Source organism: Somniosus microcephalus, chromosome 17, assembly GCF_052327205.1.
Source record: "Somniosus microcephalus isolate GS21.2 chromosome 17, FLI_Smic_1.0, whole genome shotgun sequence".
In the NCBI taxonomy this organism is placed as follows: Eukaryota; Metazoa; Chordata; class Chondrichthyes; order Squaliformes; family Somniosidae; genus Somniosus; species Somniosus microcephalus.
This window is the reverse complement of record NC_141003.1, coordinates 37,290,988-37,356,316: the sequence shown is the minus strand read 5'-3', so window position 1 is coordinate 37,356,316 and position 65,329 is coordinate 37,290,988. Positions and strand designations below refer to the sequence as shown.

At 47.9% G+C, this 65,329-nt stretch overlaps 1 pseudogene; it reads right to left on the bottom strand.

Moving 5' to 3' along the window:
- Positions 1 to 7,163: 7,163 nt before the first annotated feature.
- LOC147105646 (protein NYNRIN-like) lies at positions 7,164 to 53,517 on the bottom strand (annotated as a pseudogene).
- Positions 53,518 to 65,329: the final 11,812 nt, after the last annotated feature.

Sequence of the window (65,329 nt, the reverse complement as noted above, 5' to 3'; positions counted from 1 at the left end):
TCCCACTTAAGATCAACCTTATTAATATTCTATCCCCTTAACAACAACTTCTATTTATATAGCACATTTAACATAGTAAAACATCCCAAGGCACTTCACAGGAGCGACTGTCAAACAAAATGTGACACCGAGTCACATAAGGAGATATTAGGACAGGTGACCAAAAGCTTGGGCAAAGAGGTAGGTTTTAAGGAATGTCATAAAGGAGGAGAGGGAGGCGGAGAGATTTAAGGAGGGAATTCCAGAGCTTAGGGCCTTGGCAGCTGATGGCACATACAGGCAGCAAAGTTTTGGATCAGCTCAAGTTTAAGGAGGATGCAAGGTGGGAGGCCAGCCAGGGCAGCATGCGCTAAAACCCGGAACTTGCGATCTGTCAAGAATTTTCTTCACAGATCATCCGCATCCCCCTGGAAAAAGGCATCCGCGCGCGGGCGGAGGGTTCGGCTATTTGCCCAACTTCTGCCCAGCGAATGCCCGTGAAATTCTTACACCTGGTAAAAGCAGGCGTAAGGCCTTCTTTTACCAGTGTAAGAGTTTTAAAAAAACAGAAAAATAAAGTTTTATCAATAATTTTTACATTTAAAAACCTGTGAAATAAGGAAAGTTTATTTTTAGCCCCTTTAAAACATGTAAATGTATTTTTCAAAAAATTAAATCTTTGGTTTGAATATCTAATTAAATGCCATTTTAATTCATTTTAAATATGTGATTTTTTTTTCTGTTATTCGTTGGGCTGGCCCACGTGACCCCAGGGGTGCTTGCAAACCGCCTGCGCCCGTGGGTACCCGGAGAGGCCCAGGACCACGGAGTCTCCGTACCTCCAGGACCACCAGGTAGGCACGGATTTTATTTGCGGATCGGAGGCATTTCCCCACGGGAAGCCTCCGACTGCAAATTCAGGGCCATTGTTAAACGGTAGTTTTCAATTTACATGCTATTTCTATCCTTTGCCTCTAGGTGGTGCTATAGCATTATTTATGTTCAAATCACTTCAGCCAGCAGGACAAGACAGAATAGAACTAACAGTGGTGCTGTAAGGATTGATTATTGTCAAACTACTCCATTTTCACAAAAAAAAGAACTTCCCCCCAATTCGTTAACTGGCCCCTGGCTCCAAAGTTCATGGAATAGAATCACAGAATGATACAGCACAAAGAAGGCCATTCAGCCCATCGTGCCTGTGCCGGCTCTTTGGCAGAGCTATCCAATTAGTCCAACTTCCCTGCTCTTTCCTCATAGCCCTGAAAATTTATCCCCTTCAAGTATTTATCCAATTCCCTTTTGAAAGTTGGAAGGAAATGCACCTCAGCAACCATCCCATGCCCTAGATCTTGTGGAGGGTGAGGTGGGAACAACCGGAACCTCACACTGTTTGTGGTCTTCCCCCTTCCCTGCTGAGCTAGTTTCTTTGCCTTTGATCCCTGTTCCCAATAATCTCACTCATCTCCCTTTCCCCTCCCTGTCCCCTTCCTCACCTACTCTCCTCCTAACTCCCCTCTTAACACCCCCCCACTGCCTTTCACTTGAGTGAGACAATGCCAGATACAAATCATTATATTATAAGCAAGTGAACATAAAGGCCATGATTTTACTAACCTCGGTGGGTCCGTGGCGGGTCCCGACCCTGCTGCTGGCCCCATCCCACTCTGTGAAAAGACTTTCCGTTGATGGGGCTTGTTAAGCCCACCCAGCGCGTTTCCCAGTCCAATTAGAGGAAGCTGGTCTGGTGACGTCATTTCATGACACGTCATCAGCTGGTTTCCTTAAAGGGACCATTTCCTAATTTATCTTGACATCTGTGCTGTCAGTGTTCTACAGCACAGATGCAAACACTGACAATCACTGCACAGGAGCAGAGAGCTGCACACAGGTTCTCCCATGACTCCCTCTATATGCTTATGGAGGGAGTTACAGCACGCAGGGAGGTCCTCTTCCCTTCCCATGGGCAGAAGAGACCTCCCCAAGAGACCTAAACAGCCTGGTTCCACATTGCAGAGGAGGGCACAAGCAGGGATGTGGTCAGGACGACCTGGGTGCAGTGGAGCAAACCTTTCAATGGTCTCAGTAGATCACTAAATGTTAGTACAAAGCCACAATCACCTCATCCTGCTGTGCCACTCAACACATCCCCATCACTCTGCCTTCCCTACCCTACTCCTGCACATCCTTACTCACGCCAACTTACCTTGCACCTCCACCCATCCCTCTCTCTCGATCTACATTATCACTTCCCCATCTCATTAGCCACCCCTCACACTCACCCTCATCCTCATCCTCATCCTAGTGCATTCATACCAACTGACAACACACAAGGGTAGGCACTTGGGTGTTTTATCCAATGTTTATGTAAAGTTTCTGTTAATGTGTTGTCAAACATTGAAACCTTTATTTTCAACACTTTGTGTTCTTGGACAGATTTGTGTGCACCATTGGAAGTGGCTTAGTGAGTTGCAGTGAATGGTGATAGATAACGGTACCCCCTGCAAGGGTGGTGAGTGTGAAAGAAATGGCTTGGACATTGTAGGGATGCTTTATGGTGATCGTGTGGGGTGGTGCCAACCTGACGTATCATGTGGCAGCCAGGGTGTGCAGTGTCAAGTGAAGTAAATCTGGTCATGGTGAGGCCATCCCTGGCAATGTGGTTGGTTGCTGATGCCCTCTGCTCTGTGCAGCATCAGGTGATTGTGGAGAAGGTTGGTGTTGTTGGTGCTGCTGGTGTGCCTGGTTCTGCTGGTGTTGGGGCTGATCATGGTCATATTCTGAGGACCAAGGTGAGACAGTATAAACGGTACCCATGCTGATGTAATAGATGGCAGGTGAAGTTGAGATGACAGAAGCAATCTGTCAATGGTGAGAGGGGTTGTTCCAATGAGGTGACACTGGATAGAAAGTTTGCTCCAAACACTTGCAACCTGCATAAAGCTCAATCTGTGTTCCAAATGGAGTAAGCAACAGCTTCTGCACTTGGAAAGTGAACAGCTGTGAGGTGGGAGCTTTTATAGCACATTTCAAGCTGTCAAGTAATCAGCTCATTCAATGACCATTCAACTCCCACCTCAGCTTAACAGACGTGGTCACCGAGTACCATGGACCCCGTGGGCGAGCAGTTAAAGAGAAAATGTAAGGTTAAATATATTATTAATGATCTGTCAACAAGGCAATAATCAGCTTAATTGCGTCCCCCGCTGCTGCGTGTCAGGTCTGCTCAGCACTGACAGACCTGACATTGGGAAAGTCACGTGGCGGCGGGTTGACAGGAGGGTCTTGACCCGCTGTCAAAAAAAAACACTTTCCCACCCGACCCGCCACCGATCCTGCCCGCTGACCCCTCAGAAAATTCCGGCCATAGCCTCACAGTTATAAACAAATCTCATTTACTTCATTTAACTTCAAACACCTTGTGAATAAGAAAAATAATTCACGCTGCCCTGCCCTGAACTAGTGAGCTGACTAATAGTTGCTTTTATCAGTCTAGTATCGAAACAGACCAAGTTCTACATGAGGTTGGTCATCATTAGTCTTATAATAAACTGCCTAGGCCTCTCTAGCCTTTCTCGCTGAAGACCCTCCTGACTGACTTTTTTTTAACCTGTGCTTACAGCAAGTGGGGCAGTGACAGTGGCGGTGGTGATGGAGGGGGAGTTCCCACTATCTTCTCTCCCGACCAGAGATTAGGGGGGAGAAATTCAGTTGATAGCGCCACCGATTAACGCCTAAAGAGGCTGAGAAGTGGGACGCTAGCCAATTTCCGGGCGGGCGCAAGGCGCCTAGCACCTCACCCCATACTGAGCATGCATTTAGCGCCGGCGCTAAATCTTAGCGCCCGCTCATGGGAGCAGGCTGATTATGACATCATTTGAGTGTGCAATGCCTTTTGGGTGCCCCGGACCGGAAATTCCGTGGCGCCCCCCTCCGTAGCGCCTGGTGCTAATAGTGACAGCTTACCTGGGCCTTACCAAGTTGCTCTCGGGCTGGAGGAGCGTTATTTAAAGGGGACTGGTGTGGTTTAAAAGCGGCAGCCATTTTTGGATCACAACTTCCTCGAGAGCTACAAAGACTTGCTGAGCTGCACACTGAGAGCCATTTGACCACTGAGCCAGCGCAGGCAGATGATCTTCAGCCTTCTAACCATCACCTTGCTGTTGGTGAGCCTTGACAACGGGGGACCTTCCTGTGGGCACTTATTATGGGGGCTGCATTGGAGGGGAACGTCCTGCTGCTGAATCATCTGGAAAGGGCACTGAGACGCAGGGAGAGGGGGGCGGGCATGGCCAGATGGAGGAGGGCCAACAGACGTCGCCACAGCAGACCTTACACTGGCAGGGTTATCCGACATCAGTTTTCCTACATGAACATGCCGGAGGAGCAGTGTGTCAGAAGGCTGCGATTTAGGAAGGAGGTGGTGACTGAGCTGTGCCAGCTGCTTCAGCCAGATCTGCAGCCTCAGATAAGGTGCAGGACATCTCTGTCGGCGGCTGAGAAGATGGCTGCTGGCCTGAACTTCTACGCGAGCGGCTCTTCTCAGGCTGTGCGTCAGAGGCTGATCAGAAGTAGCTTCTAGGCCCCTCTCACGGAATGCTTGCTGCCATTCCAAGAACAGGAATGGAACCGGTCTGATACCCCCAAGCCTGTGAAGGGCATAGCTGCATGTAAATAGCAGGCATGGCCATTGTAAATGAAGAAAGTGTTTCATTACACAAAATGTGGTTCCTTCAAACATGAGAAAGCTATGGCAACAGAAAGCAAAACTAATACACTGACACATAACTGCCTCTCACACCCGGGAGACTGTCCAAAACATAAATCACATTCTGACCATCTCCCTTGGCCTTGATTCCACTGCACCAATCAAAGCATCCAATGCACCATCAGTGAGGCGTTCCGCCCTCTGCCTCACCCTTTCCATGTCTTGCTAGGCTGGGGCGCCACAGGTAGGCTCCCACCGCTTTGAAGGCCTACAAGGCAGTGAGTGTGTCTGGTGATGCCAATTGACCTGCCCCTTTAAGAGCTGGCCGGCGCCACTGTGTCTCAGGGAAAGTGATTATTGACAGCACCCTCGCTGCGCCCCGCCGCGGCGAAATTGGGTTGCGCCGCCGGGTTAGCGCCTTAAGAGTAGCGTGCAGTGCCTGATTTAGCGCTGCAATCACCTTTAGGGGCGCTGCAACCGAATATGGGTGGCGCTAAATTGCGCCTGGCGCTAAACTTTGCGCATCGCCAGGACTAGCGCCCCAAACGTGGCTATACCGAATTTCTAGGCCTAGGTGTCATACCTGACAACTAAAGGCCCCCACAACACCCCCCCCCTCACCCCCCCATCTCTCATGTTGGGTCCTTCACCGTCTGACACAGGTCCTCTAGGGCAGCTGTCTCCCTCAGAACTTGCTCAGTTGTAGTACAACGGAACCACTTTTGGTGGCTCCTACGCCCAGCATGCACTCTGTGCCTTTGCTGCCCTAAATGCTTCTTCCAAGCAGAAAATTTAAAGGGATAATTAAGGGAATGCAAAAGGTAAATCCAAAAAAATCCTTTAAATTGTGAAATTAGGACAAGGGGGAGACAAGTTTAAACCAGAAAAAGGTAAATTTAAGTCTGCTATCAACCTACGTACAAAGAGTGATCCAGACATGGTATTGGGGGCAAAAATCGTGGAATTATTTAAGAAACAATTTGATGCTGCAGGGAATGGCGCGGGGCGAGGTTGAGCAAGTAGCTTGAGAGGTATGCTAAAATATTTCAGGCATTCAAATGATTTTATCTTGTCAGGTCTGTAATACGCCTCTAGAGGGTGTCCTTGCCTTACTACTGTGCTCGGGCAACCCAGCACTGGGCTTTGTCTGAATCCAGGAGCTGAGCTTTTCTAAGCAATCATTGAATGCCAGTAACGTCTGGATTTTGGTTTTAAATTTTGAAGTAAGTCCATCTTAAAAATAGTCAGTTCCGTGTGTTTGAATGGATTTCTAACTCATGTTAATTTTAAATGTCCTTCCTCACTTTTTCTTCACATTAACTCTTACTGCGCTGCAGTTAATGTTACTTCATCTGGGGTATCCTTTCCTGTTCTGATACAGTTTGTGTATTATTAACCAATGTCATTCTTTCCATTTACTGAAAAAAGAACCTTTGTAGATCTTTTTTTTTGAAGCTGCTCCCACTTCCAGAATGGAAGGTTGAAATAAAGGGGCAAGGGAAGTCTTTGAGTTATTTTTAGAGAATAAAAGGACTAAAAATAGAGAAGATTAGATAGAAAAAAGTTAAAAATAAGTTAAAAATGAGAAAATTAGGCAAGAGAAAGAAGAGAGAATGTGAGAAAAAGGGACGGTACGAAAATAAAATGTATAAAGGGTTATATTTTTGTTTAAAATTGTGATTAAAGTGTTCTTTTTGAAGAAGTTTGCCAAGGCAAGTGTTTGCTGATGTTATCTCTGTACAGTGCTCTGGCATAACAATACACACACAAACACACGTTCTCCTCAAACAACTGCATTCTTATATGCTAATACAAAGGCAAAAATGCTGCGGATAATACATGGGCTGGCTCCTAGCTTTTGTATAGCTCTGCTGGTTATGGCATTATTCTGTGTCACCTGTATTCGTATCATGGTCCTGTGGGAAACAAGGTCAGTGCAGTATTTAAAAAAAAAAGAAAATACTGCAGATGCTGGAAATCTGAAATAAAAACAGAAAATGCTGGAGAAACTCAGCAGGTCAGGCAGCATCTGTGAAGAGAAAAACAGAGTTAACGTTTCAGGTCGATGACCTTTTGTCAGAACTGGAAAAAGCTGCAAATAAACGGGGGGCGGGGGGGGGGTTCACTCAGTCTATAATCGTATGCGGTCCCCACTACCTGGGCTTAAAGGCATGCTTCTTTTTCCCATAATTTGGAATCATTACGGTGTCCCCCACCTGATGCTCAAAGGGACGTACTTTCTTGTCAAAGTACCTTTTAATTTGTCTTTTTGACTTCCCCAATTTCGTGGCCACAAATTGATTCATCTGATCGGTGTGATCTACCACTTGTTCCAGCCACTTGGAACTACATGGTCCCATTATCAAGGGGCTCATTCCCATTAGTGTTAGCTGGCCTGGCGTTCTCATGAGTCTCCCGATCATGGCCTGATATGGGGAGACTCCTGTTGTTTTATGAGGTGTGGACCTCAGTGCCATTAAGCACATTGGCAGCATGTTAGCCCATTGAGTGGGGTGGTCCGCACACAATTTTTTTTAACATTAACTTGAGGGTCCTGTTTCCCCTTTCGACCCCTCCGGAGGACTGGGGGTGGTGAGCAATATGTAGTTTGTGTTTTATCCTCAACATTTCCTGCAGGTGGGTAAAAATCTTACCGGTAAAGTGCGAACCTTGATCACTGTCCACTTGTACCGGTACTGCCCACCTACAAAACACATGATTTAATAATGTTTTGACTGCCGTGATTGCGGTGTTGGAGCGGCAGGGGAATGCTTCGATCCATTTAGTGAATTGATCCACCACCACTAGGGCATGCTGAAAATTGCCTTGCACCTATGGAAGTGGCCCAATGAAGTCTATCTGGAGGTGAGTCTATGGCCCTTGAGGTGGGGGCGCGCTTTGAAGGATTGGGAGGATTGTGCTGCAGGCACGGTAGGCATCGTGCCACATATAGGTTGATTGTTGCCCTCGTGGAAGGCCACCAAGCTGTGGATGCTACCTTATAGAAGGGTACCAGTGCCGAATAGTGCCCGGCCGTGGGGTGGGAGTGAAAGAGGGAGAGCAGTTCCTGACCCACCTCTGGTGGAACACACACCACCGGTGTAAGAAATAGCTGTTAGATTCAAAGGTGGGTTTTAATTCTTAGAACAGAGATTGACAACATGCAGCCGGGAACAGTAGCAGAAATGCCAGCAAGGTCGAATATCAAGCATCAAAAGACAAATAGAAGTGATAAGGGAATCGTAAAATGCAAAGCAACACAGGGTGGGGGGATTATAGACAAAAATGGAGCCGAAAAGTCATAAAAAGTCCTTAAAGAAACATAACAAAACATTCCTCAGAAAGATAAGAGGGAGGCCTTGTCAGTCATGCAGAAAGGGACGGCGAGGGATGCCTTCCCGCTTCACAATTGGACAATAGGATGGGGGATCAAATGATTGGCACCAGGTGATTACCAGCCCACCGAAATAACTATAAATATAGATGAACGAGAGGAAATCGGGCAGTTAGGGGCGAAGGCCTAACACCTTGGTCAAGTTTAGCCTCTGAGGTGGCTGACGTCCTAACACCTCCAACAGCTTGAGAGATGACCCAATGGAAGTGACCGCTGCCGCAGACTGCAGGAATCCACCCAATCTGAGACCACCATACTGCCTCCCCGTCCGTCCGGTCGTGGCATTCTGATTCGGGTGTCGTAGATCGCTCCTACTGTCACGGGTTGTATGTCTATTATACTCGGCTTAAACCATATGTAATATCTGATTATGCTTTAAAACTGTAGCTCTTTAACAAAAGCCTTGCAACTTCTAAAAACCCTTTTGGGTAATCTGTGTGGCCTGTGATCTGGATCTTACAGTGGTGTCAGAAGTGGGATCACAGAGTTAGGAGTTGCAAGGTTCCGGTCGGGGTGACCGGAGGGACCGGTCGAATGCACGTGATCGTTGCTTAGACTGAGTATAGTGTTTTATTCTCGCTGGAAGAAGGGAGCGGTAAAGAGCTTGCTGAAAGGTAAAACCAGAAGTACAATGGCGTTGGCTATCACCGGGAACAGCTGATTGATAGCCTGAAGGAGGTAAAGCATAATGTGCAGGAGAGAGAGGGAGAGATAAAGAACGAAAAAGATCTAATTTGCAGGCTAACCAATCTGAGAACTCAGCAAAGGAAGGGAAAAAAACAGGGATTTGGAAAGCCAGGAAAAGCTGCTGAGACACTGATTTAAAAAGAGAAACAAACGAGAAATTTAAAGCTTTACCGACATGGAAGTTATTAACGTCTGTGTCGAGACAAATAAAACACAAGATTTGCTGAGTGAAAGGAACCTTAAAAAAATGCTGGAATTTCAGTTTGTATGAAAATGTGTGTTAAAGTGTGAATGTTTTCCTGACTATGAATGTTTAAGAAGTTACAGTATTTCTTTTGTCTGAAAAGTCTGTCTTTAAAAGAAAGATTCTGTTATGTGTGGTTTAGCTCCACCCACTTCTCTGTGTTAAAAGCGTTTAAAAACTTTTGTCTTGTCTTGGATTTTGGAAGGTTTAAGAATGTGCGAATAAGATTGTGCCACAATAATTGGGAAAAAAAACTTTGAACTACAATTTAAGTTAAGCTGGTGTGTAAAAACTGAGAAGAGCAACAAAAAGTTTGTTTAACAAAAGATTAAGGGCTAGATTTTCGGGGAGCCGTCAGGTGGGGTTTCAAGTGTGTGGGGGGGGGCCGGGGAAATCCCGACTTTGGGGGTCCCGACACCATCCTGCCCAAAACCCCGCCCCACGTAAGTTTCAGGGGCGGCGGGTACCCGCCCCGCACTGGGACCCGCTGAAAGCAGGCGGGAAGGGATTAGTGCCAATTAACTGCCTGTTAACAGGCAGCTTTTAGCCTAATCCCCATTTTGAGGGGTTTTGTGTGGGTTTCCGAACAGCTCCAAACCACGCCAGGCAGAGCAGGTGGGCCGTCGGGTTGAATGAGTTGGAGGGGTCGCGATGTCGATGCTCAGGTGAGTGATGGGCGCATGAGTGCAAAGGTAAGTGTTTTTGGTGTGTCTAAAGTGTTTAAAGAACTTTTACTTACCTGTACTTACCTTAACAGCCTTTCTTCCTGTAGCCGTCGGGAGCGCATCACTCAGCCGGCGCTTAAAGCTGAACGGCTGCGATCTGTCAAAAGTGACAGCCTTCAGCTTTTAGTGCTGCTGAGATTTCTAAATGAGTCTGCGCAGAAGGACTCATCTTAGAAATCAGACTGTCAGTGTTTCACAGCCTCAAGCAGCTGTGAGACACTGATATTTCATCTGGGCGGGCTCAACAAGGCCAACCAAGGGAAAATCGAGCGGATTGGCCGGACGTCAATGTGGGCGGGTCAAAAACCCGAAAGCTGAAGTCCCGCCTCCTTCCCGACAGCTTCGGGAAAATTCAGCCCCAAGTTTCAGTCTAACATTTAACCTTGGAGTCACGGTTGCGATGGTGAAATCTTCCAAAGCAGTTTGATTTGATTTGCATAAATGTGAAAAACTAATTTTTCTCCAGTTATATTCAATGTTTTTACAGTATTTTGGAAAGACATCTGCAGAAAGGACAATAAGAAATATGACGTAATTTACTGGTTCTGCAAGCATGTGCTAGTTTGTTTTGTTTTATCTGTTCTGTTCATGATTAGTTAAAGTGTGAAAGCACAACTGTCTTTTTCGATTGGGAAAGTTTTAAAATTTTTTACGTGATGTGATGCAATTGCGTGCGCCTGACAATGTTTCGCTCCACCTTCTTAAAAACGTGCAAAGGAGTTAACCCTTTCCACTGACAGCTGTTTATGTTCACCAAGCAACAACTTTAGTGTGAAATTTAAAGATATTGGACATTATTAAATTTAAGTTTCTTAATTTTAAGTTAATATTTCCCTATAGTGACAGAAGGAAAATTATGTAATAACAAAATGCACTCAGACACTTATTGGGTTATTTTTGGGACAATATAAGATCCTCTAAAATAATGATAAATAAAAAGTGTTAATAACTTGGACCAAGTGAGAATGTTTGATCTATGTTTTCAATTGTAAATATTGCACTGGACAGTAAAGTTCCTCCAGGGCTCATGAATGAGATATGAATAGTAATTAATAGGATGTGTAAAATGGAGAGAGGAAGTGATTGAGTGTGTGAGATAGAAACAGGAGAATTACATCGCCAATTGAGAATTTTCCAAACTTTCTAGTGAAAGTCAGGAAAGTGTAGTTAAGTTTAATAAATTTATAGTTTTCTCTTGGAGACATTTGTGTCCCTGCCTATAATGAACTTTTTAAGAAAACTGAATTTGATAGCCTGGCCACTACCCAATACATCAGAACCATGCAGTGGAAGATAAAGAAAGACCTCCAGACAATCTTTTGATAGGATCATCTGAAAGCCCGAGAAAGACTTGTATCAGATGGCACGTGTGGCAGGTTATTGAGATACCGATATGAGTGTGCAAATGTGATTTGTTACTTGTGAGGCAATTACCATCCGGGAATGTATGGTGAATCTGCACTGAAGAACGGGTCTCGGACATGCTCAGTTACTTGACAACAGCAAAACATGTAATGGTAAATGTGGTTCAGGAGAGCGAGACAACCTTTAAAGCATTGACACATACTCCATCGAGAAACTATCTAATTAATGAAACAACCAGAATAGAGTTAAATACACTGGTACCAGTTAGAGGGATTGAAATTGAAGTTGAAGTGGAGAGTTACATGGAATTTGGATTGAGACAGTTGAGGTCCAAGGAGAAATCATGTTTAGTAAGAATTATCCACAAGATGGATACAAGTAAAAGAGAGATCTGGAGAATCTTTTAAGTCCGTGATTTGTTGATTAGACATTAAACTGCAATGTCACTTGAAATGATTGTGAAACTAAATTATAACCTGTGACTGTAATAATTGTGTTTTGTAGGTAACAGAGCGTGAGAAAAACCAATACAAATCCAGTAATGAGGTGGTTTAGGTGGTGCCTCCTGTGTCACTACTACCGCAACTACCATGTTTTACGGGTCTAACAGGACCTGTCCCATCAATCAACACGTTTTACTCAATATCGAAACTTATGCTCAATTGAAACTGACAGTCAATGAGATACTTAATTATGAGCTGCACAATTATGTGGCACAATTCGGATACTACATTCCTCTGTTGTCTAAGGGTTTCAGTGAGCTCATGATGCGACTGAACTCCTCCCTAAGCAATTTTATGTTTTGGTGCAAGACAACTCGAGAATAGATATTGAAATTGACAGCATAGGGGACAACTCACACTGGTGGGATATTAGGCTTAATACATCAGCACACCCTTATGTTTGTATTATTTCACATGCTCTGGTAGTTCTCCAACTTGTAATGATAGTGTATTTGATATATGTAACATGTGGAGTAAGACCTTGATACATAAGCCAATTCTACACTCATGCCTATGACTAACCAGCACTAACAAATTAATTGAGCACACCCAAAGAGAAGATCAGAAGCAATGTAGAGGAGATCCCAGGCGGGGTAACACCAGGAAAGATAGAAGAAACAGAGGAGATCCCAGGCGGGGCAGAATTGGAACACCGGAACAGTGAATTGAATTTGAGTAAGGGGTCAGAGGTTGCTCCTTCTCCTCAAAGGAATGGACTGTAAGGAAGGGAGAAATCTTCAACACTCCCTACAAACTAACGCCCAAGTTGAGAGAGCAATAAGAACTAGCTAGATTATTCAAGAGCCGATTGTGAGAAGATGTAATAGCAGAGCACTTGGAAAACAGTGACAGGATTGGACAAAGTCAACATGGATTTACAAAAGGTAAATCGTGCTTGACTAATCTACTGGAATTTTTTGAGGATGTAACTGGTAGCATAGATAAGGGAGAAGCAGTGGATGTGGTGTATTTGGACTTTCAGAAGGCTTTCGATAAGGTCCCGCATAAGAGACTGGCGTGCAAAGTTAAAACACATGGGATTGGGGGTAAAGGTACTGACTTGGATAGAAAACTGGTTGGCAGACAGGAAGCAAAGAGTTGGAATAAACGAGTCTTTTTCCGAGTGGCAGGCAGTGACTAGTGGGGTACAGCAGGGATCGGTGCTAGGACCCTAGTTATTCACAATATTTATTAATGATCTAGACGAGGGAACTAGATGCAATATCTCCAAGTTTGCGACGTCACAAAGCTGGGTGGGCATGTGTGCCGTGAGGAGGATGCAGAGAAACTCCAGTATGATTTGGACAGGTTGGGTGATTGGGCAGTTGCATGGCAGATGCAGTATAGTGTGGATAAATGCGAGGTTATCCACTTTGGTGGCAAAAACAGGAAGGCAGATTATTATCTGAACAGCAATAGATTGGGAAAAGGTGAAGTGCGACGAGACCTGGGTGTCCTTGTGCACCAGTCGCTGAAGGTAAGCATGCAGGTGCAGCAGGCAGTTAAGAAGGCAAATGGTATGTTGGCCTTCATAGCGAGAGGGTTCAAGTACAGGAACAAGGATGTCTTGCTGCAGTTGTACAGGGCCTTGGTGAGACCACACCTTGAGTATTGTGTGGAGTTTTGGTCGCCTTATCTGAGGAAGGATGTTCTTGCCATGGAGGGAGTGCAGCGAAGATTCACCAGACTGATACCTGGGATGGCAGGAATGACGTATGAAGAGAGATTGGGTCGATTAGGCTTATATTCGCTAGAGTTTAGAAGAATGAGTGGGGATCTCATTGAAACTTATAAAATTCTAACAGGACTAGACAGACTAAATGCAGGAAGGCTGTTTCCGAACGCAGGGGAGTCCAGAACCAGGGGTCACAGTCTAAGGATAAGGGGTAAGGACTGAGATGAGGAGGAATTTCTTCAGCCAGAGAGTGGTAAACCTGTGGAATTCTCTACCACAGAAGGCAGTTGAGGCCAATTCATTAAATACATTCAAGAAGGAGCTAGATATATTTCTTAAAGCTAAAGGGATCAAGGGATACGGAGAGAAAGCAGGGACAGGGTACTGAATTTGGATGATCAGCCATGATCGCATCGAATGGCGGAGCAGGCTCGAGGGGCCGAATGGCCTACTCCTGCTCCTATCTTCTATTTTCCTATGTCTCTATCAGGATATTTCCGTCTCAAAGAAGGGAATCTGTAAGAAATAGCTGTTAGATTCAAAGATGGATTTTAATTCTTAGAACAGAGACGGACAACACGCAGCCGGGAACAGATAGCAGGAATGCCAGCAAGGTTGAATATCAAGCATCAAAAGACAAATAGAAGTGATAAGGGAATCATAAAATGCAAAACAACACAGGGTGGGGGATAATAGACAAAAATGGAGCCGAAAAGTCATAAAATGTCCTTAAAGAAACATAACAAAACATTCCTCAGAAAGATAAGAGGGAGGCCTTGTCAGTCATGCAGAAAGGGACGGCGAGGGATGCCTTCCTGCTTCACAATTGGACAATAGGATGGGGGATCAAATGATTGACACCAGGTGATTATCAGCCCACCGAAATAACTATAAATATAGATGAACGAGAGGAAATCGGGCAGTTAGGGGCGAAGGCCGAACACCTTGGTCAAGTTTAGCCTCTGAAGTGGCTGATGTCCTAACACCTCCAACAGCTTGAGAGATGACCCAACGGAAGTGACCACTGCCACAGACTGCAGGAGTCCACCCAATCTGAGACCACCGTACTGCCTCCCCGTCCGTCCGGTCGTGGCATTCCGATTCGGGAGTCGTAGATCGCTCCTACTGTCACGGGTTGTATGTCTATTATACTTGGCTTAAACCATATGTAATATCTGATTATGTTTTGAAACTGTAGCTCTTTAATAAAAGCCTTACAACTTCTAAAACTCTTTTGGGTAATCTGTGTGGCCTGTGATCTGGATCTTACAGTGGTGTCAGAAGTGGGATCACCGAGTAAGGAGTTGTAAGGTTCTGGTCGGGGTGACCGGAGGGACCGGTCGAACGCACGTGATCATTGCTTAGACAGAGTATAGTGTTTTATTCTCTCTGAAAGAAGGGAGTGGTAAAGAGCTTGTTGAAAGGTAAAACCAGAAATACAATGGCATTGGCTATCACCGGGAACAGTTAATAGATAGCCTGAAGGAGGTAAAGCATAAAGTGCAGGAGAGAGAGGGAGAGATAAAGAGGGAAAAGATCTAATTTGCAGGCTAATCAATCTGAAAACTCAGCAAAGGAAGGGAAAAAACAGGGATTTGGAAAGCCAGGAAAAGTTGCTGAGACACCGATTTAAAAAGAGAAACAAAAGAGAAATTTAAAGCTTTACCGACATGGAAGATATTAACGTTTGTGTCGAGACAAATAAAACACAAGATTTGCTGAGTGAAAGGAACCTTAAAAAAATGCTGGAATTTCAGTTTGTATGAAAATGTGTGTTAAAGTGTGAATGTTTTCCTGACTATGAATGTTTAAGAAGTTACAGTATTTCTTTTGTCTGAAAAGTCTGTCTTTAAAAGAAAGATTCTGTTATGTGTGGTTTAGCTCCACCCACTTCTCTGTGTTAAAAGCGTTTTAAAACTTTTGTCTTGTCTTGGATTTTGGAAGTTTTAAGAATGTGCAAATAAGATTGTGCCACAATAATTGGGAAAAAAAACTTTGAACTACAATTTATGTTAAGCTGGTGTATAAAAACTGAGAAGAGCAACAATAAGTTTGTTTAACAAAAGATTAAGTTTCAGTCTAACATTTAACCTTGGAGTCGCGGTTGCTATGGTGAAATCTTCCAAAGCAGTTTGATTTGATTTGCTTAAATGTGAAAAACTAATTTTTCTCCAGTTATATTCAATGTTTTTACAGTATTTTGGAAAGACGTCTGAAGAAAGGACAATAAAAAATATGATGTAATTTACTGGTTCTGCAAGGATGTGCTAGTTTGTTTTGTTTTATCTGTTCTGTTCGTGATTAGTTAAAGTGTGAAAGCACAACTGTCTTTTTCGATCGGGAAAGTTTTTTAAAATTTACGTGAAGTGATGCAATTGCGTACGCCTGACAATGTTTCGCTCCACCTTCTTAAAAATGTGCAAAGGAGTTAACCCTTTCCACTGACAGCTGTTTAAGTTCACTGAGCAAGAACTTTAGTATGAAATTTAAAGATATTGGACATTATTAAATTTTAGTTTCTTAATTTTAAGTTAATATTTCCCCACAGTGATAGAAGGAAAATTATGATTTGATAAATTAACCCCTTGGGCTCTAAGTAGAGTCACAATGGAGTCTCTTCTTTCTTTTGTTATATGGAAGTTACCTTGTAACTTAATTGCAGCTCTTCTGTCTCTAATGTTAAAACACCATGTAAGCTATCTAGCCTGGGAATCACTTGTTTCTGAAATTGGAAATGGAGGATAAATTGATAGAAATAAAATTGAACATTGAAAAAAACTGTCAGTTCAATAATACTGCTGTTTAGATTTTGGGATAATTTGGTAATAACAAAATGGACTCAGGCACTTATTGGGTTATGTTTGGGAAAATAAAAGGTCCTCTAAAATAATGATAAATAAAAAGTGTTAATAACTTGGACCAAGTGAGAATGTTTGATCTATGTTTTCAATCTTAAATATTGCACTGGACAGTAAAGTTCCTCCAGGGCTCATGAATGTGATATGAATAGTAATTAATAGGATAGGAACATAAGAACATAAGAAGTAGGAGCAGGAGTAGGCCATACGGTCCCTTAGGCCTGCTCCGCCATTCAATCGGATCATGGCTGATCCGACTCTAGACTCATGTCCACTTCCCTGCCCTCTCCCCGTAACCCCTAATTCCCTTATCTGCTAGGAAACTGTCTATCTCCGTTTTAAATTTATTTAATGTTGCAGCTTCCACAGCTCTCTGGGGTAGCAAATTCCATAGATTTACTACCCTCTGAGTGAAGAAGTTTCTCCTCATCTCAGTTTTGAAAGGGCAGCCCCTTATTCTAAGATTATGCCCCCTAGTTCTAGTCTCACCCATCAGTGGAAACATCCTCACTGGATCCACCCGATCAATCCCCCTCACAATCTTATATGTTTCGATAAGATCGCCTCTCATTCTTCTGAACTCCAATGAGTAGAGGCCCAACCTACTCGACCTTTCCTCATACGTCAACCCCCTCATCTCTGGAATCAACCGAGTGAACCTTCTCTGAACCACCTCGAGAGCAAGTATATCTTTTCTTAAATATGGAAACCAAAACTGCACGCAGTATTTCAGGTGTGGCCTCACCAATACCCTGTGTAACTGCAGCAAGACTTCCCTGTTTTTATAGTCCATCTCTCTTGCAATAAAAGCCAAGATTCCATTGGCCTTCCTGATCAACTGCTGCACCTGCATACTAACTTTATGTGTTTCATGCACCAGGACCCCCAGATCCCTTTGTACTGTAGCACTTTGCAGTTTCTCTCCATTTAGATAATAATTGCTCTTTGATTTTTTCTGCCAAAATGCATGACCTCACACTTTCCAATATTATATTCCATCTGCCAAATCTCTGCCCACTCACTTAGCCTGTCTATGTCCTTTTGCAGGTTTTTCGTGTCCTCCTCACTCACGCCTTAAGTCCCATTATTTTACCGAGTACCATCTCCTTAGTGATTTTAATCGTGTTTAGCTCCTCCCCCCCCATTGCCCCCTGTTTGTCCAGTGTTGGGGTATTTTTAGTGTCCTCTACTGTAAAGACTGATACAAATATTTCTTCAGCATCTTTGCCATCTCCATGTTCCCCACCACTAGTTTCCCGGTCTCATCCTCTAAAGGACCAACGTTCACTTTAGCCACCCTTTTTCTTTTTATATAGCTGTAGAAACTCTTGCTATCTGTTTTTATATTTTTTGCTAGTTTACTTTCATAATCTATCTTCCCTTTCTTAATTAATCTTTTAGTTATTGTTTGCTGGCTTTTAAATGCTTCCCAATCTTCTATCCTCCCACTAGATTTGACTACTTTATATGCCCTTGTTTTCAGTTGGATACTATCCTTTATTACTTTACTAAGCCATGGATGGCTGTCTTTTCTTTTACTCCCCTTTTTCCTCAGTGGAATATATTTATCTTGAAAGATGTGAAATATCTCCTTGAATGTAGACCACTGCTCTTGTACCGTCTTACACTTTAATCTGTTTTCCCAGTCCACTTTAGTCAATTCTACTCTCATACCTCATAGACTCCTTTATTTAAGCTCAGTACGCTAGTTTGAGATCCAACTCTCTCACCCTCAAACTGAATTTGGAATTCAACCATATTATGGTCACTCACTCCAAGGGGATCCTTTACTGGGACAATTTTTTATTAATCCTGTCTCATTACACAGGACCAGATCTAAGATTGCCTGCCCCCTGGTTGGTTCAGTTACATACTGCTCAAGGAAGCCGTCCCTAATACACTCTATGAACTCTTCTTCAAGGCTGCCATGCCCAATTTGATTAGTCCAGTCAATATGAAGGTTAAAATCCCCCATGATTATAGCTGTTCCCTTATTACAAGCCCCAACTATTTCCTGATTTATGCTCCGACCAACAGAGTTGCAACTGTTAGGAGGCCTATAGACTACGCCCACTAGTGACTTTTTCCCCTTATTATTCCTTATCTCCACCCAAACTGTTTCACTATCCTGATCCTTTGACCCAATATAATTTCTGACTATTGCAGTGATTCCATCCTTGATTAACATAGCAACCCCACCTCCCTTTCCTTCCTGTCTGTCCTTCCTAATTGTCAAATACCCTTGTATGTTTAGTTCTCAGTCATGATCATCTTGCAACCATGTTTCCGTAATGACCACCAGATCATACCCATGTGTAGTTATTTGTACCGTCAACTCGTCTATTTTGTTACGAATGCTCCGTGCATTCAGATAAAGAACTTTCAAATATGTTTTCTGACAATTTATTCCTGCTTTTACCCCTTTTACTACTTTACCTTTATCATTATACATTCTGCCCCTTCTTGACACCCTCTGGTTTTTAATTCCCCCACTGCTACCTTGCTCCATTGCCTTCTCCGCTGTCATTTTTATTTTTCGCTCTCTTAAAATGGAGTAAAATGGAGAGAGGAAGTGATTGAGGGTGTGAGATAGAAACAGGAGAATTACACCACCAATTGAGAATTTTCCAAACTTTCTAGTGAAAGTCAGGAAAGTGTAGTTAAGAATAGTAAATTGATAACTTTCTCTTGGAGACATTTGTGTCCCTGCCTATAATGAACTTTTTAAGAAAACTGAATTTGATAGCTTGGCCACTACCCAAGACATCAGAACCATGCCGTGGAAGATGAACAAAGACCTCCAGACAATCTTTTGATAAGATCACCTGAAAGCCCGAGAAAGACTTGTATCGGATGGCACGTGTGGCACGATATTGAGATACCGATATGAGTGTGCAAATGTGATTTGTTACTTGTGAGGCAATTACCATCCGGGAATGTATGGTGAATCTGCACTGAAGAACGGGTCTCAGACATGCTCAGTTACTTGACAACAGCAAAACATGTAGTGATAAATGTGGTTCAGGAGAGCGAGACAACCTTTAAAACATTGACACATACTCCATCGAGAGACTATCTAATTAATGAAACAATCAGAATAGAGTTAAATACTCTGGTACCTGTTAGAGGGATTGAAATTGAAGTTGAAGTGGCGAGTTACATGGAATCTGGATTGGGACAATTGAGAGCCAAGGAGAAATCATGTTTAGTAAGAATTATCCACAAGATGGATACGAGTAAAAGAGAGATCTGGAGAATCTTGTAAGTCCATGATTTGTTGATTAGATGTTAAACTGTAATGTCGCCTGAAATGATTGTAAGACTAAATTATAACCTGTGGCTGTAATAATTGTGTTTTGTAGGTAACAGAGTGTGAGAAAAACCAGTACAAATCCAGTATGAGGTGGTTTAGGTGGTGCCTCCTGTGTCACTACTACCGCAACTATCATGCTTTACGGGTCTAACAGGACCTGTCCCATCAATCAACACATTTTACTCAATGTCGAAACCTATGCTCAAGTGAAACTGACAGTAAATGAGATACTTAAGTATGAGCTGCACAATTATGTGGCACAATTCGGATACTACTAAGGGTTTCAGTGAGCTCGTGATGCGACTGAACTCCTCCCTAAAGCAATTTTATGTTTTGGAGCAAGACAACTCGTGAATAGATATTGAAATTGACAGCATAGGGGACACCTCACACTGGTGGGATATTGGGCTTAATACATTAGCACACCCTTACGTTCGTATTATTTCACATGCTCTGGTAGTACTCCAACTTGTAATGATAGTGTATTTGATATATGTAACGTGTGGAGTAAGACTTTGATACATAAGCCAATTGTGTACTCATGCCTATGACTAACCAGCACTAACAAATTAATTTAGCACACCGAAAGAGAAGATCCGAAGCAATGTAGAGGAGACCCCAGGTGGGGTAACATCAGGAAAGATAGAAGAAACAGAGGAGATCCCAGGCGGGGCAGAATTGGAACACCGGAACAGTGAATTGAAGGTTGCTCCTTCTCCTCAAAGGAATGGACTGTAAGGAAGGGAGAAATCTTCAACACTCCCTACAAACTAACGCCCAAGTTGAGAGAGCAATAAGAACTAGATAGATTAGTCAAGAGCCGATTGTGAGAAGATGTAATAGCAGAGCACTTGGAAAACAGTGACAGGATTGGACAAAGTCAACATGGATTTACAAAAGTTAAATCATGCTTGACTAATCTACTGGAATTTTTTGAGGATGTAACTGGTAGAATAGATAAGGGAGAAGCAGTGGATGTGGTGTATTTGGACTTTCATAAGGCTTTCGATAAGGTCCCGCATAAGAGACTGGCGTGCAAAGTTAAAGCACATGGGATTGGGGGCAAGGTACTGACTTGGATAGAAAACTGGTTGGCAGACAGGAAGCAAAGCGTTGGACTAAACGGGTCTTTTTCCGAGTGGCAGGCAGTGACTAGTGGGGTACCGCAGGGATTGGTGCTAGGACCCCAGTTATTTACAATATATATTAATGATCTAGATGAGGGAACTGGATGTAATATCTCCAAGTTTGCAGATGACACAAAGCTGGGTGGGCGTGTGTGCTGTGAGGAGGATGCAGAGAAACTCCAGTATGATTTGGATAGGTTGGGTGATTGGGCAGATGCATGGCAGATGCAGTATAATGTGGATAAATGCTAGGTTATCCAATTTGGTGGCAAAAACAGGAAGGCAGATTATATCTGAACGGCAATAGATTGGGAAAAGGTGTGTCCTTGTGCACCAGTCACTGAAGGTAAGCATGCAGGTGCAGCAGGCGGTTAAGAAGGCAAATGGTATGTTGTCCTTCATAATGAGAGGATTCGAGTACAGGAACAAGGATGTCTTGCTGCAGTTGTACAGGGCCTTGGCGAGACCACACCTTGAGCATTGTGTGCAGTTTTGGTCACCTTATCTCAGGAAGGATTTTCTTGCCATGGAGGGAGTGCAGCGAAGATTCACCAGACTGATACCTGGGATGGCAGGAATGACGTATGAGGAGAGATTGGGTCGATTAGGCTTATATTCGCTAGAGTTTAGAAGAATGCGAGGGGATCTCACTGAAACTTATAAAATTCTAACAGGACTAATCAGACTAGATGCAGGAAGGATGTTCCCGATGGCCGGGGAGTCCAGAACCAGGGGTCACAGTCTAAGGGTAAGGGGTAAGCCATTTAGGACTGAGATGAGGAGGAATTTCTTCACCCAGAGAGTGGTGAACCTGTGGAATTCTCTACCACAGAAGGCAGTTGAGGCCAATTCATTAAATATATTCAAGAAGGAGTTAGATATATTTCTTAAGGCTAAAGGGATCAAGGGATATGGGGAGAAAGCAGGGACAGGGTACTGAATGTGGATGATCAGCCATGATTGCATTGAATGGCGGAGCAGGCTCGAGGGGCCGAATGGCCTACTCCTGCTCCTATCTTCTATTTTTCTATGTTTCTATAAGGATATTTCCTTCTCAAAGAAGGGAATCTGTAAGAAATAGCTGTTAGATTCAAAGATGGGTTTTAATTCTTAGAACAGAGATTGACAACATGCAGCCGGGAACAGATAGCAGAAACACCAGCAAGGTCGAATATCAAGCATCAGATGACAAATAGAAGTGATAACGGAATCGTAAAATGCAAAACAACACAGGGTTGGGGATAATAGACAAAAATGGAGCAGCAAAGTCATAAAATGTCCTTAAAGAAACATAACAAAACATTCCTCAGAAAGATAAGATGGAGGCCTTGTCAGTCATGCAGAAAGGGACGGCGAGGGATGCCTTCCCGCTTCACAATTGGACAATAGGATGGGGATCAAATGATTGGCACCAGGTGATTACCAGCCCACCGAAATAACTATAAATATAGACGACCGAGAGGAAATCGGGCAGTCAGGGGCGAAGGCCTAACACCTTGGTCAAGTTTAGCCTCTGAGGTGGCTGACGTCCTAACACCTCTAACAGCTTGAGAGATGACCCAACGGAAGTGACCACTGCCGCAGACTGCAGGAATCCACCCAATCCGAGACTTCTGTACTGCCTTCCCGTCCGTCCGGTCGTGGCATTCCGATTCGGGAGTCATAGATCGCTCCTACTGTCACGGGCTGTATGTCTATTATAATTGGCTTAAACCATATGTAATACCTGATTATGCTTTAAAACTGTAGCTCTTTAATAAAAGCCTTACACCTTCTAAAACCCTTTTGGGAAATCTGTGTGTGGTGTAAGGGGATTTCTCTCCGAGATCGCAGAGGTTTCTCTCGCCAGAGGCCTCTCTCTCTCTCTCTTTTGCACAGTAAAATCTTGAGTCGTTCGACCCACTCGCCCCTTAGGTTCTAGACACTGGAATTAGGTGCAGGAACTACAATGCAGAGAATACTCTTATAGACCAAGTTTAATGAAACAAAATGAAATTTTATTGCATAAGGAAAACAAATCAAATGCAAGCAAATAAGAGGGTACATGGGAGGGAAAAACAAATCATAACAATACAGTATTAGCTAAAATAGATACAGGCATATTATACTTTACAAAAGTCATTATGAAATGGGGAAACACACGGAACATCGAGGGACAACTCATGTTAATTATACCCAAAATGACCACCCCCTTTAACCTATCTAGATCCGATTATGAAGGGCCAGAAACATGCTCACCAATCCAACTGGGAATTGCAAGGTTTTGAAACAGGCCTGCGTTTTGATCCTTTCAGGCGTCCTGTCTCCTCGTGTTCAGCGCTGCGGGCTGCGAGCTGCGACACGCCTTCTCTTCCTCAAGGTGAAGGTGACGGACAGGCTGGATCTCAGCGGGCCTGGATGTCGATGCGGGGGAAGAGACCATCTGCTTGACCACGGTTGGAAGCCTCTAGCCGGCTTTCATATAGGTTTCTTCTGTAGTTTCGTCTCATCAAACGGCCCGGGGTTTGTTGACGATCTCCCAATGGTTACCCTGGGGTGGGATATCAACTTGAACCATCTTCTTGGTCTCTGGATCGTTGTGAAGAAGACTCTATAAAGCACTCTGAAGCTCTCTGTGATGGCTCTGATGGCTCTTATGGCTCCCGATGGTTCCTATGACTCCCTATCGCTACCCCGGGTGTCTCCAATTATACTTCTCAGATGAGGCCTTTATTTCCCGCCAAATCAAGGTTAGTCTTTGTTTAACTTTTGGCGGGCTTGGATCACAACGGGGAGTTATATTTAAACTGCTTTCGGGATGGCCGGTGATGGCCATCTCTGGTCTGGAATGACCTGGTAATGTTTTAATGTTTTCTTGATGTCTTTATCGGGTCCTTGATGCGTTCTTTATGAATATGGAACTTTTCCCCTTTGTCTGTGAAAACATTTAGATGGCCTTTATCTACAGGCCGATCTGACTGGATCTGCATCCAATCTTTATGTATGTGTTAAAGTCTGGTTTCGTTTTCTCAGAAACAGCTTCCAGAACTTACTGTGGGTTGAATCCACAAAGGCTGTCTGGGGACTGCAGGAACCATTTTAAAGTGTTCAGAAGTCAGTCACGGGGTCTGGCGGCCATTTTATATGCCCCTCTTTCTGGGCTTCTTCTAAAACAGTCTTTAAACCAAGGCCTCTTCTGCCAAAGGACCCTTATAACACAATATTAATTTTGCAAATTCTACAGTCCGCCCTGATGATACTATAACTTGCTTGAAGTATCATAATTCTGGGTGAGCAAAATTTTCTGACTCTCCATAATTAAACCATCCCCTGTATTTACCTATCTATGACCCCACGATACATGCATTTCCCGTTTCAGAAAACCTACAGTGTACTTTAAGCATCTATAGATGGCAATACATTGGATTTAAAATCTGACACTCATTTCCAGGCGTGGAGGGGGGCCTAATACCCCTACACCACCTGGTTCATACACATTATTTTTTTATTAACAACTCGCTCAATAAAACTTCAATAATAAAAATAAAGTACACACAAAAATTACACATGAACAAACATCAAACATAGAGGAGGGAGGGAAACTTTAACTTTATACATAGCAGCAAAAATCTAAATGGGTGTCTCTTCTACCCGCACATAATGCTGTCTCCATTCTCCTCTGTTCTCATACTTCTGCGAATGTCTGACCTTATTACAGTGTACAAGCAGTAAATAAACCACAATAAAAACCTGACACACTACAAGGATGTGAGAGGCTATCCTAATCCAAGAAGGGACTTCTATATTAGTGAACAGATCCCACCACGGTGGGGTTACTATATCTAATATGTTTGCCCCTATCTCTAAAGTCTTCTGCTCCAGTGTGTAGAAATGTTTCTGTGAAACGACAACGGCTTTTAATTTCTTGGTGAGGTGTTCAGGGAGAGGGGGAATGATATATCCAAAATGTGCAACGAATCGTTGCAGATCGGTGAAATTCTCTTTAACAGTGATGTGAACAGTGGAAGGTTCAGGAATGGGGACAATTCGCTCTTGGGCCACTTGAACTTCTGCCTTGGGCTTGAAGCAGAAACTGCTGTCACTCACCGGACACCAGCCGTGCTGTCCATGTTGGTAGTGGGGCGCTGCAGTGGTGACACAGTATGTCCCACCTCCTATATATGCCACCTGCGGGGGCACATGGCCTTGTGCCATTGCCTCCATGCTGCAATTTATAGGCTTCGTGCCAGCAATTCTGAACCCGCACTGTGGTTTTGAATGGGCATTCAAGTGCTGGGGACACAGGATGATGTGTGCTCCCCGGCTCCGGCACCCCGAGAGGTTGGTACCCGTCATTGCATGCTCCCATCGAATGATGTACGGTGGGACCACTGTATAGCGAATGTGTGCACCCCCCTGAATGACTCCAATGTTCTCCACCCTGTATACCGGGGCGGGTTTAGCTGTCTTTCCCATCACCGGCATTCTTACCACTATACCCATAATGGTGTGATTAGACCGTCCACAGTCCACTGGGACTGGGTAGGCTTCTGAAGCTAGTCTGAGCTGGCACAGGCTCAATGCGTTCTCAAAAGGGTGGAGGGCTGCGAGGTGCTTGTTGCTGATCCAGGAGGGGACTAAACCTTGTTTTAAATCCTCCAGATTACTGTGGCCCTCGCCCAGTAACCACGCCCCGTACAGCATGCAAGCTTCGTTCTGCGCAGCCTGATCAGACGCATTCCGATCCTCCCTGATGAGAGCATTTACCGTTTTAGCGTGTTTCTCCAGCACAGCAATAATTTCTTTTAAGTGCAGTGTAATGGCCTGGTCCTCATGTAACTCAGAACCCACTACCTTATTCTCGTCAGTTAGTATCTTTCGTAACTGTGTTTTCAAACCATTAATCTGGGTCTGCAGCTCCACGTCATCCAGAGTGTTGATGATGGAAGTCCCTGTGTTAAAAGCTGTGAAAATATCATTCACTGTACCCCTTCTTTGCCTCCCTATCCTGTGCAAGACCTCATGTGGTGTGGTGTACAATCCAGCTCTGTCGACATCGGCAAAGTCGAATTCATAAAACTGCCTGAACATGTTTGTTAACAGGACCTGGTACAATTGCTCTGTTTCCTTGGGGCACCACTCTGGCAATAGTACCTCGGTGAGGTTTAAAATCACCGAGGCCACCGCGTAGTGCACCCCTTGGTACACCACCTGACTTGTGGGCACCAATACCAATCTGTTCCCGGGTCCCTTGGTAGTGGTGGGGCACCCTTCCTTGCGGGCTTTGGCTACCGGAATCGTGGGCAGGGGCTTGCGGGGTCGGGTGATGAGCTCAGTGGCATTTACTGGGATTTGGGAGTATGGGACTCCGCACGCCCGTGTGCTGACTGTTGTATCCGTGTGTTAATGGAGACACGGAATGCAGGAGTTGGTTTCACAGGTGTTTACTGAACAAAGTCTGGAGGTGAACTAACAGATACAAGACACTATACAGGCTTATATAGCCCGAGTGGCCATTACTGGCATTACAGTACACAGGGGGCTCTTAAAGGCACATACACCACAATTCCTCCCCTTTTAGACAACCAGTACAGAACATTTTAAGTAATCATTAATTAACATGTTACAAGAACAATAATCTACACATTTGCTGCAGTTAATCAATTATAAGTCAGTCTCTCTGGAGGCTTCCTGACTCGGTCCGGATAACGCCTCGGTGGTGTAGTAGTTTCTGGTGGTGTAGTAGGTTCTTTTGGCAAGGTTGATTCGGCTTGAATGCCAGTGTCGAGTTCATCTGGTTCCAGTATCACCGGATCGGAGGTAGATACTATGGGTATCTTTGCTTCATCATTAGGCGTATAGAGTTGTGGTGTAGGTTGTCCCTTTTTGGATGACTCTATGATCTGGTCAGCATGGCACCTTATTATGCTTTCTCCAATGTCCACGGTATACATCAGCGGTCCTAGTCGTGTGCAAATAATTCCAGGCTGCCATTTCTCGGTACGGTAGTCCCGGGCCAAAACTTGTAGACCTATCTGGAAGGTTCTAGTTGGCCTTTCATTCATGCCTTGAAATTGCCGGTTCTCCACGTCCCTTCTGATGTTTGGCTTGATCAAATCCAGCTGGCATCTTAGGCTTCTATTGAAGAACATCATGGCGGGAGTTTGGTTTGTAACCACATGTGTTGCATTCCTGTATGCAAACAAGAAGTTATCTACCTTATGCTGTAGATTTATGTCTTCATTACCCATGGCCTTTATGGCCTTCTTGAAGGTCTGGACAAACCTTTCAGCCAATCCATTGGTGGCGGGATGGTATGGGGCGGACGTGTAGTGCTTAACCCCATTGTTTTTTAAGAACTTCCTGAATTCTTCGGACACAAATTGCGGTCCATTATCAGAACAGTTCTGTTTAGGCAGCCCATTCCTGGCAAATATGGTCCTTAATACTGTGATGGTTTTTTCCGTGGTGGTGGAGGACATCTTTATTACCTCCGGCCACTTGGAGTGTGCATCAACTGCGATTAAGAACATTGAGTCCATAAATGGACCAGCAAAGTCGATGTGTACCCTTTGCCATGGAGATGAGGGCCACTCCCATGGATGTAGAGGGGCTTGTGGTGGGGCGTTTTGGACCTTCTGGCATCCTAGGCAGCTCTTGGTCATTTCTTCGATGTCTCCATCAATACCTGGCCACCACACAAACGCTCTGGCTAGGTTCTTCATTTTCACTCCACCCAGATGCCCCTCATGAAGCTCTTTTAGCACTTTATCCTGGAGTTTGGGTGGAATCACCACTCTGGATCCACACATCAAGGTTCCTCGGCACACTGACAGCTGTTCTCTTCTTTGCGAGAATGCTGGCAACAGTGGTTCGCCATATGCTGGCCATCCCTTCACCGTTAAATCATAGACTCGTGAGAGAGTCGGGTCATTTCTCGTTTCCTTTTCAATGGCAGAATTTGTTACTGGTAGACATTCCACTATGGTTGACTGGAACATCTCCACTGGGTCCACTGTAGGTGCCTCTTCTACTGTTGGCAACGGTAGGCGCGATAAACCATCAGCATTCCCATGCTGCTTTGATCCTTTGTATTCTATGTCATATTGGTGTGCCCCTAGGAAAAGGGACCACCTCTGTAGCCTTTGCGCTGTCATAATGGGAACACCCTTTTTAGGGTTAAATATGGAGACGAGGGGTTGATGGTCAGTCAACAAGGTAAATTTTTGTCCGTGTAGGTAATGGTTGAATTTCTTAACTCCCCATACCAGGCTGAGTGCTTCCCTGTCGATCTGGGCATAGTTACGCTCAGCTGAGTTCAATGAGCGTGACGCAAAAGCTATCGGCCGCTCCGAGCCATCAGGGAATCTATGCGATAATACCGCTCCTACGCCGTAAGGGGATGCATCGCACGCCAGTCTGATTGGCAGTGATGGGTTGTAATGAGCCAAAACTTCCTTGGACGTGATCAAGCCTTTGCATTTATGGAAGGCACGTTTACAGTCTTCGCTCCATTTCCAAATTACTCCCGTTTGTAGCAGTTCGTTAAGAGGGTGCAGAACAGTTGAGAAGTTCGGTAAAAATTTATGATAGTAATTTATCAATCCCAGGAACGACCTTAATTGTGAGACATTTTCAGGTGCTGGGGCTTTTATGACCACTTCAATTTTTTCAGGTGACTTATGCAACCCTTCCTCGTTAATTATGTGGCCACAATATGATATTTGGTTCTGGAAAAATTCGCACTTGGGGCGATTTGCTCGTAGGCCCCGTTCTCTCAGTCTAGTGAGCACCTGCTCCAAATTGGCAAGGTGCTCGTTGTCGTTTTCTCCTGTTACAAGGATGTCATCTAGGTAGCATTGAGTCCCCGGAATCCCTTGGAGGACTTGCTCCATAGCTCTTTGCCAGATAGCTGGAGCTGATGCTACTCCGAAAACCAGTCGATTGTACTGGTACAGGCCTTTGTGTGTATTAATCGTGAGATACTTTTTAGAGGCCTCTTCAACCTCCATCTGTAGATATGCTTGTGCCAAGTCAATTTTGGTGAAACGTTTCCCTCCGGATAGTGAGGCGAAAATATCTTCTATCCTCGGAAGAGGATACTGTACCGTGTGAAGGACCGGGTTTACAGTCACCTTGAAGTCCCCACAGATGCGAATTTTTCCCTGTTCTTCAGATTTATCATTATTCAACGTTTTCTTCATGACCGGGACGATGGGTGTTGCCCACTCGCTCCAATCTATCTTGGATAATACGCCTGCCTTTTCCAAATTCTCCAGCTCTGCCTCGACTGCTGGACGAATTGCGTATGGCACCGGCCTTGCCTTAAAAAACGTGGGAATTGCCGCATCTTCCACTTTTATTGAGGCGGCGACGCCTTTCAAGGTTCCTAGTTCCTGTTGAAACAGTTCCTTGGCGTTGGCCAAGATGTCTTTTAATCGTTCAGGTATGACGTCATCATCATTTTTTTTCTTACTGGTCACCGTCAGTGCCTGAATGGAGTGCCAGTCTAAACGTATCTTCCTGATCCATTCACGTCCTAACAGCGGTGGGCCACCATCTTGTAGAATGTATAAATACAACTTTTGTATTTCCTTGCCGTTGTATACAACAGGCACCCTTATTTTTCCTTTGGGGTATACTTTCTGCCCCGTATATGTTTTTAAGATAATGGATGTGTCTTTTAAAGGTATATGCGGAAATAGCCTCTCGTAATCCCGTCGATTTATTATGGTCAGAGCTGATCCTGTATCTAGCTCCATTTTAACTGGGGACCCTGCTATCGTGAGGGTAACCCAAATGGTCTGGTAATCATCTTTGGCAAGTACATTATGTAATTTGAGACAGCTTAGTCTCTTGTTTTTGGAGTCGCTATCGCTCTTCTGGTCTTCGGAGCTACTGTCCGTCATCATTTGTACCTTTCTGTACTTTTCGTTATTGATTTTTTTTTTCCTGTCTGTGGATTTATTTTGTCCAGATCGGCATACCCGTGCAATGTGTCCAATCTTTTCGCATTGCCTGCATGCTTTGTCCTTGAACCAGCAGTCCCTCTGGTCATGGGTGGATCTGCCGCAGCGATAACATCTCTCAAAACCCTGTGTCATTTCATGGGTGCCGAAGTCCTGTGGCTTTTGCTGTATCTCTGCAGCTCCTCTTGCGGCTGCTTCGTATGATACAGCCATACTGAAAGCCTTGTCCAGTGTCAAATCTTTCTCAGAAAGTAGCCTTTTCTGTGTTCCTTCACTTAGGAGACCGCAGACGAATTTGTCTCGAAGAGAATCTGCCAGTCCTGCTCCGAATTGGCAGTGCTTTGACAGCTTCCTTAATTCAGTGAGGTAATCAGCGTTACTTTCATTCTTGTGCTGATTCCTCCTGAAGAATTTGAATCGTTCCGCTATCAGCAGCGGTGTTGGGTTTAAGTGCTCCTGTAGGGTATCAACAATCTCCTTAAAATTCCTGTCCCTCGGTTTGGCTGGAGTGATTAAGTTTCGTAACAGCCCGTATGTCCTTGCACCCATTAGATTTAGAAGTACTGATGCCTTTTTATCATCCTCTATTTCATTTGCTGTGCAATATACCTCCACTCTTTCCACATATGTGGTCCAATCCTCTATATCGCTATTGAAAGCAGTAATATTGCCAGCCTTAGGCATCCTGAAAAAAAATGGCGCCTCCTCGCTTTCCCGCCGCTGCCGCTGCTGACAACGCTGTTCTCCGTGGTTTTTATTTACACAGGTATTTTTTTTAATAGGTGGAGACTCGTTCCCGCCGGACTCTCTGGGACGTTTCCCTCCCTCTGTTTGGTCCGAACGCCGACCTGTGTTGTAGCGCCGGCCGTCTCCCGAGTGCTCCACACTCTGTCTCTGTTTGCCTCCGCCTTCGCTGCTCGGCCCCGCTGCAGAGCCAGCCGATGGAGCCCCAGCCTGCCGCCCAGGAAGGATTATTGCAGTATCTGCCACCAGCTCGGCTAGCTGGTGAAACCACAGTTTTTTTTTCTTGTTTTTCTTCAACTTTCGTCTGAGGAATCGATCTCCTTGAGGTGCTGCCGAATTGCAGGTAAGTCCGTTTCCAATTCGTCGCCACTGTTGTATCCGTGTGTTAATGGAGACACGGAATGCAGGAGTTGGTTTCACAGGTGTTTACTGAACAAAGTCTGGAGGTGAACTAACAGATACAAGACACTATACAGGCTTATATAGCCCGAGTGGCCATTACCGGCATTACAGTGCACAGGGGGCTCTTAAAGGCACATACACCACACTGACGCCCCACCTCATTCCTTTCCCAGCATCCTGCCACTGCCTTTGGAAAAAGATGGAGACTCCTGTGGGGCAGGCGCGTTCTGAACCCCACATACAGATGTAGATCCCCTCATCTGGTTCCCACCATTTGTCCCAACAGACACTCAACACCCCCTGAGTCCCCTTAATAGTCCGATGGGTATTGTTACCCAGTCTCTCCCACTCGACCGTGGAGTTCTTCATGGTTTTGCTCAACTTGCGCAGCCACCACCATCGGTCCAAAGGAACATGTCTGTTACAAACCAAGCAAATCTTCTTCCCGACGGTGACGCTGACTCTGGGTGCGATGACCCTCACTCGGGGGCACACCAAAGAAGTCTCTCGGTACGCAAACCCGGACTGGCTGGAGTATTCCGTAGAGTTCGACCCCAGCCATCCTGGCCACCTCCCTTCGTGGAAATAGGTGGCTGTCTCCTCAACGGCCCGCGTGCCCGACCCATCGGTCGCGATGGGGGCTGTGTTCCCCGAGCACCCGTAGATCGTGGAGTCCTTGGTGCGGCCCCGATAGGCCCAGCTACACCCGATCACCGCGAACGCGATGAGAATTCCTCTCGTCATCTTTTTGGTTCCTGTAACAAAATTAAACGATATAGCCAGGCTCCCGAGAGACTCTGGCTTAGGTGAAGGCATGATCGGGACTTTCGACCTTGATCCAAAACAACACAGATTCCAAAACTACTTATAACACTAATCACTTTAATATTAACACACCTTAAACTTAATTAAATTTAACTAACTTATGTACAGCGCCACCCGTCCCCGGGCGGCTTACCTAATCCCTGATTGTACTGCAGCTCGCCGCTCCTTGTGGCGGGGCTGCACTGACCTGTGGCTTGGGTTCCCCGCAGCCTTTTGCTCTCAATTGGGGACTGCGTTTTGCCAGGGATTTCCCAAGTCGGCGTTTACTGAAATCGGGGGAATCGGGCCAAGGTTTTACCGGCTGAGGCATTCGAGCCGACCTGCGAAGAGGTACTTTGGGCGTGGCTCCCTTAGCGAGCGGACCTTCGGTTGGGACTTTAGCCCTCACAGCCCGTGGCACCTCCACAGCTGCCGGCTTCGGCTCCCTTCCCTCAGGCTCTGCCTCTTTGGGATTTGGGTCTGTGGCAGATGACTCCTCCTCACCTGTCCCTACAGGTGGAGGATCTCCGCCCCCAAATTCTACCTCCCCTAAGCTTGAGTCGAGGGCGGGATCTCCGTCCTCCGACTCCACCTTCTCCAGAATCGTGTCAAGGGCGGGGCCTAGCTGTTCGGGCTCCCCCCCCGATGGTGTTCGGATCAGGAGGAGGGCCTTGGTCTTCGGGCTCCTCCTCGTCCGAGTCCCAGGCCAGTGGGGAAACCTCCCAGGTGGGCGGGACAGCTTCTCCCTCCAGGCAGGCTGCGGTTCCAGCCTGTGTGGTCTGTGACTTATTGCACGCCTCAGGCTGAGGATTTTCACCCTCAGACCTGGCCTCAGTTGTTGGCTCTTTTGCACCCGGTTTAAACAGTTTGCACTGATTGATGTGAAACCATTTAGTGCGCCGGGGCAACTTCACTGCGTAAACCATGGGGCTGGCTTTGTCTACAAGGCTGTAGGGCCCCATGTACAGTGGTTCTAAACTCCCTACTCGGGCACAGTTTCTCACCATGACCTGATCTCCAATTTCCCATTCCTGTGCCTTACGGGGTTCGAGCAGCAGTCGGTTGCCCTGATGCTGCTTTCCCATGTTCCCAGTGCTTGTCCATAAACCTGTTTTAGGCACTCCAAAAGGGTCCGGGCAAACTTGTCCCGATTCACCTCTTGGAGCTGACCCTCAGTGAGCACCAGGGCTAGTACATGGGTGGGGGTTCGCATGACTCTCCCAGTCATGAATTCGTGTGGGGAATACCCCGTACTTTTAGACTGGCTAGCCCGAATCCCCAGAAGGACTAGAGGCAAAGCTTCCGCCCATTTCTGGGGCGAGCCCATTGTCTCTTTCCTCAGTTTTTCTTTGAGGGTGCGGTTCATGCATTCCACAATCCCGGATGACTGAGGATTGTGGGCCACGTGCCACTTCCTTTCGATGCCTAGGAGCATGAGGGTGTTCTGCATCACTTGGCCGGTGAAATGACTCCCTCAGTCGGACTCCACGAATCGTGGTAGTGTAAGGGGTTTTCCTTGAGAGATTTCCCTGAGGTTTCTCTCTCTAAAGGCCTCTCTCTCTTGCACAGTAAAACCTTGAGTGGTTCGACCCACTCGCCCCTTAGATTCTATACTCTGGACTTTGGGGCAGGAACTACAATGTAGAGAAAACTCTTGTAGACCAAGTTTGATGAAACAAAATGAAATTTTATTGCATAAGGAAAATTATCAAATCAAATGCAAGCAGATAAGAGAGTACATGGGAGGGAAAAACACAAAACAAATCATAATGACACAGTATTAACTAAGGCAACTACAGGCATCTTATACTCTACAAAGATCATCATGAAATAAGGAAACACACAGAACATTGAGGGACAACAACTCATGTTAATTGTACCCTTAAATCCACCCCCTTATTAAACCTATATAGATCTGATTGTGAAGGGTCAGAAACATGCTCACCAATCCCACTTGGAAGTGCAAGGTTTTGAAATCGAGTTTGTGTTTGATCCTTTTCAGGCGTTCCGTCTCCACGTGGATCGTGGAGCCCCTGCGAGCTGCACCACACCTCTCTCCTGAGGTGGGGGTCGGGGGCGGCTGGACACCGGCGGGCCTGGATGTCGGCGGGGTCGAGGATCATCGGCTCGACCCTGGTTAGAGGAGCCTTGGGCTGGCTCCCATCGCTTCTTCAGTTTGTTTTTATCTCTTCTCCTTCCAACCGGGATGGCTGGAAGGTTTCTTCTCTTGGGGTTTTATTTTTTTGTTTCTACTCCCAAGTTGGGTCGATGGCCTCTCGTTCCGGCAACGGCCCGGGGATGGTCGATGATCTCCCGATGTGTTTCCCCGGGGCGGGACGCCGGCTTCGAGACGGCCTTCTTGATGTTGGCTTGGTTTTTCTTCCTCCTCCGAGTGCCTGCTTCTTCTTCTGAGTGTCCGGATTCAAGTTGGTTCCCAACTGCCGAAAAGTCTTCCAGATATACCTTTCTTCCAGAAACTTCCGTCTCCCGCCCAAAATCAGGTTAGTCTTTGTTTAACTTTTGGCGGGCTGGGAGCACAGCGGGGTAGTTATTATATTTTAAAATGTTTTAAACGGCCGGTAAAGGCACATCTCTGATCTGGAATGACCTTCATTGTTTTTAATGTCCTGCTGATCTCATTATCTAGTCCTGGGTGCTGTTCTCATGAATATGAAATTGTCCCCATTTGTCTGGGTCAACATTTAGATGGCCTCTGTCTCCAGGCCGATCTTGACTGGATCTGCATCTAATCCATATGTATATGTGTGGGTCTGGTTTCGTTCTCTCAGAAACGGCTTCCAGAACCTACTGCGGGTTGAATCCACAAAGCTGATTGAGGTTGCGCAGGAACCATTTTAAAGTGTCCCAATAAGCTGGTCACATGGTATGGTGGCCATATTGTATGCCCCTTTTTCTGGTCTTCTTTTAAAACAGTCTTTAAAATCATGGCCTCTTCTGCCATTTGACCCTTATTCATACAAAGTCCAATTTTGCAAATCCTACACTCCCCCCTGATGATACTGTAACTTGCTTGAAGTATCATAATTCTGGGTGAGCAAAATTTTCTGACTTTCCACAATCTAACCATCCCCAGTATTTACCTATCTATGACCCCACGACACATGCAATTCCCATTTCAGAAAAATCTAGTGTACATTAAGCATCTATAGATGGCAATACCTTGGAGCTAAAAATCTAACAATTTACTTCCAGGCGTGGAGGGGGTCCTTATACCCCTACATCACCTAGTGCATACACATTACCTTCTAATAATAGCATCACATCTAATAAAACTTCAATCATAAAGTAAAATACACACACGAAAAATTCAAAATGCACATGAATACATGTCAAAAATAATACAGAGGAGGGAGGGAAAACTTTAACTTTATACAAAGCAGCAAAATCTAAACGGGTGTCTCTTCTTCTACCCGCACATAATGCTCCCTCCATTCCCCTCTATTCTCATACTGTTGCGAATGTTTGACCCTTTTTACAGTGTACAAACAGCAAATAAACTACAATGACAACCTGGCACACTACAAGAATGTGGGAGGCTATCCTAATCTAGGAAGGGACTTCTATATTAGTGAACAGGTCCCACCACGGTGGGGTCACTATGTCCAATATGTCTGCCCCTATCTCTAAAGTCTTCTGCTCCAGTGTGTAGAAGTGTTTCCGTGAAACAACAACGGCTTTTAATATCTTGGTGAGGTGTTCAGGGAGAGGGGGAATGATACAGCCAAAATGTGCAACGAATCGCTGCAGATCGGTGAAATTCTTCTTAACAGTGATGTGAACAGTGGAAGGTTCAGGGATGGGGTCAATTCGCTCTTGGGCCACTTGAACTTCTGCCCTGGGCTTGAAACAGAAGCTGCTGTCACTAACCGGACACCAACGGTGCTGTCCATGTTGGTAGTGGGGCGCTGCAGTGGTGACACAGTATGTCCCACCTCCTATATATGCCACCTGCGGGGGCACATGGCCTTGTGCCATTGCCTCCATGGTGCAATTTATAGGCTTCGCGCCAGCAGTTCTGAACCCGCACTGTGGTTTTGAATGGGCATTCAAGTGCTGGGGACACAGGATGATGTGTGCTCCCGGCTCCAGCACCCCAAGTGGTCAGTACCCATCATTGCATGCTCCCATCGAATGACTTAAGGTGGGACCCCTGTGTAACGAATGCGCGCACCCCCCTGAATGACTCCAATGTTCTCCACCCTGTATACCGGGGCGGGTTTTGCTGTCTTTCCCATCACCGGCATTCTTACCACTATACCCATAATGGTGTGATTAGACCGTCCACAGTCCACTGGGACTGGGTAGGCCTCTGAAGCTAGTCTGAGCTGGCACGGACTCAATGTATTCTCAAAAGGGTGGAGGGCTGCGAGGTGCTTGTTGCTGATCCAGGAGGGGACTAAACCTTGTTTTAAATCCTCCAGATTACTGCGGCCCTCGCCCAGTAACCACGCCCCATATAGCACACAAGCTTCGTTCTGCGCAGCCTGATCGGACGCATTCCGATCCTCCCTGATGAGAGCATTTACCGTTCTGGCGTGTTTCTCCAGCTCAGCTATTATCCCTTTTAAGTGTAGTGTCATGGCCTGGTCCTCATGTAACTCAGAACCCACTACCTTATTCTCATCAGTCAGTATCTTTCTTAACTGTGTTTTCAAACCATTGATCTGGGTTTGCAGCTCCACATCATCCAGTGTGTTGATGACGGAAGTTCCTGTATTAAAAACTGTGAAAATATCATTTACTGCACCCCTTCTTTGCCTCCCTATTTTGTCTAAGACCTCATGTGGTGTGCTGTACAATTCGGCTCTGTCGACATCGGCAGAATCGAATTCGTAAAACTGTTTAAACATGTTTGTTAACAGGACCTGGTATAATTGCTCCATTTCCCTGGGGCACCACTCTGACAATCGTACCTCGGTGAGGTTTAAAATCACCGAAGCCACCGCATAGTGCACCCCTTGGTACAGCACCTGACCTGTGGGTACCAATACCAATCCATTCCCGGGTCCCTTTGTCATGGTGGGGCACCCTTCCTTGAGGGCTTTAGCTACCGGGACTGTGGGCAGGGGCTTGTGGGGTCGGCTGATGAGCTCCGTGGCGTTTACTGGGATCTGGTTCCCACCATTTGTCCCAACAGACACTCAACCCCCCGTGAGTTCCCGTTATTGTCCGATGGGTGTTATTACCCAATCTCTCCCATTCCACAGTGGAATTCTTCATGGTGCTGCTCAACTTGCGCAGCCACCACCAACGGTCCAAAGGTACATGTCCGTTGCAAACAAGGCAAATCTTCTTGCCCACGGTGACGCTGATCCTGGGTGCAATGATCCATACCCTGGGGCACATCAGAGACGTTTCTCTGAATGCAGACCCTGTCTGGCTGGAGTATTCCGTAGAGTTCGACCCCAGCCAGCCTGGCCATCTTCCTTCATGGAAGTAGGCAGCAGTCTCTTCAGCGTCCCGTGGGCCGGTTCCGTCAGTCGCGATGGGGCCTCTGTTGCCAGAGCACCCATAGATGGTAGAGTCCTTAGTGCGGCCCCGATAGGCCCAGCTCCACCCGATCGTCACGAACGCGACGAGAATCCCTCTCATCTTTCTCCTGGTTCCTGCAACAAATCAAACAATATAGCCAGGCTCCCGAGAGATTCTGGCTTAGGTGACGGCATGATCGGGTCTTTCGACCTCGATCCAAAACAACACACACACCGGGCAGATTTAAAACTACTTAAACTCTAATCCCCTTAATATATTTACACACCTTAAACTTAAACCTAAACTTATGTACAGCGCCGCCCGTCCCCGGGCGGCTTGCCTAACCCGTGATTGGACTGCAGCTCGCCGCTCCCTGTGGCGGGGCTGCAGTGACCTGTGGCTCGGGTTCCCCGCAGCCTTTTGCTGTTAATCGGGGACTGTGTTTTTTCATGGATTTCTGAAGTCGGCGTTTACTGGGAGCGGGGGAATCGGGCCAAGGTTTTACAGGCTGAGGCGTTCGAGTCGACCTGCGAAAAGGTACTTTGGGCGTGGCTCCCTTAGCGAGTGGACCTTCGGGTGGGACCTTAGCTCTCACAGACCGTGGCTCATCCACGACTGTGGGCTTTGGCTCCCTTCCCTCAGGCTCCGCCCCTTTGGGATTCGGGCAGGCTCCCTTGGCGAGTGGTCCTTCGGGTGGGACTTCAGCTCTCACAGCCCGTTGCTCTTCCACAACTGTGGGCTTCGGCTCTCTCCCCTCAGGCTCCGCCCCTTCGGGAATTGGGCCTGTGGCAGACGGCTCCTCCTCACCTGTCCCTACAGGTGGAGAATCTCTGCCCCCAATTTCTACCTCCCCCACGCTCGAGTCGAGGGCGGGACCTCCGTCCTCGGACTCCATCTCCTCCAGAATCGTGTCGAGGGCGGGGCCTTGCTGTTCAGGCTCCTCCTCGTCCGAGTCCCAGGCCATCGGGGAAACCTCCTCCCAGGTGGGCAAGACAGCTTCTCCTTCCAAGCAGGCTACAACGCCAGCTTGTGTGGTTTGTGACTCATCGCGCGCCTCAGGCTGAGGATCTTTACCCTCAGACCTGGCTTCGGTTGCTGATGTTCTCGCACCCGGTTTAAACAGTTTGCATCACTTCATGCGAAACCACTTGTTGCGTCGGGACACCTCCACTGTGCGAGTGGCGTAGACCCGTGGATTTTCCACCGATTCCGGCCTATCCTCCTGGTCTACGGCTCTCTCACCAGCGCATAGGGTTAGAGCCAAGAACTTTACTTCTCGCCGGCCAACCTGCGCCTTCGTAGGGGTTTCCTTAACACTCTCTATCTCCGTCACACTCGTACCCGCTCCCCAGAGACAATGATTTCTCAGGTCCACGTGGATCCCGTGGGACACCAAGAAATCAGACCCCAGGACTCCCGTTCCACCTCCCACCTCCCACTTCATCAGGGTACACTTCCACGTGGTGCGGAGTGGTCCTAAACGAATGGAGAGGGGAAGGGAATGTACGCCAGCCTGTTCTTTGCCCGTGAAGCCCGACAGAAGATATGGGACCCCGGTGGACAGAGGCGAGGCGGTGGGGTTATCTGCATGGATTACGGTGCACGATGCTCCCATATCCAGCAGATAGGCTCCCTTCACCTCCTCCACCTCCATCTCCACGAGGGGTCATCTCCATACATCATATCGCAGCGCACACAGGTAGACGGGCTGCGCCGACTCTAGTCACTTGGGTACAACAGTCGGAGTCTCAGGAGCGACAAGACCAGTGGTGACGGCTATTTTCCCCTGTGAAATCATCAGAGACCGCATTGTCTCTAAAATTGATTCAATCGCAGCGGGATCCATAACTGCACCAGCTCCTTGTGCTGGGGCAGGAGCTACAGCTTGGGTTTGGGCTGGTGCTGGGGTGGCGGTCTGGGCTTGGGCTTGGGCTGCGGGAAATCTCCCTTTACTATCCTTCCACGGATTTCTACAGTCCTTGCGCCAATGTCCATCCTTCCCACACCCGTAGCAATGGAGCTTGGCTTGGACAGGGCGATTCCCCTCCTGACGCCACTCCTTCTTGCTTGGGGCTGCGGGTTTTGCCTCATGCACCTTTCCCTTCTGGGGAGGCGTTTCCTGGCCTCTACAATTCTTGTACGCCACATTTAGCTGACGGAGTACCGTCTCCTCTATGACGCCGGGACCTTGGGGATCAAACCATGACCTGGCTAGGGCCCGTATCTCTGGCAAGCTGTTGGTAACCAAGCAACGGAGCCAATGAACCCGCTGTTCGTTGTTCATTACAGCCCGTTCAGGCATACCCGGACAGCTGCGTTGATACACCGGCCACAGTCTTTCTGCGAAAACCCGTGGGGGTTCTCCAGCTAGCTGCACGGTCCCTTTCACACGGTCGAATGGACTACCGTCGTCCACTCCCATTACTTCTAAAACTTCCTCCCTGAGATCCGCATACCCTTTCCGTCCCCTCTTACTATCCTCTGAGAGGCACTGAAGGATTGTGGAATCCAGGGAGAGAAGCAACAGTTTCACCTGTTCCTGATCATCACAGTCATTAATGGCTGCTGTTTCCTCTATCTCCCTGAAATGAAGCAAGGGATCTCCGTTTACTGTGAGTCGTGCGAGGTGGCTCACCATGGACCTTAATTGGGGGCCAGCATAGGGCACCACGAGCTGGTTCTGGTGGGGTCCGATACTGCCATCGGCAGCATTGGTACCGACCTCTGGTGCCGAGCGGGACACATTGGTGCCGGTCCCGGCTTTGCTACCAGTGGTTCTTCCTCACACTCCACCTCGGCTACCTCCTCTTTCACTACCCCCTCCTTTTCCGGCCAAGTCTCACTATAGCTCGGCGGTGCTGAGGGCTCGGTGGCTGGTGCCACAATTACCTCAGCTGGAATCGGCTGTTTTGATTCCTTTAAAAAGTCCATGTGACTAGCTTTCGGGCTGACGAGACACACCATGCCTTTTGCCTTAACCAGGGCCGTTCTTAGGTCCGCTATGGTCTTTTGGCAGGGGCCGTGGTCTGTGCTCTCAAACCCGTGCTCGAGGGCTAGCTTGTAAGCTGCCTTAACCTCCACTACTCTCTCCTCCTGCGCTCTTAGCTGTTGTGCGAGGCGGGCGTTTTTCTCCCGTATCCTCGTTTCATTGATCTTTGCCTCAGTAACCTGGCACTCCAGGTACTCTATCCTAGCCTGATGTTGACTAGCTACCACTTGGCGTTCCTGATTCAGCACGTGAAGCGCTGTGATGAGTTTTTCCCCACCCATGGCCTTTTCCTCTATCTCTGCTGCCTGGGTTGTGATCTTGGCTGCCTGTGCTGCAACGACCCGGTCCAAGATCTGGACCTGCTTCTTGTAAAACATCAGCCACATTGCCTTCTCCACTGACTTCTTATGCTCTTTGCTCTCTGTCCACCTGATGGCTGCGTCCATCCAGTAAGAGATCGGAAATCCACTGCTTAGTGAGATTTACCTTGCCAAAGACATAATCCGCTATCCTCTCATCCATTGCATTTCGACCATTCAAACTTGGATCTACTACATTGCAATCCTGCTGCCAGAGTCCTGCCGCGGTCGCCATTTTCTGTAAGGGGTTTTCCTTGAGAGATTTCCCTGAGGTTTCTCTCTCTACACAAAACACAAAACAAATCATAATGACACAGTACTAACTAAGGCAACTACAGGCATTTTATACTCTACAAAGATCATCATGAAATAAGGATGGTGTGGAGATGCCGGAGTTGGACTGGGGTGGACAAATGTAAGAAGTCACACAACACCAGGTTATAGTCCAACAGCTTTATTTGAAATCACTGTTCTTTGATGTAATGTTTCCCTGACTGACCTGTTTGGACACCATTCACACCTTTGACTGCTGTGATTATCTCTCTGCCGAGGTGTGATAAATGGCAGTTGGAAAGGTTACCTGTAAACATCTGACATGATTCTCTGACTATATAAGCTGTGTCTTTATGCATTTCTCCACTTCACCTGAAGAAGGAGCAGCGCTCCGAAAGCTTGTGATTTCAAATAAAGCTGTTGGACTATAACCTGGTGTTGTGTGACTTCTTACATGAAATAAGGAAACACACGGAACATCGAGGGACAACAACTCATGTTAATTGTACCCTTAAATCCACCCCCTTATTAAACCTATCTAGGTCTGATTGTGAAGGGTCAGAAACATGCTCACCAATCCCACTAGGAAGTGAAAGGTTTTGAAATCGAGTCTGTGTTTGATCCTTTTCAGGCGTTCCGTCTCCACGTGGATCGTGGAGCCCCTGCGAGCTGCGCCACACCTCTCTCCTGAGGTGGGGGTCGGGGGCGGCTGGACACCGGCGGGCCTGGATGCTGGCGGGGTCGAGGATCGTCGGCTCGACCCTGGTTAGCGGAGCCTTGGGCTGGCTCCCATCGCTTCTTCAGTTTGTTTTTATCTCTTCTCCTTCCAACCGGGGTGGCTGGAAGGTTTCTTCTCTTGGGGTTTTATTTTTTTGTTTCTTCTCCCAAGTTGGGTCGATGGCCTCTCGTTCCGGCAATGGCCCGGGGATGGTCGATGATCTCCCGATGTGTTTCCCCGGGGCAGGACGCCGGCTTCGAGACGGCCTTCTTGATGTTGGCTTGGTTCTTCTTCCTCCTCCGAGTACCTGCTTCTTCTTCTGAGTGTCCGGATTCAAGCTCTTTTCCAACTGCCGAAAAGTCTTCCAGATATACCTTTCTTCCAGAAACTTCCGTCTCCCGCCCAAAATCAGGTTAGTCTTTGTTTAACTTTTGGCGGGCTGGGAGCACAGCGGGGTAGTTATCATATTTTTAAATGTTTTAAACGGCCGGTAAAGGCCCATCTCTGGTCTGGAATGACCTTAATTGTTTTTAATGTCCTGCTGATCTCGTTATCTAGTCCTGGGTGCTGTTCTCATGAATATGAAATTGTCCCCTTTTTTCTGGGTCAACATTTAGATGGCCTCTGTCTCCAGGCCGATCTTGACTGGATCTGCATCTAATCCATATGTATATGTGTGGGTCTGGTTTCGTTCTCTCAGAAACAGCTTCCAGAACTTACTGTGGGTTGAATCCACAAAGCTGTCTGAGGTTGCGCAGGAACCATTTTAAATTGTCCCAATAAGCTGGTCACATGGTATAGCGGCCATTTTGTATGCCCCTTTTTCTGGGCTTCTTTTAAAACAGTCTTTAAAATCACGGCCTCTTCTGCCATTTGACACTTATTTATACAAAGTCCAATTTTGCGAATTCTACAGTAGTCCCCACCGCGAGAACACCTCCCGGACCAGGATCCTGGCAGTACTAAGTGCCATGGCTTTTCTACATGGGAAGGCTTCTACCCACTTGGTGAACACATCCACCAGGACAAGGCAATACTTATAGCCTCCCTGGGCGGTGGGCAGGGGCCCAATGTAGTCGACCTGTATCGACTGCCATGGTCCCTCTACTCTCCTGATGTGCCCCATGGGCACCTTCCTTTTCTGGGGGTCTGGGTTGTTTGCAGCGCACACAAGACAATTAGCGCAGAACTCGCGGACATCGCCCCGAAGTCCCGGCCACCATCCCGCCTGTTCTACCCGTTGCCAGGTGACCTCAGGCCCGGGGTGTCCTGCTCCTGGACCCTCATGGGCCAGTTGAAGGAATTCCCTCCGGTGCTGCTGCGGCACAGCCCACTGTCCCCCTTGGAACAGCATGCCTTCCTTGATGGAGAGGGCTGCTGTACCGTACGGACCCTCTACTTCTTTGCCCTCAGTAATGGCACTGAGGACTGTTTTTAGGGCAGGATCTAGGGTTTGGACGGTCTTGAGGTCTGGGGGCAGTGTTACCACTGTGGCCCCCTGAGTCCCATTCCTGCCCTGGATTACTGCCACGGGTTTGGACCCATAGGGATCCCAGAAAATGCCAGTGCGGGCACCTTCCCTGGCTAGCGTATCCGCCTGCTGGTTACCCTGGTTGCGGGGTTCCGTGGAGGAATAAGCCTTTACCTTGTGGATAAAGACTTCCCCTTCCTCCCCCACTGCGGCCAGGATCTTTTCTAACAAGGGCTTTACAGTTATGGGTCGCCCGTCCGCAGAGGTATATCCGCGGCGGGACCAGAAGGCTAGGTACTCCGTACGCGAGTTGCATGTGAACATGCTGTCCGAGCAAATCGTGTATGGGGTGGGGAAGGTTTCGGGGTGTGTAACGACGTACACTACTGCGGACAGTTCAGCCTGCTGGGCGCTCATAGTGCTGGGGAGCTTAATCGCCAGGGCAATGTCTGCCGCGGGGTCGTAAACTCCACACCCTGTGAGTCGTTCGCCAGCAGATACCGTGCTGGAACCGTCTACGTAGATCTCGCGGCCCGTGGGATGTATCCCAGCTCGTAATCCTACGTTCACTTCCCATACCCCTTCTACAGAACACCGATGGGCTGCTCCGGGATATACCATGTTAGCCGCGAGCCTAGGCTCGCAGAGACCCTTTACCTTCAGCTCCATCTGTGAAAGGAGGAGGGTCCAGCGTGCAATGCGGGCACTGCTTACTGTCCCATCCTTAATCCTTCCATCCAGAAGCATCCGAGTGGGTGTGTGATGGGTGAGGAGAGTGATGGGAGAGGTGCCTGTGAAGATCAAAGACCTTTTCACAGCCCAATGCGTGGCCAAAAGATGCCGCTCGCAATTGGAAAAGCTCCTTTCCACATCTGTGAGCACTCTGGAAGAGTAAACCACCGGCCTTAGCTTGCTGTGTCGCTCTTGAAGCAGTACAGCGCTCAAGCTATCCCCACTAGCCGCTACCTCCAGGAAGAACTCCTCCCCCCCATCTATGGTCCCCAGAGCTGGCGCGGTCTGCAAGTCCCTCTTGAGTTTTTCAAATGCTGCCTGGCAACCCTCATCCCAGGACCACTCCACTCCCTTGTGTAGGAGTCGGAGCAGCGGGGATGCTGTGGCTGCATTGTCCTCAATGAAGTCTCTGCAGTACCCGGTCTGTCCCAGAAAGGACCTCACACCCGTTACGGTGTTGGGGATCGGTAGATCTTGTACCGATTCCCGCTTGGCCTTATCTATGGCTCTTTCACCGGCGCGGATGGTCAGACCCAGGAATTTTACTTCCTGCTGGCTGATCCGTGCCTTCTTTGGGTTCACTTTGAAACCCTTTCTGCCTAACAGCTCCAATAACTCGGCCAATAGTGGGCCATGCTCCTCTCTGGAATCTGTGAACAGGAGCAGGTCGTCCACATACTGCACTAGCTGATTGGGCTGGCTGAACTCTTTTAAACTCCCTGCCATGCATTGATGGAAAATGCTGGGGCTGTTGTGGAAACCCTGTGGCAAGCAGTTCCTGGTGTACTGTTGCCCTTTAAAGGTAAAGGCAAACTTGTACTGATCCTCCCTCCTTAAAGGGATGGACCAAAACCCGTTGGAAATATCCAGCACCGTGAACGTGGTCGCGGAGGCTGGAATACTCCCTATCAGGTCGGCAACTGCTGCTACTGTTGGCGCGCAGGCTGGGTTGTTGCTATTGAAGACTCTAGTCCACCGTGGCCCTCCAGGAATCGTCCGGCTTCCTCACCGGCCATAACGGAGAGTTTACATGGGTGACTATCGGTCTCAACACGCCCTGCTGCACCAATGAAGACATTGCTGTCTCCATGTCGGGCTCCGCTTCCCGGGGGAAGTTATACTGTTTTTGGGGTCGGGCCATGGGGTCTCCGTCTACTCTGACCTCAAACCCGGTGATGCTCCCGCAATCGTGTTTGTGAGTGGCAAACGTAGTCAGGTGGCCTGACACGAATGCCTGCAGATCTTGTGGGATGCCTGCGACCATGAGCTCAAGGTCGTAGCCCTCTTTTGGCTTCACGGTGCACAGGGTCCCTCTTTCTCCTTTCCCTGGGATGACGATTACTTCGCCCTGTTTACCCTTACCCGCTCCCCAAAGACAATGATTTCTTAGGTCCACGAGAATCCCGTGTTCTGCCAAGAAATCGGACCCGAGGATCCCCTTTCCACCCTCCACCTCCCACTTCATCAGTATACACTTCCACTTGGTGCGGAGTGGTCCTAAATGAACGGAGAGGGGAATGGAAAATGCGCCAGCCTGTTCCTTGCCTGTGAAGCCTGACAGAATATATGGAACCCCGGTGGACAGAGGTGAGGTGGCAGGGTCATCTGTGTGGATCACGGTGCATGATACTCCCGTATCCAGCAAATAGATCCCTTTTACTTCCTCCACCTCCATCTCCATGAGGGGTCGCCTCCATACATCATATCGCAGTGCACACAGGTAGACGGGCTGCGCCGGCTCTAGTCATTTGGGCACAGGAGTCAGGGTTTCGGGAACGACAAGACCAGTGGTGACGGCTATCTTCCCCTGCGCGATCATAAGAGACTGCATTGGCTCTAAAATTGATTCTATCGCAGCGGGATCCATAGCCACACCGGCTCCCTGTGCTGGGACAGGAGCTGCAGCTTGTGTTTGGGCTGGTGCTGGGGTGGCGGTCTGGGCTTGGGTTTGGGCTGCGGGAGATCTTCCCTTATTATCCTTCCATGGATTTTTACAGTCCCTGCGCCAATGTCCATCCTTCCCACACCCGTAGCAATTGAGCTTGGCTTGGGCAGGGCGATTCCCCTCCTGACGCCACTCCTTCTTACTTGGGGCTGTGGGTTTTGCCTCATGCACATTTCCCTTAGAGGGAGGTGTCTCCTGACCTCTACAATTCTTGTATGCCACGGTGAGCTGGCGGAGCACCGTTTCCTCCGTGACACCGGACCTTGGGCGTCAAACCAAGATTTGGCTAGGGCCTGTATCTGTGGCAAGCTGTTGGCAACCAAGCAATGGAGCCAATGAACCCGCTGTTCGGCGTTCATTGCAACCCGTTCTGGCATGCCCGGACAACTGCGTCGATACACTGGCCACAGCCTTTCTATGAAAACCCATGGGGGTTCTCCAGTTAGCTGCACAGTCCCTTCCACCGATTACCGTCGTCTACTCCCATAACTTCCAAGACCTCATCCCTGAGATCCGTATACCCTTTCTGTCCCCTCTTACTCTCATCTGAGAGGCACTGAAGGATTGTGCTATCCAGGGAGAAGAGCAGCATCTTTGCCTGTTCAAGATCGTCACAATCATTGATGGCGGCTGTCTCCTCTATCTCCCTGAAATGAACTGACGGATCTCCCTTTACGGTGAGTCTTGGGAGGTGGCTCACCATGGATCTCAGTTGTGGGGCAGCGTAGGGCACCACGATCTGGTTCACGTGGGGTCCGTTCGTGCCATCTGCGACGTTGGGACCGAACCTCTGGTGCAGAGTCGGACACATTGGTGCCGGCTCCGGCTGTACTACCAGGGGCTGTTCCTCCTCCTGTACCACCTTGGCTACCCTTTCTTCCACCACCCCCTTCTCGGGCCAAGCCTCACTATAGCTCGGCGGGGCTGAGGGTTTAGTGGCTGGTGTCACAACTACTTTGCAAGGAATCGGGTGTTTGGATTCCTGCAAAAAGTCAATCTGACTTGCTTTTGGGCTTACGAGGCATACCATGCCTTTTGCCTTAACCAAGGCCGTTCTTAGGTCATCTATGGTCTTTTGGCAGGGGCCATGGTCTGCGCTCTCAAACCCATGCTCGAGAGCCAGCTTGTAAGCTGCCTTAACTTCCACTACTCTCTCCTCCTGTGCTCTTAGCTGTTGTGCGAGGCGGGCGTTTTTCTCCCGTATTCTCACTTCATTGATCTTTGCCTCAGTAACCTGGCATTCCAGGTACTCTATTCTAGCTTGATGTTGGCTGGCTACAACTTGGCGTTCCTGATTCAGTGCGTGAAGCGCTGTGATGAGTTTTTCACCACCCATGGCCTTTTCCTCTATCTCTGCTGCCTGGGTAGTGATCTTGGCTGCCTGTGCTGCAACGACTTTGTCAAAATCTGAACTTGTTTCTTGTAGCACATCAGCCACACTGCCTTTTCCACTGACTTCTTATGCTCTTTGCTCTCTGTCCACCTGATGGCTGCATCTACCGGACACCCAACCAGTAAGAGATCGGAAATCCACTGCTTAGTGAGATTTACCTTACCAAAAACATAATCTGCTATCCTCTCATCCATTGCATTTCGACCATTAAAACCTGGGTCTAATACATTGCAATCCTGCTGCCAGTGTCCTGCCGCAGTCGCCATTTTCTGTAAGGGGTTTTCTCTCTGAGATCGCAGAGGTTTCTCTCGCCAGAGGCCTCTCTCTCTCTCTCTTTTGCACAGTAAAACCTTGAGTGGTTAGACCCACTCGCCCCTTAGGTTCTATACACTGGACTTAGGTGCAGGAACTACAATGCAGAGAATACTCTTATAGACCAAGTTTAATGAAACAAAATGAAATTTTATTGCATAAGGAAAACAAATCAAATGCAAGCAAATAAGAGGGTACATGGGAGGGAAAAACAAATCATAACAATACAGTACTAGCTAAAATAGATACAGGCATATTGGCCTAGAAATTCAGTTGCGTTCGCCAGCCGTTAGCGCCTTAGGAGGGGTAGATCTCGAGCGCTAGGCACTTAGCACCCGGGCGCAGGACGATCTGCGCCTACGCCCAACTTCAGTGGACATTTAGTGCCGGCGCAAAGTGTTTGCGCGCGCTCAGCTGCGCGCGCAACTTATGACGTCATTTCGTCGTGCAACGCCCTTTGTGCGCCCCAAACCGGAACTTCAGTCGCGCCCGCCCAATGTGGGCGTGGCAGTGTTAAGAACTGTGAAGTGGAACGCAGCAGAGGCCCTGCGGGCCTCGGGGAGGGCTAATTAAAGGGCACTTACACTGAACTATAAAGGCCAGCCATTTTGCTGCAATGACTTTTCTGCAACGGATTTCTGGACAGAGACCAAGGAAGAGACCTTACTGATATGGCCCAACATAGGAGAGGTATTTTTGGCTTCTGGCCAGAGCTTGGAAATTTGCCTCATTGTGATTTCATTGTTTGCAAGTATATTATGGGGGCTGCATGGGGTTCCAACCCTCAGTTCCAGCATTATGTGCGAAGGGCTCGCAGACGCTGTGTGAGAGGGGCAGCCATGCCTAGACGCAGAGGGGGCATCAGGCGTCGGCAACGTCGGCCTTACCCACTCAGGGAATACCGCCAGCAGGTGTCCTATCTCACCATGACTGCCGCGCAGTGTGTTAAGAGGCTGCGCTTCAGAAGGGAGGTGGTTGCAGAGATCTGCCAGCTGCTTCACAGAGATCTGCGTCCACAGCTGATGTGCAGGACGTCTCTGTCGGTGGAAGTGAAGGTCACGGCGGCTCTGAACTTTTATGCAAGCGGCTCCTTCCAAGCCACTGCTGGGGACATAGCTAACATCTCCCAGTTCGCCGTGCATCGCTGCATCCGGCAGGTCACCGATGCCCTTTTCACAAGGAGACACCAATTCATCTCCTTCCCCATGACCCTAGAGAGGCAGGAGCAGCGTGCAGTCAGATTTGCGAGGATCGCCGACTTCCCCATGGTGCAGGGCGCCATTGACTGCACGCATGTGGCTTTGCGGGCACCTATCGACAATGCCGAGGATTACCGCAACCGGAAGGGCTACCATTCCCTCAATGTACAGCTGGTGTGTGACCACAGGCAGCGCATCCTAGCTGTCAATGCCCGCTTTCCAGGCAGCAGCCACGATGCATTTATCCTGCGCCAGACTACTGTAGCTGAATGTTCCAGGCACAGCCTCCCCCAAGAGGATGGCTTATCGGGGACAAAGGCTATCCTTTGTGTACATGGCTCATGACCCCGCTCCGTGCGCCCAGGACCCCTGCTGAGGAGGCATACAATGAAAGCCATCAAGCCACAAGGAACATCATAGAGCAAACGATTGGCGTCCTCAAGCAACGGTTCCGCTGCCTGGATCGCTCCGGCGGATCTCTGCAGTATTCGCCGGATAGAGTCTCCCAGTTCGTCGTCGTTTGCTGCATGCTGCACAACCTGGCTATCCGCAGGACTCAGGCACTGCCACCTCACGTTGGACCACCACCTCAGGAGGACGAGCAGGACCATGAGGAGGAGGAGGAGGAGGAGGAGGAGTACCAGCCCAGGAGGGAGCCACAAGGTCCAAGGGCCGTCCGTCGGCGGCTTATTGAACGACACTTCTAGGCCCCCTGTCAGGGAATGGCTTGTGGCAATGAAGGCACATGAATGCAGCCGCTCCGCAAGCCCTCAGCCGGTTAACGCAACAACCACTTGAAACATCACACATGGACAAGCTGAATAAAGAAAAAGCTTTATTGAACAAACTCAGGGCCCTTCCCACATGAAACCCAAAAACAGACAACACCCCCAAAAAACAGTCAAAAACATATCTCACTCCCACAACCTGGGGAGGAATAACAAAACTTGTCCATCCAAATGGCCTTCATCCTCGGCCTTACCAAAAGAACCCCCCCCATAGACAACACAACCACCCCCATATAAAAAAACATTTGCCAACACACTCTACTTTGTGTGCCGAGAGGGCGAGTCCTTGTCCAAGCTTTTCTGGCCCCTGGCCGACCTGCTGCTCCGCCTCAACCTGGGCCCTGTGGGTGCTGCAAGGCTGGGGGAAGGCTCCTGAGGGGCACATTGCGTGACGGCAGATGCCCTTGGGGGTCGGCCTAGACGAGCTCTGGCCCTCGAGGGGCCGGCTGCTGACTGCTGCAGCTGTGGCTGGGCAGCATCAGTCCCTCCAGCAGCTCGTCGCTGCTTCGCTGGGGGAGTGGCAGTGGCGGCTGCAGCAATGGGGGCAAGCTGGCTGATGCCAGGCGCTCGCTGCTCGCCTGAGACACTGGCACTCGGCCGGGCTGGCACTGCAGCAAGCGCAGCAATCTGGTGAAGGCCAGACCGCTGTGCTGCTGCAGCGCGGCGGGTGCCCTGGCGATGCCTGCCTGACACAGCGAGTGTGGCAGCAGTGAGTGCCCGTACTGCCCTGGTCTGTGCCCGCATCAGACCAGCCAGTGACTGCACGGCACCACTGATCAACTGTCCACTCGCTGCCTGTGCTGCCCTGAATTCGTCCCGACTCGCGTCCTGTGCTGCCCTGAATTCGGCCCGACTCGCGTCCTGTGATGCCCCAAATTGTTCGAGACCCCTGGCCTGTGCTGCCGCGAGTTGTTCGAAACCCCTGGCCTGTGAGGCCCCGAAATCGGACACACTATGAGCCAGGGACTCAATGGCCTCAGGCAACCGTGCCACAACCCCCATGAACTCAGTGTGCCGACGATCCGAGTCCGCGGACATTTGATCAAGGAGGCGCACCTCCTGGGCGAGGACCATCTCCGGACTGGAGGCCGGACTCTCCCTCTGGGGAGAAGGCCGCCGAGCTGCCCGACCCTTCCCGCGTGGCTGCACGCCACTGGGCACAGGAGCTACACTCCCCTGCAACACTTCCCCCCTCTGGGGAGAAGGCAGCCGTGCTGCCCGACCCTTCCCGCGTGGCTGGACGCCACTGGGCACAGGAGCTACACCCCCCTGCAACACTTCCCCCTGGCTCTCCTCCAGGGAAGACGTGTCCCCTCCATTGCCATCCCCTGGCACGGATGAGGGTTCCCCCGATGGGCCGCCTTCCTCTTGCTCCTCCTCGTCCTCCTCTTCCGAGGAACTGACACTCGCAGCTTCAGGGACCTCCTCCTCACCAGCTGAAAGCAGGAAGGCACAAGAGTAGCTTTAGAGTGAGGACAGGGCGTCAGCGAGGGAGGCATGAGTGGTGGCATTCTGCGCATTGGTCGGACAGTGGCAAAGGATGTAGATCTGAAGCGCAAGGGGAACGAGAGAGGTCCAAAAGGTTATGTCCTTACCATTGGGGCCCAGCACAGGGTCGGCATCTCCAATTGCAACGGGGCCAATCACCCGGGCACCCATGAGTCGACCCACGCGCTCCTCCAGGTCACTGAGCTGCTGGAACTGGGGACGGCCACCCCCGGTGACAGTCCGGCTCTTCAGATTCTGGGCCAGCTTGGCCTGCAAGAGAAAGGACGGCCTTTAAGTACAGTGTGGTGCCCTGTTGTTGTGGGCACTGCCTCCCATGGTCGAATAGCTTGGCCAGTGTGGTGCCCTGTTGTTGTGCGCACTGCCTCCCATGGTCGAATAGCTTGGCCAGTGTGTAAAGTGCAGAAAGTGCAATTGATGTTCATGCCAGTGCCATAGCTGCTGGATGAGGGCTGGCCATTAGGCCTTTGAGGTCCCTTTGCCCATAATGTGAGGTGCACATGCAAGGATGAGGAGGACACTGGAAAGGGTACTCACCCTGACAATCCGAGTGAGGTCGTTAAACTTTTTCCGGCATTGGTCACCAGTCCTGGGGACATCGCTGTTGGCTGTGACCCTCTGGGCGATATCCCTCCAGGCTCTCCTGTACACCCTGTTGGGAGGCTTCTTGCCACTGTCCGGGAACAAGATATGGCTTCTCTTCTCCAAAGCCCTAACCAGCACCTTTAAATCGTGGCCAGAGAAGCGCTGCGCTCGCTCACGGGCCCTCTGCATCCTTCCTGGCGCTATTTCTCTCCAGCAGCAGTGTTTAGGCCTAGCTGGAGGGCTGCAGTATCCAGGGCGTGGCAGCAGACCAAGTCGACCCTTCCCCCTTTAAGAGCTGGCCGGCGCCAGGGTGTCTGCTGTCAATCAAAACATGACCGCACCTGCGCTGCGCCCGGCCTCGGCGGTATCAGTCTGCACCGCCGGCTTAGCGCCTAAGGATAGCCGTGCATCGCCAGTTTTAGCGCTCGAGCAAACTCCTTGGCCAAAGCTACTGAATTTCGGCGAACTGCCCTCCACTTTCCGGCGGGCGCAAACTTTAGCGGCCGCCCGACTTTACCGCCCCAAAAGTGGCTATACTGAATTTCTAGGCCATTATACTTTACAAAGGTCATCATGAAATGGGGAAACACACGGAACATCGAGGGACAACAACTCATGTTAGTTATACCCAAAATGACCACCCCCTTTAACCTATCTAGATCCGATTATGAAGGGCCAGAAACATGCTCACCAATCCAACTGGGAATTGCAAGGTTTTGAAACAGGCCTGCGTTTTGATCCTTTCAGGAGTCCTGTCTCCTCGTGGTCAGCGCTGCGGGCTGCGGGCTGCGGGCTGCGAGCTGCGACACGCCTTCTCTTCCTCGAGGTGATGGTCATGGACAGGCTGGATCTCAGCGGGCCTGGATGTCGATGCGGGAGAAGAGACCATCTGCTTGACCACGGTTGGAAGCCTCTAGCCGGCTTTCATATAGGTTTCTTCTGTAGTTTCATCTCATCAAACGGCCCAGGGTTTGTCGACGATCTCCCGATGGTTACCCCGGGGTGGGATGTCGACTTGAACCATCTTCTTGGTCTCTGGATCGTTGTAAAGAAGACTCTATAAAGCACTCTGAAGCTCTCTGTGATGGCTCTGATGGCTCTTATGGCTCCCGATGGCTCCCTATCGCTACCCCGGGTGTCTCCAATTATACTTCTCAGATGAGGCCTTTATCTCCCGCCAAATCAAGGTTAGTCTTTGTTTAACTTTTGGTGGGCTTGGATCACAACGGGGAGTTATTATATTTAAACTGCTTTCGGGATGGCCGGTGATGGCCATCTCTGGTCTGGAATGACCTGGTACTGTTTTAATGTTTCCTTGATGTCTTTAACGGGTCCTTGATGTGTTCTTTATGAATATGGAACTGTTCCCCTTTGTCTGGGAAAACATTTAGATGGCCTTTATCTACAGGCCGATCTGACTGGATCTGCATCCAATCTTTATGTATGTGTTAAAGTCTGGTTTCGTTTTCTCAGAAACAGCTTCCAGAACTTACTGTGGGTTGAATCCACAAAGGCTGTCTGGGGACTGCAGGAACCATTTTAAAGTGTTCAGAAGTCAGTCACGGGGTCTGGCAGCCATTTTATATGCCCCTCTTTCTGGGCTTCTTTTAAAACAGTCTTTAAACTAAGGCCTCTTCTGCCAAAGGACCCTTATAATACAATATTAATTTTGTGAATTCTACAGTGCCTGTGATCCGGATCTTACACCGGGCAGGCGTATGGCTTTCTTTTGAACATCAGCAACTGCCCCGCTGAGTCAGAGGCAGTGGCTAGTGTGGTATTGGGGGCCCAGGCTGTCGGTTGAGGAAGGGGTCTGCCTTCCTCATGCCAGGCGCTTACAGCGGCGTATGGCCAGTATTGCTGCTGCAGGGATTTTAAATCTAGGTGATCTGTTGGGGTGCCCTTGCTAACAGCATTGCAGGGCTCAACAACTACATCCTCTATCTCCCCAACAATTGCAGCGTCCTTGGCTGCTCTGTCTGCTCTGGAACTTCCCTCACTATGTGAACCCCTTTTTCTATGGGCTGCTACCTTTCCTATGAAGCAGGGCTGGGGTCGCTCTTTAAGGTTTGACCAGAGCAGGCGTAACCAGGGCCCATGGACCAGGGCCTTACCGTCGATTGTACGGTAGTCATTTTTGTGGTACAGGGGCAAGGACAGCATGGTCTTTATAGCATAGGCACTATCGGACCAAATATTCACGGGTCTATCTGAGGTTTCTTTCATGGCGGTTAGAAGTGTGGCGATTTCTGCATATTGTATGGACTGTCAGTTGCATCGTTGCTGGATGGTTCTCTCTGGCAATACCACAGCATACCCGGTGTGGGGGGATCCCTCGATGTGATATGAGGACCTATCGATGTAGACATCTGGGGCTCCCTGTATGGGCTCTTTCTGCACAGGATGGGTTTCAAAGTTAATCGGGTATAGCGGACATTCATGCAGTGCCCCCTCATAAACCAGAAATTGTGGCAGCAATGTGGTGGGTTTGGAAATGATACCAATGTCTCTTTCCATAAATTCCAATGTCCATTTGCTAAGGCGCTGCGAGGAAACTAGCGAATCTCCAGGTTTCATCAGTAGCTTCAGAGGTGTGTGAGCGCTGTGAAGGATGGCCGCTTGTGGCCCAGAAATAAAGGTAAAATGATGTACCACCCAGAAGACGGCCAGCACATGGTGCTTGCATGCAGTATAGGTCTTTTCTGCCCCCTGCAAGATCCGAGACACTTATGCAATGGGCTGTAGTTGATCAGCTTGTGTTTGCAGCGAGGCTTTGTTCTGTGGCCTTGACCTCCAAATGGAAGGGCTGCGTGGGATCCGGAGGAATCAGACATGCGGCCTGTATCACTGCAGTTTTTAATTTGGCCACAGACTGGGTGTGAGCATCACCTGCAGTTTTATCAAATCATACAAGGGCTTTGCGCACTCTGCAAAGCCTGGGATAAAGTTCCTTTGGTACAGGAGATGCACAGGAGAAGGGAGGACCTCTATCCACAGGGGGCCAGGAGGCCCGATAGAGAAACTGTGCAAAGGCATTGGGACCAGTTAACTGTCCCTGTCAATGTGAGCAGTGTAGCCCCGAGGACCTGGATGCAGTGCCGCAAGAAGTTCAATAACCTCACACAAGTGGTCAAGGTCAGTGAATGCATCTTCAAATGCCATATCCCACCATCTGCACCACTAGTTTCACACACTGCTCAATTGACCACACCCCCATCACTCACCTACCAACAATCTCTATCAATCACGACTCATGTACCTAACATTCATAGCTTCACCTCACCCTCACACCCTCACCACTTAGCACTGCTGCGAGCCTCACACCTACATCTCACAGCTTGCACACACTGCCAGCTATTCAACCATCCTTGGACCCCAGCTATTCACAATGGGGCAGAAATTAGGATCGGGGGCTTGCCGCGCGTGCAAGCCCCCGATCTGCACTTACCCGACGCGCTGGCCGTTCACCTCCAGGGACGCCTGGAATTCCTGTTTGAAAAAGATGACTCCCGGGCAGCGTGTGATGTCACGCCGCCCAGGAGTGCAGCCAGCGCGAAGCCTGTAGCGCGCAGTGCAAGTGAGACACGCCCCTTGAGGTCTCATTTTAATAGGACACGCCCATAATCTTTGCAAGCAGCTGGAGAGGACTCTTTCCTACAGAACAGAAGTGCAGGTAGGTTATGTGTATTTTTACCAATGTTTTGGTAACTTTTATAAATTTTTAAAAACGTTTGAATGATTTTGATGACTCTGAGATAGTTTTAAAGAGAATTGAAGCTATTTGAGCAGTTTTTAAAGCCTTGAAAACATTCTTTTAATTCTGTTCAGTTAATTAGCAAATTGAGATGGCTGGAATGATCACATTTAACGTGATTAAAAGAACTCAGAACTTCACTGAGGATGACCTCAACAATCTCCTCAACGAGGTGGAGGCGAAGCGCCTGCGCATCATGGGGAATGAGTAGTCGAGGGCACCGCAAAAAGGTCAGATGGCAGCGTGGTCGGAAGTTGCACAAGCTGTCAGCGCGAGCTCCACCATTCCACGTGTGGTGTATGTAACCTGTACCACCTTAAGAGAACTACCTTAAGAAGATGGACTACTTTCTCTTGCTACTATATATTGTAGTACCGGTGGTGACCACACCGGTATATAAGCTCTGTGTAGTAATTTGTAAAGCAGTTCAGCCCTGACCTTCAAGTAGTAAAGACCTGTTTAAGTTTTTCCTGTTGTCTGTGTCCAGTTATTTAAAATAAGTATACCTGGAACACACAGACTCAACAGTGGCGACGAGTCGATCTTACCCAGCGGCAATTGCATCCAAGGCAGCTTCGTCCCCAGAACGGGCGTCGAGAAGAGGCATCCGCCCTCATCATCCTGCTGAGCACCGCATTCACACGAGAGGCATCGAGAACCCGGGTTGGAATTGCTGACCACGAAGTCCACCATCAGCGACAGGCAGTGACCATCCTTCTTCCACGGCGGTGGGTAAGCCGATCTAGCGACACGGGCAGAAAGTCGGCCGCGTTGTCAGTGGAGAAGGCGGGCGAGACCGGAGGAAAAAGGGCGGAGAACTCGACCGCAGCCGGTGTAAAGGGCCGGGCTGCAATCGGAATAGACGCGCAGCAAGAAAGGAAGCGCTAATACCCACGAGGACAGCGGGGAGTAAAAGCAGCTGCGTCGGGGGAAATTAAGGACCGCTGGGAGGCGAGAACGGCAACAGCGCGGTAATCGCCATTGTAGCCAGCGGGGGGGAAGAAGCCAAGCGCGGGAAGCCGCCATTTTAGTCGGTGCAGGAAGAAGACAAGCGCGGGAAAAGCCGCCAAGCGTGGGAAGCCGCCATTTTGGAAAAAAAAAAAATACTTAAAGAAACTTACAAGGATGCCTAAAAACGGTAACATCACTGCTTTTGATAGCGATGTCGAAGATTGGGCCACTTATGTGGAGCGTATTGAAGTTTATTGTACAGCAAATGAGATACCGGCTGAAAAGAAAGCACTAACCCTATTAAACTCGATGGGTGCGAAGACGTACGGGTTATTAAGGCACCTTGTAACACCAGATAAACCGGCGGATAAGACTTTCGCGAATATTGTTACTATCCTGCAAGAGCATTTAAACCCCACGCCGCTGCTGATAGCGGAACGATTTAAATTTTACAGAAGAACGCAGCTGAAAGAGGAAAGCAACGCTGAATTCTTAATTGAACTGCGCAAGCTATCAAAGTACTGTCAGTTTGGTACAGGACTAGCAGATGCTCTGAGAGATAAGTTCGTGTGTGGACTATTAAAAGAAGGAACTCAGAAGCGACTGCTAGAGGAAAAGGACCTTACGCTAGATAAAGCTGTCACCATTGCAGCATCGCACGAGGCGGCAGCACGAGGCACCGCGGAAATGCAGCTAAGGCCATCGGAACTCAGCACCAATCAAATGGCATTGGGTGCAGTAAAGTGCTATCGTTGCGGAAGGACAACGCACGATCAGAACCAGTGCTAGTTCAAAGATAAAGAATGCAGAAAATGTGGCAGACTCGGTCACATAGCGAAAGTATGCCGGTCAGGAAAGAAGACCAGCAACAAAAAGTCACCACAGAAGAAGTACAAAAAAGTACACAAGGTGACAGAGAACAGTTCAGATGAACAGAAGACGGATTCAGACTCCAGCAGTAGGGAACTGGGTTGTCTAAGAATACATAATGTGGGTAACACAGCAGACCACCAAACTATTTGGGTTACACTCCAGATAGCAGGAGTCCAAGTGAAGATGGAATTGGACACGGGATCGGCATTGACGGTCATGAATAAGCAAGATTACAAAAGGTTATTCTTACACATTCCCCTAAGGGATACGGAGATTGTATTAAAAACATACACGGGGCAAAGAGTGTACCCCATTGGAAAGATAAAAGTAAAGGTGGTCCACAAGGGTAAAGAAAGCAAAGGAATGGACTTGTATGTGTTACCTGAGGGAGGTCCACCACTACTGGGACGGGAATGGATCAGGAGAATAAATATGGACTGGCATTCCTTAAAAGCACTAACTGTAGATTCCGGTAAAAAGGACGATGTCAAACCTAAACGACTGTCCAGAATATTGGACGATGCTAAGGAGGTGTTCCAACAGGGACTGGGAACACTGAGAGGAATTACGGCAAACATCAAGGTTGAAGAACATGCAAACCCGAAATTTTTCAAAGCCAGACCGGTACCTTATGCGATACGACCTGCTGTGGAAGCTGAGCTAGAAGGGCTAGAACGTTCAGGAGTACTGTCAAAGGTGGACTGGAGCGAATGGGTCACGCCCATTGTTCCCGTCATGAAGCATTCATTGAGCAACAAGCCGGGGGAACCGGGGAAGGTTCGCATCTGTGGCGATTTCAAGATCACTGTTAATCCGGTTCTTCACACGGTGCAATATCCGCTTCCGCGGATTGAGGATATCTTCGCTTCGTTGTCTGGCGGGAAACACTTCACCAAGATAGACCTGGCGCAGGCGTACTTACAGATGGAAGTTGATGAAGCGTCACGCCAGTATCTCACGATCAACACGCATAAGGGCTTATATCGGTATAATAGACTGGTTTTTGGAGTGGCATCGGCTCCAGCGATTTGGCAAAGGGCCATGGAGCAGGTATTACAGGGAATTCCTGGCACACAATGCTATCTGGACGACATTCTTATTACAGGAGATGATGATGAGGAATACCTTGCTAATTTGGAACAGGTGCTCACCAGATTGAAAGAGTATGGACTTCGAGTTAATCGCCAGAAATGTGAGTTCTTTCAGAAGCGAATCTCGTACTGTGGTCACGTCATTGACCAGGAGGGGCTTCACAAGTCACCTGACAAGATCGAAGCTGTTGTGAAGGCTCCCGCTCCGGAAAATGTATCCCAGTTGAGGTCGTTCCTAGGGTTGATTAACTATTACCATAAGTTTCTGCCAAATTTATCCACGATGCTACACCCGCTGAACGCTCTTTTACAAAAGGGAGTGCCATGGAAGTGGAGCGAGGACTGTAAGCGGGCTTTTCACAAAAGCAAGGCATTGATCACCTCTAAGGAAGTGTTGGCTCACTTTAACCCAACGCTGCCTATTCGTTTAGCTTGTGATGCTTCCCCATATGGTATTGGGGCAGTGCTATCACATAAGTTGCCAAATGGCTTGGAAAGACCAGTCGCATTCGCATCCAGATCATTGACCTCCGCTGAGCGCAACTATGCTCAGATAGATAGGGAGGCTCTCAGCCTCGTGTGGGGAGTAAAAAAATTTAATCATTACCTGCAAGGCCAAAAGTTTACGCTGTTGACAGACCACCAGCCGTTGGTTTCCATTTTTAACCCTAAGAAGGGTGTTTCGGTGATGACAGCGCAGAGGCTCCAGAGATGGTCCCTTTTCCTAGGGGCACATCAATATGAGATCGAATTCAAAGGTACAAAGCAACATGGTAATGCTGATGGGCTGTCGCGCCTGCCACTACCTACAGCGGAAGAGGCACCGACAGTTGACCCTGTTGAGTTATTTCACTCGACCATCATCGAATGTTTGCCAGTCACCAATGCGAGTATTGAGAGAGAGACCAGGAACGACCCGACACTGTCTCGGGTCTATGAATTGACAGTGAAGGGATGGCCAGCACGTGGCGAACCACTGTTACCGGCATTCTCAGCCAGACGAGAACAGCTGTCCGTTTGTCAAGGAACATTGATGTATGGAACAAGGGTGATTATTCCTCCTAAATTAAGGGAGAGAGTTCTAAAGGAACTGCATGAAGGTCATCTGGGGGGAGTCAAGATGAAAAGCCTTGCTAGGGCTTATGTGTGGTGGCCAGGTATCGACAAACAAATAGAGGATCTGACTAAAAGCTGCTCAGGTTGCCAAAAAGTTCAAAATGCACCTCCAATTGCACCGCTGCATCCATGGGAATGGCCTTCAACCCCATGGCAGCGTGTATATATCGACTTTGCAGGTCCATTCATGGATTCCATGTTTTTGATAGCGGTAGACGCACATTCTAAATGGCCAGAAGTGATTAAGATGGCGACCACCACCTCGGAAAAGACGATCGCAGTTCTAAGAACCATATTTGCAAGAAATGGATTGCCAGAACAGATATGTTCAGACAACGGACCGCAGTTTGTGTCAGAAGAATTCCAGAAATTCATGAAGAAGAATGGGGTGAAACACTATACATCTGCCCCATATCATCAGGCTACAAATGGGTTGGCCGAGAGATTTGTACAAACGTTCAAAAAGGCGATAAAGGCCATGAGCGAAGACCATACTCCACTACAACACAAGGTGGACAATTTCCTAATGGCATATCGAAACGTCACACATGCAGTGACAAATCAAAGTCCTGCCATGATGTTTTATAACAGGAGGTTGCGGTCCAGGTTGGATTTGTTAAAACCAAATGTGCGTAGGGAAGTCGAAAACAAACAGTTCCAGCATGTAAATAACAAGACCACTCGGAATTTCGAAATAGGACAACCAGTGTTAGCCCGGGACTATAAGAATGAGAAATGGCAATCTGGAACAATTCGTGCCAGACAAGGACCCCTGATGTACACGGTAGAGATTGGTGAAAACGTAATACGACGTCATGCTGACCAACTTGTAGAATCGAGAACAAGGGTCGAACCCATGGCTACGGCAGAGGCACCAGTGGAAGAAATTATTGAACCTGTAGCATCTACCTCAAACGCGAACGTACATGAGGATGTTCAATCCATAAGAGATCAATTAGAGGAGTCACCCCAGCAACCAGAATCAGAGACCCCTGAAAGGCGTTATCCAACTCGGATCAGGAGGCCTCCTCAGAGACTGAATCTTTGAACAGTTGCATGAAAGTTGTATATATGTTATCCATGTTATGTTTAAATTGGGGTGTACACTGTTAAGCTAAAAAGGGAGGAATTGTGGTGTATGTAACCTGTACCACCTTAAGAGAACTACCTTAAGAAGATGGACTACTTTCTCTTGCTACTGTATATTGTAGTACCGGTGGTGACCACACCGGTATATAAGCTCTGTGTAGTAATTTGTAAAGCAGTTCAGCCCTGACCTTCAAGTAGTAAAGACCTGTTTAAGTTTTTCCTGTTGTCTGTGTCCAGTTATTTAAAATAAGTATACCTGGAACACACAGACTCAACACCACGTACAGCGGAACAATGTTGCAAGAAATTCAGTGACTTGTTGCGATCTGTCAGGGTTTGTACAGTTTTAACTAAAGTGTACTGTTACATTGCAAAGAGTTTAATTTAACTTGATTTCAAAAGGCTTATGCATTTAATTTTCTAAAGTTACTTCTTGGTAAAGTCACCTGAGCTAGCAATAAAACTTTATGGCTTTGGGGCCAGCCCAGGGTTACCTATTGTTCTCTTATCTTGATTCCAGTGCTTTGAGCTGTAAAACTTCAATCAGAGATTTTAAGAAGCACCCAACCCAGTCTTCAAAGCCTTTGCTGACCGTGTCAGAAATGCAGCTGTGTGATTCTCTTTTTTCTTCTGTAATATCAGAGTAAGAGTTCTCACAATGCCAGTGAACGCACACGCACAGGCGGTGGTTTTGCCAAGCTGAGGGTTTTGACCGAACATGAGGAACGGGTCGAACAGATGTGCGGATTTGCTAGCAATCGCCCTGTGGAAGGATCTCAAACAAGCATTGATGACCCTCAAAGTGAATTGGCCTGCCCAGCTATATGTTGAAGAAGGATAGGTGTGTGCTGAATATCTGTGATGTGGCACATCGTGCTTTACCTTTGCAAATGTTTTCTGCTTCCTTCCCACAGCTGGACAGAGTACCTCTCACACGCGGGATGAGCAGTGCGTGGAGTCAGTGGCCGCAGAGGGCATTGGGGAAGTTGTTTCTGCTGCGGTGGCAGCAGTTACTGAGCTGGTTGAGGAACAGGAGGAACCTGTCCTTTGTCAGCAAGTGCAGCAGGAGTGTATAGACCCTGTGTCGCTGCCCACTATCTCACCATCTCCTGGCCCCTGTGGCTCTGTGCGAGTCACTGCTGACTGTAGCTCCACAGACAGACACCATATTGACACTTCAGCGCAGGTGGGAGGAGCAGAAAGACATTCAGTACAACAGCACCTACAAGATGAGGAGCAAGATATTGCAGGTTTCAGGCAATTGCTGAGCTCTCTCACTGAGAAGGATGTAGACTCCAGAGACTGTATCAGGCAGGGAATTGATAATCTTTGCATGACACTAAATCAGATATCATCGCAGTTGGTGGTGTTTATTGAGAATTCTCTTAATCAGGTGACATCGCAGTTGGTGGCGCTTAATGAGACTATGATTGCACTAGTTCATTCGCGTGAACCTATTACTACTGCCATTACGCTGACTCCAGCAGAAGGGCCGTTCCCAGGTCCCAGTGCAGAGCCACTTTGGTCCCAGGAGCCAGCAGCTTCGCCAGTCATGATGCAGGGAAACGTAGACTTGCCTCAGCAACAACCCTTTCGTGAGAGCGCTGCTGAAGAGCAGGAAAAGTCTGACAGGGCCCTTGCATGTAGCTCTGGAGGGCTCCAGTCACGGGCATTGAAAAGGCGCAGGAAACGTTAGCGTGTCACCTTCAGCCCACTCCGCCTCCTTCAACCCTCAGTCACAGAGGCCAGTGGCCAAATTGTTAAATTGTTATATTTATCATTTTATTGAAATGTTAAATGTTTTCTTACATATTTAAATTAAAATGTTTATTTCTGAATGAAAGGATATGTAACCTTTTCGTTTAAGCAGTACACCCAGTAATCAATCTTAAAAGAATTTAAACATTTATTTTATTTCAAAAAGTTTGACAACAACTGTTACAGAAGTAGAAAATAGCTAGTTCCCACCTTGAATGTCTGTATTGCAGTAAGAAAATAAAAATTACTGTAAAATGTTTACACTTTCTTTTTGAACAGTTAGCATTTTGCACATGTTTGAAAACGTTACAAGAGGTAGTACCCATCTTAAATTTTGCAATTTCACTATGAATCAAACACAAATGACTTAAACCTGTTTACAAAGTGATTTCAAAACTGTTAACTTTAATATTTTTAAATTGCATAAAAGAGGTCCTTAACATCCTGAATGTCTTACTTGCACAAAAAAAGAAAGACAAGTAAAAACGAACTGTTTCCAATATTTCTTCCTCATTGTTCATGGTCAGAAATTTTTTTAAAGTACAGAAGCTTTACTTAAAATTTACAAGTTATTCACTTTATACATCGAAACTGAAGATGAAAAGTTTTTGATGATGCAATAAAAGGTCACTGTTTCACTTTAATATGTGTCTGCTTCTGTCTTTGCCTTGTGGGGGGGAGGGGTAAGTACAGGGCGTAACTACTGCGTGAAGGTGTTGGCTACCAGCAGTTCCCGAGCAGCCTTATTTTCGGCAGCACCTGGCTCCTCCCCATGAGGCCTGGCAACATGCACATTGCCATCGCCTTCATCCTCCATTTCAACAGGCAGCTGTTCCTCATTGTTAAGGGTCAGTCCTTCCTGCAGGGCAAGGTTGTGCAAAGCACAACAGGCCAGCACAATCCTTGCCACTTTCTGGTGAGAGTACTGCAAGGTCCCCCCTGACCTATCCAGGCACCGGAATCGTGATTTCAGAACTCCTATTGTCCTCTCCACCACTTGACGTGTAGACACGTGTGCATGGTTGTATCTCTCCTGAGACTGATGATTGGTCTTGCGGTAGGGGGTCATCAGCCATGGTTTTAGCGGGTAGCCCTTGTCGCCCAATATCCATGCGGATCCTGTAGGCAATTTGCTGAGAGAATCATACAATTTAGAGTTACGGAGGACGAAGGAGTCATGATTACTTCCCCGGTGCCCTGCCTTCACGTTTAGGATCCGGAGGTGTGCATCACATAATATCATTACATTCAATGAATGATACCCCTTCCTGTTTATGAATGTCACAGGTGCATCCTTGGGTGCCTTCAATGCAATATGGGTTCCATCGACGGCCCCAATCATTTTGGGGAATCCAGCAATGCAATGAAATGCTAAGGCCATCTCCTTTTGATGTCGAGAGGACAAGTCATAATTAATTAAATCTGAAATCCTACGGCAAATGGCTTCTGTGACCTGATGAATGCAGACCCTCGCAGCATTCTTGGAGATGTTGGTTATGTCACCGGTGCCTGCTTGAAATGATCCACTTGCAAAGAAGTTCAATGCTGTGGTTACCTTCATGTTCACTGACAAGGCAGTGCGGGTCTTCGAGCGTGGCTCCAAGTCCGCCTTCAGCATGTCACATAGTCGGCCAATTGCCTCTTTACTGAAGCGCAGCCTCCTGATACACAACTCCTCGGACAGCATTTCAAATGATCGCCTCTCCCTGTAAACTCTGTGGGGTGGGTAGTTGTTCCTTCTGATCAGGAGACGGTTATGGTTCCTTAATCTTCTACGTTGCTCCCTGGCGTTCCGATTTCTTTGAAGCAAATACACATAGAGCATCGCGGCAACATTTCTATAAGAGGGCATATTTCTCGCTCACAGGACTTCTCACTACACAGACGTACCTGTACGGAGTAAATGGAAATAGTTGTTAGTTATTTTAATAAACTGAGTGCCTATAACATCAACTCGGCCTATGCCAGGAAGCATGCTTTAAGGGCTTGCAAACACATCCTTCCCGCCTGATGAATATCACAGGCTGAGATCCTTTTCCAATAAATTACATTTGCAGAAATTCATCATTACATAAATACAATCATCCACGTACTGAAAGGAATACATACATAAATGCACATCCTTCAAGTAATATATACAGACATACATACAATCATACATATATACTTACTAAAAATAAGATATATTACTGATGACAAGTTCATTTTGTAAGCATTTTATTCTTTTTAAAACTGTCATTTTCACATTTAATAAACTCAACAAATTCAATTAGCCCTTGCCCACAGCCACAATTGCTCCTTCTACCTACAGTACTGAAAAACCGTTTTAAAAAAAAGTTTAAAACTTACCTCAGCCTTTCTTAAAATATCTTTCCTCCCTTTCCCAAACAAAAATAGTGCCTTTCAGAAGATCCACGATGAAGACTTCTTCCTCCGCAGCTTCTCGACCAGCTGTACTCATGCTTTTCTCATGTGTAAGTTGTGAGGACTTACCCTCACTGAATCCATGAATGAAATCGCCGAATTTTACTGCGCACGCGCTGCCTGTGCAGTCGCACGCGCTGTGCCTCTTAACCCCTTGGGTCAGAGGAGAGGAAATGCCGGTTTTCCCCGCATGCGCTGTGCATGTTGAAAACCGGCAATTCCTCTGGCCACACGCGTGAGTACCCCGTCCGTACTCACGCGTTTTGAGAGGAATTACTGGGCCATTATATATTAATGATCTAGACAAGGGAACTAGATGTAATATCTCCAAATTTGCAGACGACACAAAGCTGGGTGGGCGTGTGTGCTGTGAGGAGGATGCCGAGAAACTACAGGATGATTTGGACAGGTTGGGTGATTGGGCAGAAGCATGGCAGATGCAATATAACGTGGATAAATGTGAGGTTATCCACTTTGGTGTCAAAAACAGGAAGGCAGATTATTATCTGAATGGCAATAGATTGGGAGAAGGGGAAGTGCAACGAGACCTGGGTGTCCTTGTGCACCAGTCGCTGAAGGTAAGCATGCAGGTGCAGCAGGCGGTTAAGAAGGCAAATGGTATGTTGGCCTTCATAGCGAGAGGGTTTGAGTACAGGAACAAGGATGTCTTGCTGCAGTTGTACAGGGCCTTGGTGAGACCACATCTTGAGTATTGTGTGCAGTTTTGGTCGCCTTATCTGAGGAAGGATATTCTTGCCATGGAAGGAGTTCAGCGAAGATTCACCAGGCTGATACCTGGGATGGCAGGAATGACGCATGAGGAGAGATTGAGTCGATTGGGATCATACTCGCTGGAGTTTAGAAGAATGAGAGGGGATCTCATTGAAACTTATAAAATTCTAACAGGACTAGACAGACTAGATGCTGGAAGGATGTTCCCGATGGCGGGGGAGTCCAGAACCAGAGGTCACAGTCTAAGGATAAGGGGTAGGCCATTTAGGACAGAGATGAGGAGGAATTTCTTCACCCAGAGA